This window comes from Haliotis rubra, unplaced genomic scaffold (assembly GCF_003918875.1).
Source record: "Haliotis rubra isolate DU_JTF1 unplaced genomic scaffold, ASM391887v1 Scf497, whole genome shotgun sequence".
Lineage (NCBI taxonomy): Eukaryota > Metazoa > Mollusca > Gastropoda > Lepetellida > Haliotidae > Haliotis > Haliotis rubra.
The window spans coordinates 223,594-295,682 of NW_025767187.1; the positions used below are offsets into that span (position 1 = coordinate 223,594).

At 39.7% G+C, this 72,089-nt stretch overlaps 3 protein-coding genes and 1 long non-coding RNA gene across 4 annotated transcripts in view; 1 reads left to right on the plus strand and 3 right to left on the minus strand.

Annotated features, from left to right (window-relative positions):
* The window catches only part of LOC124291571, an 18,948-nt gene extending 17,511 nt beyond the window's left edge, over nucleotides 1–1,437 (minus strand). Inside the window, exons 1-2 of the mRNA XM_046728591.1 lie at nucleotides 1,258–1,437; nucleotides 244–304 (exon numbers count right to left, since the gene is read on the minus strand). Of these exons, the coding sequence (XP_046584547.1) occupies nucleotides 244–304; nucleotides 1,258–1,424 (228 nt within the window). The 5' untranslated portion in view covers nucleotides 1,425–1,437. The remainder of the gene's footprint in view (nucleotides 1–243; nucleotides 305–1,257) is intronic.
* A 17,992-nt stretch (nucleotides 1,438–19,429) lies between these two features.
* On the minus strand, nucleotides 19,430–35,848 carry LOC124291572. The gene is given in 6 exon segments (XM_046728593.1): nucleotides 19,430–22,995; nucleotides 22,997–23,575; nucleotides 23,577–24,137; nucleotides 24,139–24,455; nucleotides 25,966–26,068; nucleotides 35,729–35,848. Coding segments are annotated over 5 exon segments (3,972 nt in total). The 5' UTR covers nucleotides 26,060–26,068; nucleotides 35,729–35,848; the 3' UTR covers nucleotides 19,430–20,574.
* An 8,023-nt stretch (nucleotides 35,849–43,871) lies between these two features.
* LOC124291573 lies at nucleotides 43,872–45,760 on the plus strand. Its single transcript, XR_006902243.1, has 3 exons — nucleotides 43,872–44,693; nucleotides 44,740–44,854; nucleotides 44,977–45,760. It is a non-coding gene; the product is annotated as an uncharacterized LOC124291573 (long non-coding RNA).
* A 10,561-nt stretch (nucleotides 45,761–56,321) lies between these two features.
* On the minus strand, nucleotides 56,322–71,958 carry LOC124291570. The gene is made up of 5 exons (XM_046728590.1): nucleotides 71,860–71,958; nucleotides 63,039–63,908; nucleotides 62,072–62,760; nucleotides 58,342–60,894; nucleotides 56,322–56,596 (listed from the first exon to the last, which is right to left on the minus strand). Exons 1-5 carry the CDS (start codon nucleotides 71,882–71,884, stop codon nucleotides 56,576–56,578), a joined length of 4,158 nt encoding a protein of 1,385 aa, XP_046584546.1. The 5' UTR covers nucleotides 71,885–71,958; the 3' UTR covers nucleotides 56,322–56,575.
* Nucleotides 71,959–72,089: the final 131 nt, after the last annotated feature.

The following is a 72,089-nucleotide window of genomic DNA, read 5'->3' on the forward strand; positions in this document are numbered from 1 at the left end:
TTTACGCTGCTTTTAGCAATATTCCAGCAATATCACGGCGGGGACACCAGAAATGGGCTTCACATATTGTACCCATCTGGGGAATCGAACCCGGGTCTTCAGCGTGACGAACGAAAGCTTTAACCACTAGGCTACCCTACCGCCCGTTGTCAGATTAGTAATGGCAACAGGGAGCGGTGAGGTGCTGTGTAGATGCACGAGTTTAGTCTAAGATAGGGAAGCAGACGACACATTGTACCTCACCTCGCTCTCGGCAGAAAGTGTCCATGTCACTGTCATCAACAGCAATCCAAGTCGAGCCATTCTGACAAAGAAATACCGCACAAATAGGTCACACGTGCTTCCACCTATAAGGCATCACTGACCCCGTTTGTAAACACGCTGGTACAATCATGTCTAGCCTTGCTCCAAGGCTGTACTGAATGCTAAGCTTATGGATGTAGAGTAATTCTATCCTTCGAAGAGGCAAGTCTAGATACGGGGACAGTACAAGGACCCCAGTCTGTTACTTTATTATTTTTCAGAAATTATCATTTGAACTATGAATTTTAACCTTAAAGACTTGAGCAAGTCTAATTTATGTAAGATCAGGGGAGGTAAGCGTCGAGCTCAGGATTATTTCCCTCATACAGCGAAGTATGCACTCATGAGGCGATGCACTCGTGTGGCCGCCTGTCCGTTCTTATGCTGGTACTATAAGCTCCCCTACTGAGATACCATGCCACCGTTTAACCTACATCACTCAGACACAGTATCCTGACTCCCGATCTCACCAGTCCTCACTCTCATACCTTAAATACCATGCATCAGGCACGGAAACAACAAATAACATTTTTGTTTTAATCTTGCTAACGGGATCCACTAGACTATAGTAGATAGACCATAGACCATCTGTCTCACAGTCCCTGAACCACATTATTTTCCCTACAACCTAGCCCTTCCTGCAATGCTAAAGCTCTAAATGAAGCAAGTCTAGATTTCCCCAGGTTCCCTATCTCACTGGGGCTCCTTTTCAGTTTAAATGGGTTTATCTGTTACAATCAAAATTATATATCCAGAGACTAAGCGTTAGTCTACCTACACCATGGATAGGTCACCAGTTACAGAGATTTGAACGTTACGTACCACTCATGCGTTTAAAATTATAAATATTTTTAAATTAAATTGAACTTTCTTATTAAAATACTTTAAATACGCAAGTGGAGTTCGCATCCACCAACAGTATTTACAATCTCAAAATAAACATTTTCTACTGACCTTCGCGCGCGGACCACTCTTCGCTGGGATGTAAACTGCCGTTGCTTGGAATTCCTCACGCCATGGTCACGTGATTCACCATCGTGCAAGAATTTGTGATTGTTTATGTTCTGGACTCGAGATAAAAGGAGACGGTTATTGAAAAGTCGGCTCCCACGTGTCAACATAAAATTTCAGATATGGAGATAAAGTGTGGAGGTCCGTGTTTGGAAATGGCTATAACAAATGGTCCGTCTGTACTTGAGTCTAATAAAGATACGCATGATTTTGCTGATAGAGAAATTCTGATTGTGAATAGGAATTTAATGTTGGCTAATTGCCGTATTTAGCTACCGTGAAATATTAAATTATTACAACCTGCGTTTAATGGCTGTTTAATTGGAGTCGTGTGCTGCTAACACTAATCCCTTCACTGACTCTAGTATTTGAGGTATTATTTATGCGATACGGTTGGCCAAACCAGTCGATTCTTTGAAAATCCCACTTTTCATGTATACCGTGTTCCACCAGTAATAAAACATTTATAAGCACAGAATAATTTGTTTGTGTCGATTATGCACGTGTTCAGAACATATAGATTGTTTGACTGCTATCTAAGGGCAAATTATGTTTTCACAGTTTTATCTGTAATGAAGTTGTTTGGGTCACTCGGTTTGGTTAAAAAATGAACGTAAGAGATCTTTAAAGGATATTGTTTTTTTACGGTAAATTTTCTATATTGTAAAATTGCTTTGGTCTCACTTAGGAAGTTTGTGCCACGTGAATGCATATGATGAATTGTACAGGGGAACAAACTTGTAAGATTTTTATAACTTTACTTCTATGATACATCAAATATGGAGGGCTGGGCTAATACAAATAAATTTACACAATTTCAGTTGTTTTCTGAGTGTGGTTTTTGAAGCAAGGCCGTCCAGGAACGACAGATCCCATCATCATACATTCACAGCCTATGATCACTTCAGGCATTTCTTGCTAACATTTGTATAACTCTCTACTCCAACGGTAATCAGTTGTACAACCACCCCTTCCCCATCATCGTTGCTGACTCAGCAGAAGTGGTTTACCATGCATTCGGTAAAACAGATATCAGTCAGATGCATAGAGGCCAGAAAATGATCGGTGTTCAGATCATCTATGCACATGGAATTGGTGGGTCCTGGGAAGCCGATAGAATTGGTCCTCAGAACCAAAGGTTTGCAGGAATACCAATGCAGAATCGGTCCACAGAAACGAAAATTCCTTGGAATACAGTAGAATTGGTCGTCAGGACCCTGTGCTCAGCGACTGACAGATTCGGCATGTTGGGTATCCTATGTCATTGGTATATACAAACCAGTAATGCCAAACCAGACATTGCTATCCCAATATTACTAGCATGGATTCTTGCTCATGCAGTCTATCACGGGTCTCCTTGAGCCACAATTCAATATTTCCAAGCTACTTTGATTAAGTTGAATACTGATGTACAGTGATTCAGACTGTGCATGTGGTGTATCCTATCCAATGACATAAGTCTAAATTGCCACACGATCAGCCAAACCAGACATAGCCATCCCAATATTACTACCATGGATTCTTGCTCATGCAGTCAACCACTGGTCTCCCTGGGCCACATTTCACACTTCCATGCTACTATGACCAAGTTGAATAATGCTGTCAATGGCATACCACAATCACTTGTCACACATGAGAAGAGGTGTGGTGAAATCTGGTTGAACATCGTACTCAAGAATATTTCACTCATATGTGCATGGAGTATGTTTTGCTGCTTGTGCTAGCCCAGACTTATAACTGGTTTTATAGTGCTAGCTCACTGAGATACCATGCCGCAGTTAAGCATGAATACCCCACTCAGACACATTATACTGAATCAAGCCGACCAGTCCTTATTGTACCCATTAATGCTGAGTGCTAGGCAGGGACCAACATGTACCATACTTTAACGTCTTTTGATATGACGCGTCCGGGGATCGAACCCACGACCTTCCACTCTCCAGGTGGACGCCCTAACCACTACACCACGGAGGCGGACTTGTCACACATGAAGCAGCATGACACAAGACAAACAACAAGACTACTGAAAATCACTTTATTGCAGATATTTTCCCAACTGTGACAACTCTAAATGTTTGGTGTAGGTAGACATCCATTCGACAAGTCAGTGTTTACATGACTTAGTCTAAACAAAGATCCTTAACATATCAGTATATACAACATGACTCCAGCACTGTCCTCCAGACACTCACTACCAATGGAGCTATAACAGGAAGTCCTTGGTTCACAAACACACACAAAGGTCACATGTAGATCTAGAGGCTGTAAAGGTGCACACCACTCCTTTTCTCGGACACCATCACGTCTAACTTTCATGTCTTTTTGTTCATTATACAACTTTGATAAAGTTTGCACCCACTTCTTTCAAAGTCCTAGAGAAAGTGAGAAAGCAAGTTGGGTATTACACCGTTTGTAGCAATATTTCATCAATATCAGAACTGGCACTTCATGCCACTTTCAGCAATATTTCAGAAATTCCAGGGGGCCTTTTCACAAAGCTATCATAGTACTACTGTCGTAAGTCAATGTTACAGCATAGAAGTTACAACAGTCGTAGCGCTACGATAGCTTGGTGAAGCGGGACCCTGAGCTGGGAACAACAAAAATTTGCTTCATGCCACTTTCAGCAGTATTTCAGCAATACCAGAGTGGGAACACCAGAAATTGGCTTCAAGCATTGTTCCCATCTGGCCTCTCATACCTGGCCCGCTGGCAAGACAAATAAAAGGCTTTAACACCTTATCCTCCCCAATGCCCCTAAAATTCCAGGATATGCCTGTGAAACATTCACTTAAAGTTATATGCACAACGCAGTACAACACTGAACAGAATCATAACATCAAACTGAAAATACTCCAAGAAATCAAATTTACAATTTGTTCCTAACTAAAGTATGACAAGAAAATATCCATATACAAATTGAAACAAGACTGGTGACCTTTAACACCTCCAAAATGTACATCTTATCACCTACACAAAACAACTGACAATATAGGTAAATAAATCATAGCATGAGAGCAGGGTAGCTTCAATATTATTTCCCAACTCCTGCGTCAAGCTTTTTCTGAATCAATCACTTCAGACCTCCAGTGATATGTACTGCATCATTTCAAAAGATAAGCCGTGACGTGTACCATTTTGGGCCTACTCAGTTTACATAGTTTGTTTATTTAATGCCACACTCACAATATTCCAGCTATATGGCAGCTGTCTGTAAATAATCGAATCTGGGCCAGATTATTTACATAATTACAACAAAAATTCAAGAAAAACATATTTTCGTTTGAATAGTTGCAATTTTTGTGACAAGTAGATTTCTATGAGCGTTAAGTGTTGTATTTTAACCCTTGCTCATTTTTGGCTTACGAGTAAAACAAAATCTATTCAAACGATATTATTCCGGAAGCGTTTTTCGCATATCTAAAAATAACCAATAATTCTTTTGCCACTGTACATGTTTTATTTCCAGTCCCCAAAAGGCTCCTTAAGATACCAAGTCCCTGGAGGTAGTACCGGTACAATACAGTAACACAAACACACACAGATATCCATTGGAAAGTGATTGTGAAAAAAATATTTTCCAAGGGGCCTTAAAACGATTATTTGTCCTATTGGTCAACAAAAACTCTCTATAAAGTAGAGTCATGCATATAAAATATGAATTCTAGTATCAACTTGTAGAGAAATGTCTGTTAATGGAAGATAGGGTATCAATTAAGCACTTTCCTTTCATCTGAACATGAAGACCGAGGTACAGATAAGCTGCGTATCTGCATAAATTACATAAATATTTATGTCAAATCTCAATTCCTATTAAGTCTGTTGCATACAAGTACACTTGAATTTTTGTAAATACTCAATAAATGTGATCTTACATGTGTACTCACAAAAATGTCAAATCTTAGCACGTGTACAGGTGGATAGATAAATAACTGCGGTATATTGAGAGGTTACATTTCAGGGCATGAACTTGGCAACTTGCAGTCTTTCTTAGCGTTTCTCATATTACAGATCAAATATGAATAACAAACACTAACATTTAAACTCTATTATAGTTTTAAAATCAAAGGAATATGGCAAAATACCCAACTGAGCCTGAGTGAGGTAAGTACAATCTATTTGGTTACTTAAAGGAAAATTAGGATACCCAATTGAGATGACCCAAAAAAGTTATCTGTAGCTCTGTAAAGAATATAAGATTGATATATAAAATTAAATTATTATTAACATGGGGTTCAACCAGCCAACCACCCTTTCATAACACCTGTCAACTGTTCTTAAACAGTTCAAGACCTTGTATGGTGTGCACCTCTTCTTCAAATTCCAGGATCAACCTCTGTAACTTTCATCATAAGTGTATTCTACTGACAACTCCTAACCCAGACCTATGATAGAGACGACTTGATGGCATGAGCAAGTAAGGTTTTACGTCACTTTTAGCAATATTCCAGCAATATCATGGCAGGGGACACCAGAAATGGGCTTCACACACTGTACCTATGTGGGGAATCGAACCTTGGCCATAGGCATAATGAGCAAATGTTTTAACACTACGCCACCACTCTCTACTTGATGGAACTCGGTTCACTACTTCAGTCCTACTTAGAATCTCCTAATGTGCTTATGTTCATCTTGGTATACCAACACTTACCTTTGAAACTGTCACTACTTTCACACACCAATAATCTCCTCCCAATAGCAGTTCAACAGAACTATAACATTCAGTTTATTCAGTGCATTTGAATTTGGACACCTACGTCCCTACAACTTAGTTGTGGTTAAGCTCAGAAAATGGAAGATCGTGCATTATGAAGAAATCACCGGTCAATCTGTCACAAGAGGCAAAGAAACAAATCTGTAGTCACAAATTAAAATGAGTTTCAGACTGATTATCAGCCATAAGCCATTAACAAAGGAAATAGTTAAATTCAAGGTCTTTTGAAGGCTCCATGCCCAAAATTCAACATTCTAACTGAAAGCAGAGATTCATTGAAAGGGAGATAACTCTGTTTCTTACCACCTGAAGTTAGTGATTGTAAACAGTTTTCTTTGAAGAAATATCAAAAGTTTTTCACAGACTATGAAAAGACATTTATTTCCAGGACATCATATTGCGTTGGTGATTGCTTTGGAAAATTCAAGGCCCTTTCAACAAAAATCAAGGAAAATTATCCATTTTCACTCACAATCATGTTTTGGTCATATTACTGGTGAAGTATTTAAATAACCAGAACACCTGACATTAAAACATGACGTAAAATCAGCTTCTCTTTCCCCTGCTATATAAAAAATAAGAATACATTCACAAAGTTTATTTATGTATTTTAAACAACAAATTGCGATACATCATGTACATGTTTATTGTGATGCATGTATATTGTTCGACCTCATGTAACTTCTAACAGTCTCATGTTTGTTCAGTTTATAAGCACACCTTAAAACACAGTTATAAAGACCTAACCTTTGAATTTCAACTTAAAAGCCAAGTGCCCAGCAGTATGAACATACTGGGTCATACATATGGACCAAAATGCATCAGAACTTTTGTGTCTATTCTTCAAAAAACATAATTTGATTGGAATCTCACAAATTTGTCACTGGATCTGTTGATTTGATTCATCAATGAAAACAACTGACAGTTGAAACATCAAAGCTACATGTATAAAAAAACATGTACGATGAATGGAGTAATGACAAAATTTACAGCATGATATATGATTTGTTACTTTGTAAATGCAAATCTTTCAGTCAATGTGATGGAACAAGGTTCAACTATGCCCTGAAGAATAGAAAACACCAAGAGTTGCCTCCCCTTGTATGGTAATGAAATATTAGGTGTAGCTCCAAAGTACACAAGTGTTGACTCATTATATTTTAAAAATGTTATACATTCTTTGTAGGGTTTCTAGAGTAATAGAGTAATCTAGTCAATGGATTTGACAGTTATGTCTAAACTATAATTTTCGATTAAAATTGCAACAAACAATCCCAGATATCTCCAATTACAAAGTGAATTGTATTTCAATCAGACATCTTGGAAATGAAATTTACTAAATCAGGTTTCCCCTCTAAGCTATTCTAAAGCCACTGTTTTGAAAAATCACATGGCCAAAATTTCATTCTTTCATGACAGCCTGCGAAAATGAGTACAAACCCTCACTTATTGAAAAAGTTAAATAAAAATAAATCAACTGTGCAGAAAATGTTGACAATATACGCACACAAAAGTTCAAACTATTCCAAAATGTCATAGTTTGAACATTTCTCAAAGGTCTGCCTTTTTTACAAGACATATTTACAATTACATCTCACCAAGTGGCAGAATTCAAACCTTTTTGGTTTTGTACAGCATGTCAAATAAAATCAACGCTTGCTTCCTTGCAAGTCTTGTATACTTTGGTTCTTAAGAGCCCTACACTTGCTGGTTACACCCTTGTTCATCATGCAAATGCATTGTAGCATCATTCATAACAAAAATATGTTTTACAGCAAAACGCCAAACCTCAGTATCATCAGTATTCATACACAGAGACTGTGTCTGCAACGTAGATTTCTAGAAAATCAAAGATGGCTTCCAAACAGACATATTGTAAATCATATACGAGCCTTCAAGAAATCTGAACAAAACTTCATGCCCACAAATGTTCCCCATAGTCTGTAGCTATTTGGTTTTCACATGAAAAGAAAATTCTGAAAATCTTCTGAAGGATGACAGAAGTGTCTTGAATCTGCTGTTTGGAACAATCAGTTCTTGGTGAACACAGCCAAGATTCCTGGGATCAGGTTCACTACCTCTCGGAAAGCACAGCAGAGGCTCTTGGGACCAGTTCAGCTAACTCTCGGGGAACAAAGCCAAGACTCCTGGGACCAGGTTGGCCCAAACTCTTGGGACCAGTTCAGCTGAAACTGCCTGGCACACAACCAGGCTCTTGGGACCAGATCAGCAAACTTTATGGACATGCAGCCATGGCTTCTGGGACGAGGTGAGCAGAACCCCTTGGTATTCGGCCATCTTACTGTCAACAAGGAAGGGGGACAACTCCGGCAATCTTCCAGCTCAGGTTCAAGTTTTCTCTTCCATCATGCCTAGCAACACACAAGTAAAAGCAGATATTTATTAGAACAGTCATGGTAAAGTCAATCTGTTTTCACCAAAGAAGTTTTGAACTTGTCAACATTTAGCAACAACCTGTGTTAAACATTCTGCTCATGGTAAGTTTTACATGTGAAAGTTAAAAAACCAAAAACATATCTTGCTGTGTTATCACAGATCCTTGACGTATTCCTCAAACAGGACGCTGCCATGAGACGCTGCCAGAACTCAAGACAATCCAGTTCCATAGGAAAATAGGATCAAACAAATAGGAAAAATCAGAAAAGCACAAAAATTGGGTGTCAAAATGTAATTATCATCCTCTTCTAAACTAGTAGATAATGAAAGCAACAGACAACATTTACATTTTGGATATTTCTGAATTACATAGAAAGATTTATTATCTTTAACAAAAGCAATTATTTTCTCAAGTGTTGTATGGTTCATGCAGATCTCATCCATTAGCAAACATCAACATTGCCACCAGCATTTGAAATATAAAAATGTCTTCACTGAAGTTTGTCAGAGTTCCAAAATGGTTTCTAAACAACACAATCTTTCACATGTTAATTCTCACCCTTATGACACAAGCTTGTATCTTACAGATAAATATTCAGTTATAGACCAAAAAGGATTCACCACAAGCACTTTTTTAAACCACAAAATGTCAACTGCATCCAAGGTAATCAAGCTAAGGCTGAGAAATGCAAATTAACTACCATGTCAGTTGATTCTTCCCAATAAAATTTTAAAAACCCAAACACTTGCGGTATATTCTAGTTTTTTTCAGAAACAGATTATCTGAACAAACAAAAACAAGTGTTATATGTTCAATCAAAATTTTGAAAGAAGTCTCATTCCTACAGACTGAATATCAATGGCAAATTTCTTGGGCCAAATTGTCCAAGTGCCAAAATATCCCTGCAATAAAGTTAATGACCCTGTTTCATTTACATAGACCCTGCAGTCAGACCTTCGTCACAGTGAACATGTTGCAGGAAGGTACAAACATGACACATAGCATTCAAAGTTTTATTCAGACACAAATAATCACATGTCTCCAACACAATAATCAATAAATCTCTCTCATCTGTGAACAGAACAAATAATCAACTGACACCCTCCACATTCCGATACAAACATAAGAAATCATACACGACATTGTCTGTCTGGCATATACAAGGCTCGTGTAAAACGTGGCATGAAACAAAAGTATACAATTTGAGCAAATATTCTCCACTATTTCCTGAATATCAACTGCATGATTAGGACCTATTAGCCAAGTAAGGAATTAACACACAAAGGCTACTTGCTAGAAATGTTACTAGCCCCGATAAGACATATAAATTTGTAGAAATACCAAAACAGATACTCGTATGCCAACCCCAAAATAAGTCAATTTGGAAATTTGGAAACAGGCATCTGAAAGCAGAAACTTTCCACTTACATGTTTTTGGGGTTAAAAAATCCTTGTTTGCATCAAAATCTAAAATCGTCCAATCAGGAACTAAACAAGAAAATTTCTTGGTTGCATATGTGACATTGTCTGTAGTGTAGATGGGTCAAGATCTACTATAGCAGTACAAATTGCACTTGTATTTGGACAAAATCTGTAATATATTTAATAGCATGGACAAAATTTGGTTCAAAATATTCTAAAGATTCCACAAACATATGATTGGCATGTTTGCTGGAGAGTTTGTGCTTATCCTGTTTGTGTCAAGGATTTTTACTTTGTCAAGTTTGCAAATTAAAGATTTTTATTTTTGCAATATTCAGAAGATGGGAACACAGTGGGATACAAATTCAACCTTGGTTCTGTGTAGTGTGTGACACAACAAATTCTCTTGGTAACTAACAGAGATAATTTCTTGGCTATGAACAACAACGGATAGAATTTGGAATCATGACTGATTTGGCAAAATATGAATGTTACAAAAGTCAAACATCATATCAGTACCGGTATATCTGACAAAAATTGTTTTATAGAAAATCAGTGATTAGTCTCAAAATGTCTGCAATATATGTAAGTGGAGGGAAGGTGCAAATTTTGAATGTATTTTTTTCCATATCAGATACACACATGGCCAGTCAATAAAAATGTTCTCGTGCCATAGCAAAAACTAGCAAATAAATCCTGTGCCCTGTATTAAATATGTTGCATCCTATTGTCTGAATACTCACAAGCACCACTGATTGCTTAACCACAAAATATTACACAGCAAAAATACATTGTTTTAAAGCTGAAAGCACTGATCATTGTTACATGACCAAATTTTCTTTCTTTTAAAAATGTGTCAAACCTTTACTCATTTACAAAATGTTAATATCACCAGCATGATACATAAAAGTCAAAATCTGACATTATCAAACTTTATATCCAGTCTAAGGACTTTAATTTTTAATTGGTTGGTTTAAACTTTTTAAACAATGCAAAGAATAAGGTCAAAAAAATAATTAAGAAGTATTGAACTTCCAGATCCCACCCCGACACCTAATCTTTTCTCAACCTATCTCAAAAAGCAACAAAATATATATATATAAACATTTTAGTCTGAATATGACAAATGTAAAATGTGAATCAATAACATATGTATGCATATTAATCTCAAATATGTAACACTACAATAACATTCACCAATGGCATTCAAACATTCACATTTAAACCCATGTATGAAAAATATAGCTGATCGTGATCACAGTATATACATTGATTAAAATTGAAGGCAACAATGATAAATATATAAAACACAAGATCAGATAATATTTTAAACACCCCAATTACTTCAACTCCCAAACCATGCACATCCACTTCGATAAATATCTGACCCATTCCAAACAAAAAGCATATTATTAAAAAGTATACTTAACTATTCTAGTGACCACTTATAAAGAACTGAATTTATGAAGGGATACGGTTATTTTTAACGATTTCTTTCTTTTGTCAAAAGAGAATGAGTGATTGAGTTTAGTTTACGCCGCACTCAGCTGTATTCCAGCTATATGGTGGTGGTCTGTAAATATTCAAGTCCAGACAATACAGTGAACAACAGCATGAGCATCGATCTATGCAACTGGGATTCGATGATATGTGTCAACCAAGTCAGCGAGCCAATCCCATTAGTCGCCTCAAACGACAAGCATGGGTTACTGAAGATCAATTCTAACCTGGATCTTCACAGGTTGTAAAAGAAGAAGTTATATAGGGCAACAAGAGGCTCCATAGCTCACCAAAATAAACATTGTGTTTCCAAAATGTCAAACATAAGGTCAACAAAGGGTTAATATTTCAACAGAAGTATGGTAACAAACAACAATGTATAAATGGCAGGTATCCTGACCATGATGGCGGGCCATCTTGAAAATGTTATTTTGTCCATCTCAGCGAAGTTCTTGTTTCAGTATGACACTTGATCAACCATCCTCGATAATCTCCAGGGTATACGTTACGATCACTCTCCACTATACCCTAGATGCATCCACGGCTTGGGCCCGATGATTTTATTACCTGCTTTTGCTGGCTTTTTATCCAATCAGGTGTCTACGGTGGGATGTTGAGCGAACCAATCACAACTCACTTTCGCTTCTTAACTTATCCAACTGTTTAAACTTGGCAACACAATTGATGCAGAGGTACTCTGAAAGAGGTAGGAGTAGTTCTTTCATTTATTTTTTTAAAGTTTCAGATCTGTCAATTTGTCTGCATGATTTCCCCAAAAATCTGAGTGGCACTGCGAACAAACCTTCGCGACTGCGACCGCTATCTTTGTCGACACTGGCAAGCTCGAATGTAACGGCAACTTAGCTGATTGGCTACTGTGAAACTGTGGAGCCAGCAAAGGGAGGTAATATAATTATCGGGATGCATCCAGGGTATAGTGGAGAGTGATCTTAACGTATACCCTGGAGATTATCAAGGATGGTTGATCAAATGTCATACTGAAACAAGAACAATTTGCTGAGACGGACAAAATAACATTTTCAAGATGGCCGCCATCATAGCCTAAGTCTTCTAAGTTAAGGCGTTGTAAATTGAAACGCATCACAGTGAAAAATCATTAACTGTAGATTTGATATCGCAATATAATGAAATCAAACAAACCAAAAATGCAAGTAAGGCTCACTGATACCCTCGACCGTGACTCCAAACTTTTAAGTTATTGGTTGAACAAATCTTTCGTGTTCAAATTTGTAAATTGCTGTAATTCTTGAAAACAATAAAACATAATCAAAATAGGCAATGCATCACTCCTTCAGACAAAGAAGGTGGTCCCCAAATTTGAAAACAATCCAATCAACAGGTTTCAAATTATTGACTGAATGGAAATGTCTCCAGAAGGATGGATGGACAGATGAAAAGGCTTTTTAGGTTGGTGGTATAATCCTGAGGCTGAAAGAGCAGCCATGTTCCGTGCCCTATTGCCAATTGCTATGCCAGTCCAGCAATTGTAATAATAATAAAACTGAGACACTATCTCTACATCACCAGAACAAGCAGTAGCTGCTACACCCATACATATTAAATATTGAAAATATACTGGAATGATTTGCTATGTCCAGGACAACCAACTGGCTTGAGCTAACTCCTCTTTTTGAGTACATTCAGCAGTGTTTCTGAACTAAAAGAACACAAAACACTTTAAACTTATCTTGTGGGGTTATGGATATTATATTCTGTCAAGAAATTCAAGGTCCTTTCATGGATCACCCTCAAAAGTTCAAGGCCAGAAAATTCAGTTTTCCCAATGTGGATTAGCTAAAATCATGTCACAGTTGACCAAACAAACACTTTCCCGTATGAATATGGAAATATATATTCTGTGCCCTTTGTGGAATTTATCTGAGATTCCAATTTAAGTACTGAGTCTGGCAATCTGATTTCAAGCCTACTTTATCCCAGGTACAACAGCTCGCTTGCCAAAATGGCTAATTTGTAAGGGAGGTAGCTCTGGTGTACAATTATACCTTGACAGAATTCAACACTACAGCACTAACAAGAATTGATAATTATACGTGTTATTCACTGTTTTATATGTATTGATATATCAGTGATGTCCCAATTACCAAACAGGGTATCGACGTCAACTTTCAATATTTCAACCTATCATCAATCACAATGCATCAATAGATGACTGATCATTGTTTATCCCATTTCAAACATGTTCAAACGACTATTTTCTACCAGAGTGAAGATTTGTACAGTATGTTGTTCTCAGACAGTGTGGACCACACAGGATTAAAACATGAACAAAACCATGCTATCATCAGACAAATTTGTCAGTATGATACCATTAACTATAGTCTGTTTGCAGTGAAAACGTACCGATGAATTTCATTTTAAACAATAAAGCAAATCGAATAAAGTGAAATTAAGATTGCAAACCCTCATAATTTTACCTTGCCAACTGAAAATTTATATCTCAGAATTTTATTCAACTTAAGATAAAAGTTGTTTAACAAACCATCATGGTTTCAAACCGCTATTATTGGTTTGTATTACAGGGGGGTCTGCATATTAAATGAAACATCGAGAACAAGTAGGGCTGGTCTAAGTTAACGCTCATCAGGTACCGTACGTGTATTTGTTTCACTGTTCCAACTACTGCGCTTATCCCCTCGTAATACAACCAAATAATAGTGATTCGAATCTATGTTCGTTTGTTAAACAACTTTTATCCTAAGTTGAATAAAATTCTGAGATTTAAATGTGTAATTGGCAAGGTAAAATTATGAGGATTCGCAATCGTAATTTCACGTTATTTGATTAACTTTTTTTGTTAAAAGTGAAATTCATCAGTACGTTTTCACTGCAAACAGACTATAACACACATCATCAACCACATTTTGCCTGAATCAACAAAAATAGTAATTCCTGTCACAGACAGCAGGCACCTCTAGAGTCTGTCTCCAGATGGGAAAGATGAATTGTAAAATAACTCAAAATCGGGAACAGTTTCTCAAATGTCAAAAGCAATTCCGGTGACCAGAGCTGTGAAATGCTGTCATTCCCTGTACTATTGTATATGACAGGCATGTTTGTGCTATTACTCCTACTATTGTACGCCCTCCTTTAAAGATGCTAACTTGTACACCATCACATTTGCTTTGAAGACGTCACACGCAGTGTTTGCACAGGTCCCATACTGAGGAGATGATGCCTCATTTGGCAAAAGAATTGACAGGTGAGCAAAAGGAATTAACATTTCAGTTTTATCAGAATGTTTAAAGGATTGTGAGATAGCTTACTTAGTAGGAAATCATAGATCTGCAGTTTAGCGAATTTGAAAGTAAGATTTTGAAAATAGACCTCATAGTGGAAGACCAAAAGGACAGAGAGGGGCTATTGATACCATTGAAATTATTTTGTTGCCTTTTGTAGACAAAGAATTTGGAAATGAGCTCTAGATCTTTTGGGATGATAATTCTCCGATGCAGAGGTCTTGTGAGACCCCCGCCTGGAAAACTACGAACAGAACACCCAGTATACTGTGAACAGTGAGATGAGTGGAAATCAAACGTCAGAGAAACTGTGAAAACATTGCAGCAGATTTGGGCTTGTATTCGAAGCTTGTATTCGAAGCTTGTACAGAGAATTGGAAGCGTTATTATTCAGAAGGGATATATTACCAAGTACAAGCATTATTTGGTAAGTTACATCATTTGCTTGTTTGCTATCACATTTACTACGGGAATGCTATTGATCTTACGCCCATGACATCAGCCATGTTTGTTGCAATACTTTTGGCACATTGCTGTAACAACATGATAGTTTCTTCTTCCAGAGATGGGTATGAAGAAACATCAGATATTGTTGGTTGCATGATATTCATTGCCATGAACCGTACTGGCATTTAATAAGACTATTCCAGATTTTGAGCTACATCTCAATTCAGAGTTCCCATTTGGAGACAAACAGACTGTACAATGCATATGTATGTGATTGGTCAAAACATTGTAGTACATATTTGACTCAGTGGACGGTAAGAGCCATGAACAAAATAAGTGGCCAATCAATTTTTAGAAAAAAACTTGCATAGTTTACTTGAATGTAACAAAACATGCAAGCATGCACTCTTGCTCATATGCAAACATGCACACACACAAAACTAAACACGAGCAGTTAAAGAGACCAAATAGTCACATTAACCATTCAACTATTGCAACTGACACAAAAAATATATATGATTGTTCCACAGTTTTGGAATGGATGTTTTAGAGATATGAAGAATTTTTTTTATTTAATGTGGAATAAAATCAAATGTTATGATTTGTGGAAGATACGTACTGTGATTTCAATTAAGAGCTAGCTTACCAGTAGATTTTGCCACACTAAATAAAATGTCCAACCAAATATATATTATATTATAGTTACTGCAAATTTGCATTTAACCATGTTGACCTTAAATGGCATTTGTACATAAATTATTTACAAATCCCTGCCAACAATTACTGAGAAGGAATTAATTGTTTTATTCATATTATTTTTCGCAGTGATGTGGTTATCAAAGCCTGTTGTTTAAATTGAAGGCAATTTCAAACCTGACTGAAAAGTTATGGCAGAATTTTCAATAGATCTCTCCAACAAGCATGAAGTCTGTCAACACAATTCAGTAAATAAAAAATCTGAAAGACAGCAAGGTTCTGAAAGGGAACTAATACTCTGATAATCATAACTGTCTAGATGATCACATACAGATAGCTCTCAACCCTCCTGGGGACGAGAGAAACAGACTGACATGTTGGGGGTTCGACTATTCCCCATAATCACAGCAGTCCAGAAAGACTAGATTCTTAACTCTTTTTGGTTTCATGGTTCTTCACCTTCTTCAGACCCTTTATCATTGTCAATATTTGACAGGCGAAAACACTACATTCAAAAGTTACATATCAATAGATTTGATGTCATCAGGTGTCATCAGCTAACAAACGAGTGAGTGAGTGAAAGAGTGAGTTTAGCTTTACGCAGCTTTACGCAGCTTTTAGCAATCTTCCAGCAATATCACGGCAGAGGACACAAGAAATGGGATTCACACATTGCAAGCATGTGACTGACTGACTGAGTTTGGTTTTACGCTGCTTTTAGCACTATTCCAGCAACATCACAGAGGGGACACCAGAAATGGGCTTCACACATTGTACCCATGTGGGGATTCGAACCCGGGTCTATGGCGTGACGAGCGAACGCTTTAACCACTACGCTACCCCACCGCCCCAACATTGAAAAAAAGAACAGATAGATGTTTATATAGCACAGGTGTCTTGTAAAGCTGATGATGTAATCTGACTGCGCATAGCCAGAGGACTCTGGAGTGAGCAAGTGAGTGAGTTTAGTTTTACACCACATTCAGCAATAGTCCAGCTATATGGCGACGGTCTGTAAATAAATGAGTCTGGACGACACAATCCACTGATCAACAACATGAGCATCGATCTACGCAATTGGGATACAATGACACGTGTCAATAAAGTCAGCAAGTCTGACCACCCTATTCCACTAGATGCCTGACGACTCTGTGCTTGGCTTCATTCATTGGTTGAAAACAGCATCTACACTACGTGCAGCTGGGGGTGAAACGGCTAGCTCTTAACACGGTATGGTACATATTGCGGTACAAGGCCTTCAGTTCGGTTCGGTATGTCAGATATGATCATAATGCAGAAAATTGACATCAAGAGCCAAACCTTATATTGTTTAATAACATGGATAAAAAAATAACCATAATCTTTGTTCTTTTGAATGAACAAAACTGCCATCTTATGACTAGATAGAAATGATGGTAGAAAAACCGAAAATACCGAAGTGTTGGATTGCATTCCGGTATGCTGAAGCAAAGGCAAAATACCGCAGTTCTACTAATACCGCAGTATACCACTTCACCCCTACATGCAGCCGTAAACATCAGCTGTCAGAGCTCCAGATAAGATTTAGCTCATGTGGGTACTGTACCCACTGTAATTTTTGAAGTGGGTATTATGAATGTTGAGTGGGTATTTCATTTTCCGTTACCCACTGCTTTCAAATATGGGCGTATTTCAGTCATTTTACTCACCTAAGTATTATATGTGACTGAATAAGTTTACTAAGCAGGTATGTTCTGCTTTATGTCATACCTAATCAAAACCAACTTAAATATAATGGAAATGATTTCATAAAAAATCACTCATCCTATACTGACAGTACAACACTTGCCCTATACTAGCAGTGCAGCTTCATAGCAATCGATGTCTTTTTCATTACGAAAGCGATTTTTATAAATATATTCCGTACGCATTTGTTTTAAACTTTTTGCGTATCTAACATTTTAAATGCGTAATTGGTACACAACAATTATTTTTCAATGCGTAATTGGAAATTAATATGCGTATTTTACCCGGATACGCAGCTTATCTGGGCCTCTGAGCTGTCATTACAGCAATTCAACAATAATTCAAATGCTAAACAAACAACAGATTAGAAAACAGCTACAGATATGCTCAACCTACCCTGCATAATTTGCTACTTTGGCATTCTAATATTCATATCACAACTCTTTGGAAAAACATAACCCTGTTTAAAATTACAGTAAAACATATTAAATCGGCTCTAAATACACACACAAGTCAGAATAATAAAACAGATGGAAATACAGCTGCAATGAACCAAGCGTGGATGACATCAGCTGCGGTTACTGTATCCCACCATACCTTCAGTGTTCAGTATCAGTTGTAATGTGTCACTACTGGGGGTACACAACACTCTGCCAATGTGGTCATGTTCTGGAGAGGGCTGCCATCTTGTTTTCACAAAACGTGTACCAGTTTTTGTTTTCGATCTGGAACTCTTCACTTTAAAAAGTACAGTAAACTATGTTTATAACAAACACACAGGGACCACTAGCTTTAGTTCGTAAAAACGGAGTTGGTTCTACACACGAGTCAGACTCTTGAATTTCAATCAAATTTACAGCAAGTGTCCACGACCGAAACACAATACATTATCAGGGATTGGGATAGAGAACTTTGACAATGGGCCATTTTCAGGATTATTAGCCATTTTCTGAATTTAGAATGGGCCACTGCCTTTGTATCAATAGTAAACATCAAAATTTTAATGGGCCATTTTTTATTCTCATGTACAAAATGGCCCATGGGCCATGGCCCCTGCCTTTCCCAGTCCCTGCATTGTATGCCAGTTTGTTAAGAAGGGGGTTTGTTACACATATTATAAGCATAGTTTACTGCTCCAAGAGACTGGAAAGAATTTTTATGCTTTTTGATCTGTAGCAGATTCAACATCTGTAACAATTCACAGCCCCCTGAAGTGACACAGAAAAACTGTTGAACAGAGTCAACATGAAAAGATGATCTGATGAGTTGATGCAGTAACCGCAGCTAAGACCCAAAACACCAATGAGAACTGGAGGATGACCAATGCCAGCAGGGCATGAAGACATACCACCAGCCAGGTCACATAATCACATGGTCCTCATCTCAGTAGTGTAATGGTACAGCAATACTCTATTGTATCATGATACGAGGCTCACGATACATCGATTTACAACTCCTGTATCACAATACGTACGATTAGGGGTGAAACGGTACACTTTTACCATGGTACAGTACGCATTGCGGTACAATACCTTCAGTTTGGTATATGAGATGCAGAAATCTGAAAAGAGCCAAACCTAGATAGATTTTGACAAAATGAATCGATTTCTAGACATTTTAGAAAAGGTTCAAATGGGTTAATAAAAATCAGTACGAAAACCAAAATATTCTGAATTTTTGCATTGCATGACGGTATGCCGAACTGAGTGAGTAGTGAGTTGAGTTTTACGCCGCACTCACCAATATTCCAGCTATATGGCGGTGTTCTTTAAATAATGGAGTCTGGACCACACAATCAACAGCAGTGATCAACAGCATGAGCATCGACCTGTGATGACATGTGTCAACCAAGCCAGCAAGCCTGACCACCTGATCCCGTTAGTCGCATCTTACAACAAGCATGGGTTACTGAAGGTTCATTCTAGGCTGGACCTTCTTGGGTCTTTGCCGAACCGAAGGCAAAATACTGCGGTATACCGTTTCACCCCTAATTATGAGTAATACTGATGTAAAAACATGTGAATAACACACTATTCAACAACCATTTTCTGCAGATTGTCTAGAATTTCCCGTTTGACTATAAATAGCAGAATCTGTACAGTGCCCAAGTTCAAAATGTTTCACCAATACTCTATCCCATGTTTACTATCTGAAATTTGAGAACAAATGATTCAGCAGCAAAAGGTGACAGAATATGTACCAAAGTAGAAGTACTGTCTTGATAAAAATCGTATCGCTGAATCACTGTATCATCACAACTCTATGGTCAGCTCACAAAAATTATGCACGCATTTCACATCAATAACAGTTCATAAAAGGTAATGAAATAACAGTCCAACAAGGATATACAACAGTTCTCACTCAATACCATGTATACATACAGAGTTCTTACATATCTATCACAGAACTAGTCAGCATTATGTACACAAATTGACTATATTTTTACGGGTTTTACTGCCCCGATTAAGTACAGCTTGGCATCGAAAATATCTCAAGGGCAGCAATCACACAAATGGTAACTGAAACAATTCTAACATTGGGTCAAAGAGCTAACATACTTCATAATCCAATCAAAGTACTTGGAGTTCATTTACTATAAGCATAAGTGGCTCTCTGACCTAGGCTGCATGAAGACTGCTTGATCAGGACGAATTATTGACTCTATCATTGATCATAAATCATGATATATAACATACAAATTTATCACATCAAATTTTGAGCAATTTGTGTTTCATAAAGCAAACAACATAAATCAACTTTTGAGTCAAGTGAAGAAGATTTATACCTAACCGAGGAAAACTGTGCATGATCAGTCTGCAATATACATGCTTATAGAAGTATATGAAAAAAGCTTAAATTGATCAAATAAAATTACTATACTCAAATATATCGAAACGGTCAAATGTCCCAAATATTCTGGATACCTGTTGTTAACCAATTATCCTTGAATTATCCATTCAATTTTCACAAATTAGAGATAAGTATTTTGATTGAGATAAAAACAACATAGATTCATTCATAACAGGCTAATCTGCAGGATCTCCTGCTCATAGACTGTCCCAATACATTCTACCCTGAATTTACATTTTGGCTGTCTTTGCCTGCCCATCAGAAACTTTCCTAACACTTCTGCCATCTTCCTCTAACTCAAGGTTTATGTACAAGATATCAGCATCATCGTTATCGTGGAAGTCGTTGAGGTGGTCCATGACCTTCATCAGCTTCGGGTGACACCAATGACATTCAGAACATTCAAATACAGGGCTGTGGGAGTGGGCCAGTTGGTGGAGGAGGAGAGCTTGGGCATCCAGGAAGTGGTGGAGACACGACGCTTCCCGACAAACGTACCAACGGGAAGGCAGTTTGTTTTTCCGTGCATTCAGGTCCCGCATGACGATGTCCTCATCCGGGTGACTGTCTTTGTAGTGGTCCTTCATGTCCTGTTTTGTTTCCGTGAAAAAGTTTGACTCGCACAGTAAGCAACAATATTTGGAAGGAGACCCAGTCGCTGAGGTAGATGGGAAAATAGCATTAATATCACAGTCGGTGAAAAGGTTCCTTTCACGGTGTTCATTGGTTTCTAACACAGTGTCACTTTTGTCACTGAAAAATAAGGCACTGTTGGCGAGATCGGGATCATGAAGATGATGTTCACTCGAAGGATCCATGTCCGACATGGGATAATCATCCAAACCTGAATGCTCTTTGCTGTAATGAAGGTCCACAGTCCAAACATCTGTGTGGGTGTAGGGACACATCCCATGTGAACAAATATGGAAGATACTTCTACTCTTCTGTTTCCTCTTTCTCAAATTGACAAACTTCATGGGCTCCCCTTCGTGAACTTTCATCAAGTGTTCCTTCATTGTGAGAACTCCAATACATGAAAAACCACAGTACTGACATTTGAGCATAGCCGGTATGAAGCTAACCGACCTGGGGCCAAACGAAGTCCCTCGACCTTTCCTGGATTTTGACATGAATCCTGGCCGTCTGATTCTGGGAGCAGACGGCACTTGCAGCTTGACAGGTGGACTGTATTCGTCCTCGGCACAACCATTGTTCACTGAGGTAGAAGCATGAACTTTCTCATTATGCTTACAAACTTTTTCAGTATTGACCCCCGAGTAAATACATTTTTCGAAAGGACACAGATAGAAGTAGCTTGGGATTTTCTGTGCCTTCTTCTGCATGTCATAGAAAGCTAACACTTGTCCTGCATGTGTAGACTGCAAATGTTCCTTGACGTTGACAATGCCTATACAACTAAAGTCACAATAACTACATTGAAGTACTGGAGGAAGTATTGACACCATCTTTGGCATACCCTGTTCATGTTTGATGTTTGTCAACAACTCAGGCTGAGCCTCCATGAGACTGGGAGGGCTAGAGTCATGGCCAGATACTGACTGTAAAGGACTAAAAGTTTCAACACAATCTGTTTCCACTGAAATTTCGGGTGACAAAATTGGTGGACCATTTAAATCTGTTTCATCCTCTGTCAAACGTTTTGATTTCAAAGTCTTCCTTGACTTGAGTTTGGACTTGCAAGAAGCAGACTTCTTTCCACTTTGGTAAGCGTAGCAGGCCTTGACATCTCTCCAGAAGTCAGTCTCGGGGAGCTGGTGCTCCTTCACTCCATGCTCAATCCACTCCTCCCTGTCCCTGTTCTCCCAATCACAAACCCTACAGCGGTAGATGAAACACTTCCTCTTCAACCTACGCAACACCAAATCTTTCACAATGACACTCCTGTTGGCATGCAGCATGGTAATGTGATAGGCGACATTCTCGAGGAAACAACCTGTAAAAGTGCAATAGATACATGAGTACTCTTCTGTTGTCCTTACCTGTTCCTTCATCTTCTCTGCCAGCTGCACTGTGTTGTCCAGACACTTCAGTAGGTACGGCTCCACAGTCACATTCAGATCCTTGTTGTGCCACGGTGTGCACCTCTCTACATGATTCAGGTATGCCGTGGGGTTCTTTGCTCGGAATGGGCAATCGTCTCGAGGACAGAAATACATGTATTTGTCTGGGCTCTCACAGTGAACATCAAAGCCAACCAGACTAAGTCCTCTATGCTTGTAGGACATGTGTCCTTTCAGCAGTCCTGGTTTCTTCACCTCATAGAAGCAATGGAAGCATTTGTAGGTTGGCGGTTCCCCCAACTTCTTGGAATTCTCTACTGATGTGTCTGCTGAGACACTATCATCAGCATGGTCGATCTCTATATCCTTACTGGTCACAGTGGATGAGGATGAATTGTTCTTGTTGCCATCTGCTTCGTCAGGCTTTTTTTCTGGAGGTCGAATTAAAGCAACATAGCGATGTGGTCGGCCTCGGTGGGTTTTCTGAGAATGCTCTTTGATTTCCCCTTGACTATGACTGGTGAAGTTGCAGTAGCCACAACTCCAGTACAGATTGGATGACACTGAGGATCCAGATCGCATCTTATTTGGTGGTGGTGGTGGAGGAGGTGGGCGATTCTCAAATGGTTTGGCAGGTGCAGGGGCTCTGAGGGGAGGAGTTACATTCCGAATCCCCATAATTCTTCTTGGACCCATGGGAGAGTACACTGCGTTTTGGGTCTGAAACCGGCTGTTTGACCCGCTCTGAACATTTTGTGAAGCAACCAATGAAACTGGCTGAACTTGTGATGGTTGCCCTTGGATTTGGGACTTGTCCAGTAGAACCTGGATGGCATTGCCACTGCTTTGGACATTTGTGATCATTTTTTGAAACATCATATGTAGACTGGCCTCCCATGACCTGCTTGTCTGAAGGGACTTCTTCACTTGCAATGTTTCCATCAACAGTCTCAACTTCCATGTCAAAGTACTCATAGTCTTTCTGAAGAGCATTGTACACATCCATCTTCTTGGGGTCAGATGGGTCAATGTTTGCATAGAGACCAGACAGATTCTTAGCATCAACTTTTGATATCTTGGATGGAGGTTCATCATCCGACCCACCTCCTGCCCGTTTCTTCTTGTCCTCTTCCGTATCCTGAGAATATATCTGAAGATAATCTGACAATAATGTACAATACTTGAGAGAGGCAGCTGCCTCAGAGAAATCCCGAATGAGTTTCTGCTGTGTGATGGATGACGTCTGCTCGGGAAAATGACTGATACCTGCAGAACTTGCAGTGGAATCTGTGCTCCATCACATGCTGCAGCAACTGAGCTTTGGTGGTTGTGTGGTAGGGGCAGAAGTTGCACCAGTAAAAGTGAAGGTCAAAATTGGCAACAAGTGATCCTCCTTGCGTCATAAACATGGCCCTACAGGACACAGCACAAACCATTTCATGAGTGTTCACTCGGAATATCTTCTCACTGGATTTATCATTCACTTTAGACTCCATCACCGCATGATTAAAATGGGATTTGTCCTTCTCCGGAATGCTACATTTGCGGGTAGGACTTCTTGGTCTCAAAATCCGTCCTGGGCCAAGGTTTTTTGAGGGAGGATTCTCAGCCTTTGATATTCGGGCTTGAGATGTCTGGGAAACCAAGAAAGTTGTTCCATTACTATCTAAAGCATTGTCCGGTTTCTTCATCATTTCATTAGGATTCCGAGATTTCCTAGGGTTGGGCTTGAAGCCACCAGCATCATTCTGAGCCAGCAGATACTCATTCTTTACGTAGTAGCTGTTCTATAACATTAGACACAGAGGCATCTGGTTTCTTTGTCTCCTTAGTTTTCTTACTCCCTGACCAGAGACTGGATGATATCTGGACAGAAGGCTTGTCCCCTGACTGGGCAGACGATGGTGGTGGAGTGTCATTCCTGTTGTTGTCTGAAGAGGCAGGGGAGTTAGCTGCCTGTTCATACCCAGCATCAACAGGTTCAGCTTTCACCTGGAAGTGGACTGGCGGCTCACTGTCGGAAGAGTCACTGCGTCGCCGCGGGGCTGGGGAGCTGTCACTCTGGGCTTCAGACTGTTTGCTGTTCTCAGCTGCAACACGCAAAAACGGGACACTGATCAGTCAGGAACTTACTTCAGCATCTCTAACTCAACAGTCTTCACTGTGGCCATACTGCTGAAAACTATAAACTTGAACATATTTAGGTGGCCCTACTCACTTGATTTAATGGACACAAAATGTCAAGGTCTGCAGGATCCCAACAAATCTGTAATGTTAGGTCTCCTCTGTCATTTAAACATCAAATAACATATGTGAATTTTATAAATCATAATCTGATTGTCAACTGACCAACTGAATTCATTATTAAATGAGTGTCTAAGGGGTGCAACTTAACTAACATAATTAATTTTTTGCAAATGTTATTACGTTACTTGGAAAAATCATAGAGCTACGTATTTCTGATATTTCTAGGGCTGGCTAAAAACATCAATAATCAGAAGTAACATCTGTGTGAAAAATCTTCATGATTATTGATATGAAAATTGTGTGATCGATAATATCATACATAAATTATTGTGATGAATAAAGTTTTAATATACTCAGACAATACAAAGTTAGGTCTTTATTTGTGGAGCTCCTTCCAAATTATGTTCAGGATGGTACTTTGTAATTCAAGCCTGAATGTTGCCACTCACCAGTGATGCAAAGGATGTTGATTTGTTTCAGATTTGGGGGACTGTGACTGTTTTTTGCTCAAATTTACTTCCAAAATATTTATCAATAATCAATCGCTATTCAGTAAAGAATTATCGATCTTTATGATCTGCAGCCATAGCCAGCCCAAGATATTACTCAATAGGCCAGACCAATTTTATTTCTTGTTTACGGATTTTTGTCCACAGAAAACATAAAGGCAGGAGTGAAAAAAAAAAAAAAATAAATAAAAATAAAAATCACAAGTCAAAGATACTTTTCTTTTGAATACTAAAGTATTTTATTTTTGGCAATTTATGAAGTGCATATGGGGCAAAAAACAATCAAAATAAATTTGTTTGTAAGTTTACATTTTTTCCCAAATAAAAACTTGAGGATTTTATTTTTTGAGAGGGAAAAATATTTTCAATTGTTTTTCCTATTCTTGAAAAAATATGACAGGCGCATCCATAAAACAAGAAATAAAATTGGTCTGGCCTTATGACAATATACCATTTCAATAAAGTTAGTGGTAAACAAAATGGCACTTGGCAGCTAATGAAAACACATCATGTGATATATATTTTCGCTCACATGCCAACTCCTAACTGGCAAGAAGAGGAGTAGTGAGTGGAAGAGCCTGGTTGGACAGTGTATCAGTCATATCATGGCAGTTTGAACAGCATTTCAGTTATATTGTGGTGTGTAACCTTCGTATCATGCAGGATGACAACCATCTCAGTGAAATTCACAAGGCAAGGCACTGACTAAACATGGTCACATTTTCGGGGCAAGTCTTGGATTCAAATCCATGGTCATGTAATTCTGCTACATGAGTGAATTTTGGTACCTAAGATGACAGGACCATCAGAAAGTTCACAAGGAGCTGTATTCAGTGTTATTTACCTGTTGTGTTGCCAGCCTGATCCTCGGGGTTACAGAACACCTGGTAGCCCTCTATGACCCCCAGAGGGTTGGTCCCTCCATCCCCACTGCTCATGTCTCGCACCTGCAACAAACACAATCAAAACTACAGTGTTGTCGGGTCACTGTTAATGAACAGTTTACACATAAGGCCGCTATAAACACACAAATGCATCAAAATAGAAAAAGTTAAAAATTAAACATATATCCACGACTGTCATGATCAACATTGTGACAGGGACTGACAGCATGAGCCACGACTGTCATTATCAACATTGTTACAGGGGCTGACAGCATGACCCACGACTGTCATGATCAACACTGTGACAGGGGCTGACAGCATGAGCCACAACTGTCATGATCAACATTGTGACAGGGACTGACAGCATGAGCCACGACTGTCATGATCAACATTGTGACAGGGGCTAACAGCATGACCCACGATTGTCATGATCAACATTGTGACGGGCTGACAGCATGACCCACAACTGTCATGATCAACATTGTGATAGGGGCTGACAGCATGAGCCACGACTGTCATGATCAACATTGTGATAGGGGCTGACAGCATGAGCCACGACAGTCATGATCAACATTGTGACAGGGGCTGACAGCATGACCCACCACTGTCATGATCAACATTGTGACAGGAGCTGACAGCATGAGCCACGACTGTCATGATCAACATTGTGATAGGGGCTGACAGCATGAGCCACGACTGTCATGATCAACATTGTGATAGGGGCTGACAGCATGAGCCACTACCACTGTCATGATCAACATTGTGATAGGGGCTGACAGCATGAGCCACGACAGTCATGATCAACATTGTGATAGGGGCTGACAGCATGACCCACGACTGTCATGATCAACATTGTGACAGGGGCTGACAGCATGATCCACAACTGTCATGATCAACATTGTGATAGGGGCTGACAGCATGAGCCACAACTGTCATGATCAACACTGTGTGGTAGGCTGACAGCATGAGCCACGACTGTCATGATCAACATTGTGACAGGGCCTGACAGAATGAGCCACAACTGTCATGATCAACATTGTGATAGGGGCTGACATCATGAACCACGACTGTCATGATCAACATTGTGATAGGGGCTGACAGCATGAGCCACCGACAGTCATGATCAACATTGTGATAGGGCTGACAGCATGACCCACGACTGTCATGATCAACATTGTGACAGGGGCTGACAGCATGATCCACAACTGTCATGATCAACATTGTGATAGGGGCTGACAGCATGAGCCACAACTGTCATGATCAACACTGTGTGGTAGGCTGACAGCATGAGCCACGACTGTCATGATCAACATTGTGACAGGGCCTGACAGAATGAGCCACAACTGTCATGATCAACATTGTGATAGGGGCTGACAGCATGAGCCACGACTGTCATGATCAACATTGTGATAGGGGCTGACAGCATGAGCCCACGACTGTCATGAGCAACATTGTGACAGGGCTAACAGCATGATCCACAACTGTCATGATCAACATTGTGACAGGGGTGACAGCATCATCCACAACTGTCATGATCAACATTGTGATAGGGCTGACAGCATGAGCCACGACTGTCATGATCAACACTGTGTGGTAGGCTGACAGCATGAGCCACACGACTGTCATGATCAACACTGTGACAGGGGCTGACAGCATGAGCCACCGACTGTCATGATCAACACTCGCGACGGGCTGACAGCATGAGCCACGACTGTCATGATCAACATTGTGACAGGGGCTGACAGTATGAGCCACAACTGTCATTATCAACATTGTGACAGGGGCTAACAGCATGACCCACAACTGTCATGATCAACATTGTGACAGGGGCTAACAGCATGACCCACAACTGTCATGATCAACATTGTGACAGGGACGGACAGAATGAGTCACGACTGTCATGAGCAACATTGTGACAGGGCTAACAGCATGATCCACAACTGTCATGATCAACATTGTGACAGGGGGTGACAGCATGATCCACAACTGTCATGATCAACATTGTGATAGGGGCTGACAGCATGAGCCACGACTGTCATGATCAACACTGTGTGGTAGGCTGACAGCATGAGCCACGACTGTCATGATCAACACTGTGACAGGGGCTGACAGCATGAGCCACGACTGTCATGATCAACACTGCGACGGGCTGACAGCATGAGCCACGACTGTCATGATCAACATTGTGACAGGGGCTGACAGTATGAGCCACAACTGTCATTATCAACATTGTGACAGGGGCTAACAGCATGACCCACAACTGTCATGATCAACATTGTGACAGGGGCTAACAGCATGACCCACAACTGTCATGATCAACATTGTGACAGGGACGGACAGAATGAGTCACGACTGTCATGATAACATTGTGATAGGGGCTGACAGCATGAGCCACAACTGTCATGATCAACATTGTGTGGTAGGCTGACATGACCCACAACTGTCATGATCAACATTGTGATAGGGGCTGACAGCATGAACCACGACTGTCATGATCAACACTATGTGGTAGGCTGACAGCATGAGCCACGACTGTCATTATCAACATTGTGACAGGGGCTGACAGCATGACCCACAACTGTCATTTTTAACACTGTGACAGGGGCGGACAGCATGAGCCACAACTGTCATGATCAACATTGTGACAGGGACTGACAGCATGAGCCACGACTGTCATGATCAACATTGTGACAGGGGCTGACAGCATGACCCACGACTGTCATGATCAACACTGTGACAGGGGCTGACAGCATGAGCCACGACAGTCATGATCAACATTGTGACAGGGGCTGACAGCATGACCCACGACTGTCATGATCAACATTGTGACAGGAGCTGACAGCATGAGCCACGACTGTCATGATCAACATTGTGATAGGGGCTGACAGCATGAGCCACGACTGTCATGATCAACATTGTGATAGGGGCTGACAGCATGAGCCACGACTGTCATGATCAACATTGTGATAGGGGCTGACAGCATGGTACCACGACAGTCATGATCAACATTGTGATAGGGGCTGACAGCATGACCCACGACTGTCATGATCAACATTGTGACAGGGGCTGACAGCATGATCCACAACTGTCATGATCAACATTGTGATAGGGGCTGACAGCATGAGCCACAACTGTCATGATCAACACTGTGTGGTAGGCTGACAGCATGAGCCACGACTGTCATGATCAACATTGTGACAGGGCCTGACAGAATGAGCCACAACTGTCATGATCAACATTGTGATAGGGGCTGACAGCATGAGCCACGACTGTCATGATCAACATTGTGATAGGGGCTGACAGCATGAGCCACGACAGTCATGATCAACATTGTGATAGGGGCTGACAGCATGACCCACGACTGTCATGATCAACATTGTGACAGGGGCTGACAGCATGATCCACAACTGTCATGATCAACATTGTGATAGGGGCTGACAGCATGAGCCACAACTGTCATGATCAACACTGTGTGGTAGGCTGACAGCATGAGCCACGACTGTCATGATCAACATTGTGACAGGGCCTGACAGAATGAGCCACAACTGTCATGATCAACATTGTGATAGGGGCTGACAGCATGAGCCACGACTGTCATGATCAACATTGTGATAGGGGCTGACAGCATGAGCCACGACTGTCATGAGCAACATTGTGACAGGGCTAACAGCATGATCCACAACTGTCATGATCAACATTGTGACAGGGGGTGACAGCATGATCCACAACTGTCATGATCAACATTGTGATAGGGGCTGACAGCATGAGCCACGACTGTCATGATCAACACTGTGTGGTAGGCTGACAGCATGAGCCACGACTGTCATGATCAACACTGTGACAGGGGCTGACAGCATGAGCCACGACTGTCATGATCAACACTGCGACGGGCTGACAGCATGAGCCACGACTGTCATGATCAACATTGTGACAGGGGCTGACAGTATGAGCCACAACTGTCATTATCAACATTGTGACAGGGGCTAACAGCATGACCCACAACTGTCATGATCAACATTGTGACAGGGGCTAACAGCATGACCCACAACTGTCATGATCAACATTGTGACAGGGACGGACAGAATGAGTCACGACTGTCATGAGCAACATTGTGACAGGGCTAACAGCATGATCCACAACTGTCATGATCAACATTGTGACAGGGGGTGACAGCATGATCCACAACTGTCATGATCAACATTGTGATAGGGGCTGACAGCATGAGCCACGACTGTCATGATCAACACTGTGTGGTAGGCTGACAGCATGAGCCCACGACTGTCATGATCAACACTGTGACAGGGCTGACAGCATGAGCCGACTGTCATGATCAACACTGCGACGGGCTGACAGCATGAGCCACGACTGTCATGATCAACATTGTGACAGGGGCTGACAGTATGAGCCACAACTGTCATTATCAACATTGTGACAGGGGCTAACAGCATGACCCACAACTGTCATGATCAACATTGTGACAGGGCTAACAGCATGACCCACAACTGTCATGATCAACATTGTGACAGGGACGGACAGAATGAGTCACGACTGTCATGATAACATTGTGATAGGGGCTGACAGCATGAGCCACAACTGTCATGATCAACATTGTGTGGTAGGCTGACATGACCCACAACTGTCATGATCAACATTGTGATAGGGGCTGACAGCATGAACCACGACTGTCATGATCAACACTATGTGGTAGGCTGACAGCATGAGCCCACGACTGTCATTATCAACATTGTGACAGGGGCTGACAGCATGACCCACAACTGTCATTTTAACACTGTGACAGGGGCGGACAGCATGAGCCACAACTGTCATGATCAACATTGTGACAGGGACTGACAGCATGAGCCACGACTGTCATGATCAACATTGTGACAGGGGCTGACAGCATGACCCACGACTGTCATGATCAACACTGTGACAGGGGCTGACAGCATGAGCCACAACTGTCATGATCAACATTGTGACAGGGGTGACAGCATGAGCCACGACTGTCATGATCAACATTGTGACAGGGGCTGACAGCATGACCCACGACTGTCATGATCAACATTGTGACAGGGGCTGACAGAATGAGCCACAACTGTCATGATCAACATTGTGACGGGGGCTGACAGCATGAGCCACGACTGTCATGATCAACATTGTGACAGGGGCTGACAGCATGAGCCACAACTGTCATGATCAACATTGTGACAGGGGTGACAGCATGAGCCCACGACTGTCATGATCAACATTGTGATAGGGGCTGACAGCATGAGCCACACGACTGCCATGAGCAACATTGTGACAGGGGCTGACAGCATGAGCCACGACTGTCATGATCAACACTGTGACAGGGCCTGACAGAATGAGCCACAACTGTCATGATCAACATTGTGATAGGGGCTGACAGCATGAGCCACGACTGTCATGATCAACATTGTGATAGGGGCTGACAGCATGAGCCACGACAGTCATGATCAACATTGTGATAGGGGCTGACAGCATGACCCACGACTGTCATGATCAACATTGTGACAGGGGCTGACAGCATGATCCACAACTGTCATGATCAACATTGTGATAGGGGCTGACAGCATGAGCCACAACTGTCATGATCAACACTGTGTGGTAGGCTGACAGCATGAGCCACGACTGTCATGATCAACATTGTGACAGGGCCTGACAGAATGAGCCACAACTGTCATGATCAACATTGTGATAGGGGCTGACAGCATGAGCCACGACTGTCATGATCAACATTGTGATAGGGGCTGACAGCATGAGCCACGACTGTCATGAGCAACATTGTGACAGGGCTAACAGCATGATCCACAACTGTCATGATCAACATTGTGACAGGGGGTGACAGCATGATCCACAACTGTCATGATCAACATTGTGATAGGGGCTGACAGCATGAGCCACGACTGTCATGATCAACACTGTGTGGTAGGCTGACAGCATGAGCCACGACTGTCATGATCAACACTGTGACAGGGGCTGACAGCATGAGCCATGACTGTCATGATCAACACCGCGACGGGCTGACAGCATGAGCCAACGACTGTCATGATCAACATTGTGACAGGGGCTGACAGTATGAGCCACAACTGTCATTATCAACATTGTGACAGGGGCTAACAGCATGACCCACAACTGTCATGATCAACATTGTGACAGGGGCTAACAGCATGACCCACAACTGTCATGATCAACATTGTGACAGGGACGGACAGAATGAGTCACGACTGTCATGATAACATTGTGATAGGGGCTGACAGCATGAGCCACAACTGTCATGATCAACATTGTGTGGTAGGCTGACATGACCCACAACTGTCATGATCAACATTGTGATAGGGGCTGACAGCATGAACCACGACTGTCATGATCAACACTATGTGGTAGGCTGACAGCATGAGCCACCGACTGTCATTATCAACATTGTGACAGGGGCTGACAGCATGACCCACAACTGTCATTTTAACACTGTGACAGGGCGACAGCATGAGCCACAACTGTCATGATCAACATTGTGACAGGGACTGACAGCATGAGCCACCGACTGTCATGATCAACATTGTGACAGGGGCTGACAGCATGACCCACGACTGTCATGATCAACACTGTGACAGGGGCTGACAGCATGAGCCACAACTGTCATGATCAACATTGTGACAGGGGGTGACAGCATGAGCCACGACTGTCATGATCAACATTGTGACAGGGGCTGACAGCATGACCCACGACTGTCATGATCAACATTGTGACAGGGGCTGACAGAATGAGCCACAACTGTCATGATCAACATTGTGACGGGGGCTGACAGCATGAGCCACGACTGTCATGATCAACATTGTGACAGGGGCTGACAGCATGAGCCACAACTGTCATGATCAACATTGTGACAGGGGGTGACAGCATGAGCCACGACTGTCATGATCAACATTGTGATAGGGGCTGACAGCATGAGCCACGACTGCCATGAGCAACATTGTGACAGGGGCTGACAGCATGAGCCACGACTGTCATGATCAACACTGTGACAGGGCCTGACAGAATGAGCCACAACTGTCATGATCAACATTGTGACAGGGGCTGACAGCATGATCCACAACTGTCATGATCAACATTGTGATAGGGGCTGACAGCATGAGCCACGACTGCCATGAGCAACATTGTGACAGGGGCTAACAGCATGACCCACGACTGTCATGATCAACACTGTGACAGGGGCCGACAGAATGAGCCACAACTGTCATGATCAACATTGTGACGGGGTGACAGCATGAGCCACGACTGTCATGATCAACATTGTGATAGGGGCTGACAGCATGACCCACGACTGTCATGATCAACACTGTGTGGTAGGCTGACAGCATGAGCCACAACTGTCATGATCAACATTGTGACAGGGGCTGACAGCATGAGCCACGACTGTCATGATCAACATTGTGACAGGGGCTGACAGCATGACCCACAACTGTCATGATCAACATTGTGACAGGGGCTGACAGCATGAGCCACAACTGTCATGATCAACATTGTGACAGGGGGCGACAGCATAAGCCAGGGCTGTCATGATCAACACTGTGATTGTTATTTTAAAAAGTAAATTTGTTACCTCAATTCCAATTAAACGAAATGCTGTTTTCACAATGAAAAACAGGTGCACTTTTTAGCATGTCCACATGACTGAGGCTTTTTAATAAATACAATTTAATGAATCATTGACAGAAGCAAACATCATGCCTGATGTACACAGAATAGATCAAACATAGCTGAAAATCATGCCTCCATCACCATTTTATTGCCAGTGTGTCACATACATAGGAAGTGGTCAGTAATTAGCTGTCAGAGAATTTACTACACATTCTTCACTGAGGTGAGTGAGGTGAGGTGAAATTGGGTTTAACGTCGTACTTGAGAATATTTCGCTCATATGATGACGTGCATGCGTGTGTATGTGTGGTTGCTTGTACTAGCACTCTCCACTGACCTTAGACATCTAAGCAGTGGGGAATATATATTCTTTGTATTCTACCTAATGCAACATCATGAGCTAATATAGTGCTGTAACTGTAGTCTGTAGTGTAAGAATGACAACACTTGATTAAAATGGCCCACACAAATATGAAACAATCTGTATTATCTTTTCTCACCTTAAAAGGACCAACACAAAACAATCTTACCAACATGAAACTGAAGTCAGGTTGTACAATCCTTAATCATGTTTTTAGTACATGAATTAATCAACATAACCAAATGACACTTTTCTCAGGGTATTTCTATTTAGATGAAAGAATTTACTGTTAACTGTTAACATGTCTTTTGATTCATTCTTCTAGTCTGACAAATGATACAGTGAAACAATCAAGCCAGTATGTTTGTCACACTGTCCTATCATCATATCATTGTGGCTGTCACCTTCATACTGCAATGTGATGATTACACTAATTTACAGTCAAGTATTTTGTCTGACTGTATTTGGATGAGTAAAAGATTTCCTCAGACCAACATCATCAAATCTCAGCCATGATAACAGCAGGTTTTATATATACCAATGGTTCTTAGGTTTTAACGCCAATTTAAATATTATTTCAGTTATATCATGTTTGACAAAATCATTTCGAAGCAATTTCTGGGTTGCAGGTATATCAAATGAAGATGCATTCAACATGTTGTGAGGCCATGCAATCCTTTGTTGTTTTTACTCCAATCAACCTTCCATACCTGTCAACAATAAATGCTTTCTTGTCCATATTTGATGAGGTTTTTATATCAGTTCCTTACTCATAAACATGTGGGGTTTTAAATGTCGACTTGACTCAAAAGTTCATGTTGCAAAACACTAACAGTAAAATTAATAAGGAACATTATATTACATCAATATAAACTGTATAAATTTGTGTTTAGTTTCTAATCAACATGATACTTGACACTGTCAAAGAAAACCAAACTGGGAAATTCTGTCTGTCCTAGGGTCATCTATGGTGGTTCAATCAAAAATAGCATGGCTATTTCCACACACCCCTCAGCATAAATGGGCAAAATGGTGTTTTGACTGTGTTGTCTGTAGATGCATCAAAATTTTCTTGACACTGGTGAAAAATCTTTTGTTCTGTTTTCAAATAATCAAACACCTGTACGGATTCCTGTCTTGTGTTAATATGACAATAATATTTCTTATAATAGGCTCCCACATGTTATTAATGAATTAACTTAATTTCTTGATTTCTCTATACTATAAAATAAAAAATGATTCTACACTGCCAATATGAATGGGGTGACCGGCATCACGAAAAACGTCTGCCCATACTATGGACAGAGTGAGAGGGGAATGGTCGTGAAACAATCGCCACACCGGTGACCTAAATATAAGTGGCCTTCCCAGTCTCGTGTCCCAATCCGCCTCTTTATAACGCTACAATGGGGACACGGTATCATTTCGTTTACATGTCACACGTGGGTTCCTTGAGCAAACGCGTGTAGACAAAACACCCGTTTGTCAGAATATACGTTAACGTTTTACCAACAATAAGATTACGGTTGCATCATGCTGTATAACGAGCTAAGCAGGTGCCCGTCGCGCCGACAACGAACCCGCGCGCCATAGCCCACGATAGCAGCACTATCATGGTTGCACTGCACGGGCTCAAAAACCCTAAATAACGTTTAGATTAATACATATTTGGTATATAAATATTACATAACAATCAGACTCACCTACTACCACTTCTCTTTTGCCAAGTAATCACAATAATGCTTGTCGAGGTCACTAAAAGTATGTACGGCACCCGGAAAGCTCTCCCCGCTTTCTTCCACCTCTGTGTATGTGCGTGACGCGCTACGAATGACGTCACCAGAAGGGAGCTAACCCCTGCAGATACAGTGCAGTTCGCTTGACCCAGAATTTTCTTTCTGCCCAAAGATCTGACATTAGGGAATCGATAGTTGTTTAGGTTGAGTTTGACGTTTGTTATTCGTAGTTTTGTAAATGATTTGCCAATAGTTTTATCTGGTCTCTATTTCGCATGAAACCAAGCATAAATTGTTTTCAGTAAATAATTTATGAAATCATGTATATTAAACATGAACATGTTAGAGTTTATACCAATTTGATTTTTTTTTTTTGGCTATTCCTTGTTTCATATGTTTATATGTTGAACGATCACACCTAAACCTCGGGATTAGCATAAAATCTGTTTCCCAGTCGATGAACCATATCATTAGCTCTCTCACCCAATCCTTACTATTATGCTATGGAGCTCTAAATGAAGCAAGTCTAGAAAACTCGCATCTCACTGGATCTCCTTTTCAAATCAAATATAGTTGTTTCTATCAAAATTACATATTTTCAGAGACTTACAGTTAATCCAGCTATGGACATTACGTTGTGTTCTCAACACATTAGGAGTTAATCACGCATTATATAAACCAGGTGCTAAATATAGAATAGTTCTAAAATTGTTTATCTATACCGAATCAGTCAGAAATATACCCAACACCCGATACTGGTACATTTATGCTATGGTTTATTCTTGTCAATGTCATAATCAAATTATACAGTATTGTCGATGTTATATCATGCGGTGATGCAGCCTGTATATGTGTGCGCGCGCCGATCTCACAAAGTGTAAAACAACTCCAATTCGTTATATCCCCATACTTGGCCACATCAAGTACAGATTATTGTAATGTAATGTGCTGTATGTAGCATATGGCATCTATCGATATTTTCACCTGCTCTTAAATACTTTAGAAATAAATGGTTTACAAATTACTACAGATTCGTACTAAATAATAATGACTTCATGCACTCCACGCCATTGTTGTGGTAATGCTTGGGAGAGAGTATTATTTTACGACGCACGAGGCAATATTCCAGCAATATCACGGCGGTGGACATGGATTTCATTCAATGTATCCAACGGATGAATCGAAACCGTGATTTGTAGGTGATGCTGTAAACACTTAACTATCCCACCCACCTTACAAATTAAATACTTCAGGTTCCATTGGCCAGGGCCTTAATGATATTCTCTTCTTCCTTTTTTTCATAAAAAATGTTTCCTGATTTCAAGCGGAGACTCAGTGTGTTGTTGGAATAGCGTTGCCAAAAAACAAAACAAAAAAACACCAACAACGAGTTTTTACCCCGTGAACAATGGACGACGTCATCATGCGATGATACGTTGATATGACGTCACGTCAGTCTGTGAAAATGTTGCAGTAAATAAATTGCCATTCCTTTGCGGCGAGATAGGAAACACAGAAAAGCCCACTTCACCAATGCCGTTTCACTATGGATAATAACATAGTTTATCGTATGACGGGTGTTGTATCGATGATATAAACTGATCAACTTGTACCACGATCCGTCGTCATGTGACCTAATCTTACATCACTTAAAGAGACAGACCTGTGTCGATTTTGTCAGTCTCAACTCTTGAGCATTTTCTATGTTTCTCATGTATATGTTACCATAATGTCAGTCAGACAATTAAGCTGTATATGTCGTGTAAGCGGCATATATTGTTTAAGGCTGTTACATTAAATTTATTGTATATTGAAATGAATAATTTTGTAATAATTTCACAATGTTGTTTGTAATTGGCTTACGTATGACGTTGCTTTGACAAATGACAAACAGGCCACACAACTTTACATGGATGTGATGACCTTTTGACCAATTCATTGCTTCAAGTTCCCAGTACGTTCCAACAGGGCAGCCTCTGTGTTGTGTGTTTCTCTGTGTGTTTCCGCCAAATAAAACCTGTGTGAAAAACATTTAGCACTATATTTCAAATGAGACAGCTCACTAAAAGATTGTATTAATACCATTCAGTAAACAAGTATTTTAAGCATGGCATTATATGATAAAGGGATGATTACCCTCGTGTGTTTCCGTAACGTGTACATCATTGGTCAGAAATAAATCAAATGGATTATACTCACGAAATATTTATTTTAATCCTGATATAAGATGTCCACGCTAAGGAAACACACATGGACAATGATCCTATTTACGTACTAATAACATTTTTGTTTACAGTGTTTAATGACGTCACAATATAAATCACGCCCACGGGAATGGTACTGAGAAGTCCACACACAAAACCAGGACGAATCCTGGATCCGCCAATATGTGACATGTGTAACATGTGACAATATTATATTATTCATCTTGGATTAATGATAATCCTTTATCCTATGTTTCAGTGTTGTTCTTTTCGGTTATGACAAGCAGCCCTTGATTTTCAACAAGTGTGTGTGTGTGTGTGTGTGTGTGTGTGTTTCATCTTTTTTCAATGTTTCGGAGTTATCAAAGGGTTGCTTTTTTGAGATTGTATTGGAATAGATCTAATATTTTTTGTGTTTGCTTGTTGAAAGTATAGGCCTACCTGGACAAGAATAGGTTTCATATGTTAGACAAGGAAACAGTAAGTATTTATACCTTGTAGAGTCGAAGCTTGCATACACCCGTGAGTAGAAACAGACAAACATAGGTGGGTGGGAATGTGGGGAAATGTGAATCGCGTTTTTGAAACCCATTATACATTTACCTTATCTGCAACTCAAAATTGACCGCATAATATTGCAGAGAACGACAATCCGATTTACGTGTACTGAGACACTATAAATTTCCTACTTGCTAATAAATACACTATGACAAATATAGAAAATCATGCAAATGCGCTCGACAGATATAGTAGATTGACATGTTTTGAAGTATTTGAACTGCAGGTGGATCAAAGTAGGAGTTACTTGCCCTTGTTTCCGAAGGTCACCGAAGACTTCCAAGAATCCGGCAGCGTGAGGTTGAAACTAACAACGTTGTAAGAACGAAACAAATCTTTGTAAGTAGATCTATTTAATTTGTTGAAAATTTGAAATTAGTATTCAATAACGTAATGTGGTTACTAATATTTGGTCAAGAAACCTGTTTAAATGATTGTAGATCACGTTGAAAGTGGCAACTTTGACCATGCTTAGTTCGGCCAGCTAAACGTCGTGTTCCTACCAAGGTATACGATCTATAGGTCCATACCTTGGTAGGAACACGACGTTTTGCTGGCTGAACTAGACCATGCTTAGCATGCATTTAGTGACTGAAATCAGAGACCATATACCGGTATATGGTCTCTGCTGAAATAAAATGTTTGTTAGAAGATACTGTTATTCTGACACCACATGGAAAAAGCCTCAAAAAAAACATGACCTTTTCTTTGAATTCCAGCATACCTTTAAGAATTTTAGTGATGTCATCCGATTGTCAAGCTTCAGCATTGCCATTAGTAATAATGCCACCATTTCAAATTGCTGCTGACTGGGTACCAGATTCAGGAGATAGACAACTGTGAAATGATTGTTGAGATATGTGAAAGCTATATATCTGACACCTAGAAATGTCCAAACATAGATGTATGCTGAGATAGTCTATTGTTGATGAGTCATGTAAAAAGAAATGATATTGTAAGGGGCTCCTTCAGATTGTACATGCTTCTCCATAAAAATGGTCCCTTTAACACAAATATACTTATATCCTGAATTTACAATTTTGGCATGAAAACAACAGATTTTTCCAAACTTAACAAGTATGAAGAGGTGAAATTATTAGAACATCCACCAAATGCAGGGGCGGGGTGCGCATCCCCCCTTTCCACCGAAAACATTTTCCCTGAGGTGCATTTACCCTTAACCTTTGGACTTCATGATTTATACATACCCTTGTTCTCCAAAATCCTGGATCCACCCCTGAAATTAAGGGTTGTGCAGGATTGGTAAAACTGTTATAGAGACACTGTTGCTGGTATTCACACAAAACTTCAGTTTAGGCATATTTTTTAATGTGCATGGTAAATGTAATGCATGGTAAAAAATGTGTTGGCCAACTTCAGTGTAATTTTGGTTTGATTAATTTTATTTATTTAATTAATAATTTCAATAAAATAATGTGTTAATTGTTTCTGCAAGATCGCATGTGAAGTTATTTACCATAACCAAGATCACAGCTATTGACACCTATAGCAGTTAGTTGTTGTTATTTGACTTTATGCCAATATAATATTTTTGCAATAAAAAGACAGCAGAGGCCTTCATGCTGCAATTTCTAACTCAGAGAGTTGTCAAACTGTTCCATGCGAAAACTAACCTGTAACATACCAAAGTGCATATGATTGTTTTATGTTGAATATATTTCATAAACGCTGCAACTAAAATAACCGAATGTTACAATATTTCATTGTTGATGCTATTATAGTTCCAGATTTTCCTTCTTCCAACCACTACATCCATATTATTTTGAGTGGTTTGATCAGGTATATTGTCAATGGATTGATCGAAGATCAGGGGAGTTATATGGAGAGCTAAACACTGGTAGGTGTGTCTGAATTGGCCAATCGTTGGCAATAACATACAAAATATGTGGTGTCAAAGGTAGAAGCCAGAAATATAAAGTTCTGTTTGTAAATTTAAAAGATTTGGTTTCTCTTTCTGGCATCAGCATTTGTGTTTTTGGATAAGAACACTTAAACCGTGAATCACTACATAATGGCGCTTTTAAAAGTAGAAATCTTGCTAAGAAGAAACATTGGCCTAGACTAACATCTAGTCTCTGAAATGAACAGATCTGATAAATTATGTTCATAAATTATAATGCAAGTGACCTTCATTTTCAGAAACTGAAACTGGTAATCTAGGCTTACCACATATTCTAGTTTTGCATGGGCTGTATTGGGTATTGATGACCTTTTTTCATATCAATAATTATTAATAATTCTTTCCATCGATGATAACAGTCAAATAATGATAGTGACAGATGATAGAGCTTGCATAATATCAACATGGAAATGTTTGTATACTAAAAATAAAATACTGAATTGGTGGTAAAGTAATGTCGATGAGTATTTTCGAAAAGAATGACATAAGTGCCAATGCATCCAGCATTATGATTGGATGTTCAGTATTCCTTCACGCTTCACCTGACAAGAGCGATGATTGAATTGTTGAGTTGAGTCCGAGCTTTACGTCACATAGGCATTATTCCAGCCATAAAGCGACAAGAACAAGTCAGCATTCATACACGTGATCATTGAAAGGTTGGGATACCTTGATGCAGAGAGGTATATATGATGTCATATTCAAATATCCTATGTTAATGACGTAGGGACATTTCATGAATAATACTTGTAGAAATGTCTTTAAAAAGGAAACATGATGATATGGATTCCAGTTACAGGGTTTCTTGTTAAACATTTGAATGTCATGGATGTTAAGAAACCTGAATGTTTGCACTAATTGGTTTACAGATCATAAAGGGGCAACAACCATGAAGCATGTGTTTGTTAGTCGCTTGAATAGTCCAACAAGAAGGGTAACCCAGCCCTCTCCATTGGTGCGCCTGGGGTTTGTGGAGACACCTTTATCTGACCTTGCTAGTGCCTGCTCCCACTGTACCCAGACCTTCAGTGCCGTGGCTTCAAAGACGTTCTTGAGGACAAACACTACAACAGTCCTTTCATCACTGGACTCCAGGTTCTACTGGTGTAACTTCTGCCACTTTTCTGCAGACAGCAAAGACGTCATTGTAGACCATGTGATCAAACAGCACCGGTTCGGATGTAAGTGGTGCAGCTTCCAGTCCTTCTGTCGAGCATCAGTTTTACGCCATTCGTTTGATAAACATCAGCCCCAGATGAATGTGGCAGTGAACATGTCTGCTATGTGCAGCTTTGTGGAGGATGGATGCAGTGTATGTACACATGGACAGCCCACTAGTAACCATGGTAACACCGACAGCCAGACGTCTGCTCTTACCCTAAGGGATGTGCAAGATACGACACTTCTCAAAGCACTGCGGCTAGCAGGACCTGCTGAAGGACAGGTTCCCCTGGGAAGTGTTGATGAAGAAACACATACAGCTGTAAAACCTGCAGAGGAACTTAAACACTTAATTGTGTATAACACTGACCCTGTCTCTGTCGAAGCCTCGTCCTCATCAGAATCTCTTGGAGGTAGTTGTAGGGATGGGAAACCAGAAGATCCTAGTGAAGAATTTATCCATCGGAATATGCTGAAGCCAACGCTAGGTGTAAAATCAGCACATCGGAATGAGAAGCAGCGTATGGACAGACCCACCACACAAGACAGTGATGATAAGAATGTTTGGTCCATTAGACATGATACTGGCCAACTTGACTCTACAGCTGAAATGAAGCCAAATGAAGAGACCGATAATCTTTTAAATAAATGTAAAATGTCAGCTGACACACAGTATAGAAAAAGTGACACTACGAAAGCTGACAATTTGGAGCCAGGAAGCAGAACTTTGACTCAAGGTCTCAAATGCAAGGGCAATATGAAGGCAGCTTATCAGGAAACTTCATTTCCTCACACTGACAGTGGCACAACACCACCAAAAAGGCTAAAGGAGGTGACTTTGTCCAACAGTGCCATCAGAAATGCTTCCAATTATGCAACTGAAAAGTTGTCTTATATTTTTAAACATGTTGGAAAATTGCACAAAAAGAAAGGAGGGGAAAACTTTAATTCAAATGTATGTCCTGTGTATTTTTCTAACACAGATACAGTGAAAGAGTCATCATATGTTGTGCTGAACTTTCCAGAAGTAGCAGAACAGTTAGTTTGTACTGATGAAGGGGGAGTTCCTATGACCAAGCAAGCTGAAGGCCCATCTGTTGCCTCCTGCTCTGAAACACAACCAATGGAATGTGTGGGAGATGTTCCTGCAGAGTCATCACTGACAGACAGAGTTTCAGTGAAAGAAAGGCAAGCAGGATGGACTAATCTTGGAACAGAAAGCAGTGAGGTTCCCTCACATGATGGTCAATCTGATCATGTGACCAGAGCACAAGCTGCAGGTAACCTTCATGGGGTAGAGAGTAGTGTTACAAACGTCATCAAAATGAAAATGACTGAAACCATTGGTAGTGCAGACAACAGTGGATTTTTCTCCAGTTATCTGAAAGAAAATAGAAAACACAGTCGTAAAGACTCTATTGCTCAATATCCAGACATGCCACTTGATACAACAGAAAGGTCAGGAAGTGAGATTCCATCAGCAACATCTGTGTCCTTGGATGTAGTTAACTCTTACTTGAAGCCTGAATCTTGTGGACTGGAGAAAGACTCTGCTGATCAGTGCCTAGAAGGTGTTGAGTCAAAGTCATCACCTTGTTTGGGTTCAAAAAGCAACAAGAACTGAATCAAGTGTTAAAACAAGTCAGTGTCCTGCTTTAATTGCACAGCTATTGGAGGCTCCATCTGTCCATCAATATGATACAAACATGGCTCAGAGACCTGGTCAGATTCAAGAAATAGCCCTCTTTGAATCAGAAACTAAAAGGTCAAGATTGTCTCGAGATGATGATTTGCTTAAGAAGAAGATGAAGGATGTCAAGTTGGGTCTCTTTAGAAAGCAGAGTAGTGAAGCAGTAATCAAGGCTTTGAATGATCAGGACAGTACTGTTGCCACATCTTCAGAATGCTGGAAGGATTTGGAAACTGACCAGGTAATGGCTCACCAACAGACACAATCTGATGGAATTGAAAAGAAGATGAGGAATACTCCGCCTAAAACAAGAAATCTTCCTGAATTAATCCCCGAAAGATCCCCAGCAAGTCGTCGTCAGCGTCCAACGACTGGCCATTCCAAAAATGTTATTAGTAAAGCCTCAATCTTGAGCAAAAATCCAAGGAGTGATGACATGGGCATGATCTGTTTCAATCAGGTTTCCACTGGGAGGACATACTTCCAGCATTCAGGAAACATAGGGGAAGTTGTCAAAAGACTTCACAAGAAAAGGAGGGAGACCGATGAGAAGGTAGCATCTCCCTATAAGGAATTATCCCCAGGTTCAAAGAACAGAAAGATAATGAAAAAGAAGTAAGAGATGAACTTGATGAAGATGAAGAGTGGTATTGATGGATGTCACTGATGAGGTTGATGTTTGCTACTTATATTTTAATTTTCATCACCCTATTTTATAGTTTGCTGTTGTGTTCTGCAAGAATAGTGACAAACAAATACATATGCTGGAGAGGTATCAAATAGTCAGTTTGTGTGCTACTTATGTTATGGCTGAGTAAAGATGACATATTTTACTGAAGAATTTGAGAAAAATTACAATCTCTTAATAGAAAGTTTGAACTTGAACTTGAAGTAGTGATAAGATGATTCAGAAAGTATTGAAAGGGTCACTCAGGAGGTATTGACTGGATAACACGGGACGGTATTGACCAGATTATTCAGGAGGTATTGACCAGATTATTCAGGAGGTATTGACCAAATGATTCAGGAGGTATTGACCAGATTATTCAGGAGGTATAGACCAGATTATTCAGGAGGTATTGACCAGATTATTCAGGAGGTATTGACCAAATGATTCAAGAGGTATTGACCAGATTATTCAGGAGGTATTGACCAAATGATTCAAGAGGTATTGACCAGGTTATTCAAGAGGTATTGACCAAATGATTCAGGAGGTATTGACCAGATTATTCAGGAAGTATTGACCAAATGATTCAAGAGGTATTGACCAGATTATTCAGGAGGTATTAACCAAATGATTCAAGAGGTATTGACCAGATTATTTAGGAAGTAATGACCAGATGATTCAAGAGGTATTGACCAGATTATTCAGGAGGTATTAACCAAATGATTCAAGAGGTATTGACCAGGTTATTCAAGAGGTATTGACCAAATGATTCAGGAGGTATTGACCAGATGATTCAGGACATATTAACAGCATCATTCAGGAGGTATTGACCAAATGATTCAGGAGGTATTAACAGAATCATTCAGGAGGTATTGACCAAATGGTTCAAGAGGTATTGACCAGATGATGACCAAATGATTCAAGAGATATTGACCAAATGATTCAGGAGGTATTAACCGAATGATTCAGGAGGATGATTCAGGACATTCCCAAATTGCCCAAATGATTCAAGAGGTATTGACCAAATGATTCAGGATGTATTAACAGAATCATTCAGGAGGTATTGACCAACTGGTTCAAGAGGTATTGACCAGATTATTCAGGAGGTATTGACCAAACGATTCAGGAGGTATTGACCAGATGATTCAAGAGATATTGACCAAATGATTCAGGACGTATTAACAGAATCATTCAGGAGGTATTGACCAAATGGTTCAAGAGACATTGACCAGGTTATTTAGGAGAATTGACCTGATGATTCAAGAGATATTGACCAGATGATTCAGGAGGTATTAACAGCATCATTCAGGAACTATTGACCAAATGATTCAGGAGGTATTGACCAGATGATTCAGGAGGTACTGACCAAATGATTCAGGAAGTGTTTACAAGATGACTCAGGAGGTACTGACCATATGATTCAGGAGATATTGACCATATGATTCAGGAGATATTGATCATATGATTAAGGAGATACTGACCATATGATTCAGGAGATATTGACCAGATGATTCAGGAGATATTGACCAGATGATTCAGGAGGTACTGACCATCTGATTCAACAGGTATTGACCACATGACCAGGTAATTCAGGAGGTACTGACCAGAGGATTCCATGAGTATTGACAGGATGAATCACAAGGAAATGACCAGATGATTGAAAAGGTATGGACAATGTGATTGAGGAGGTACTGAACAGATGATTCAATAAGTATTGACAGGATGATTCACAAAGTATATACAGGTATTGACAAAATATATTAGCAGAGATTGTTTTGAGGTACACTTATTTAAGATATTTAAAGCCACATGTTGGATTCCAATGACACCATGAGAATGTTTCCTTCTGTCTGTTAAACAAAGAATAGCTCCAGGCACCATCATTACTTCATGGGTTTGTAGATGTCCTCCATCACCTTGGAACATGAAACCTCTTTAGGTGCTTTAGGTGCTTTTTATGTCCTGCAGGTCAAGCCAAGCCTAGTTTTAGTGAATACTTTGATGACTTGAAGCGTATGTATGTATTCAAGGATATATATGATGGAGAAATGTACACAAACAAAGTTATTACAATCATCTTCAGTTTTATAGTAATAAGGATATGTTTTTAAAATGCCATTTTTAAAAATTAAGATACTTTTGTTGTGAATGTTATTCACATCTTTAATGTGGAGGGACTTCTGTTATTGTTTATCTTGTGTATATTGATTCTTCTTCTCACGGCCTGTAAGTATCACTACACAAACATAGAGCCAAGCTTTGTGACTGATTGTGTTATCATGCCCCAATCCCTTGGATTGTTTCCAGCCAGTGGTGTGACTACTCCAGACTAGCTTGTCATAATGATAATGCATGACCTATAGTAATTGCCTCGTTTAACAAGAATACTTCAGTTTTTCACTGTTTCCATTTGTTTCTCACAAAAAAATAAGAATCAGGTTATCATTGTCTTTGCAACCTGGGGTCATATTCCAAATGTGTATATTTAAATATGAGATACCTCACAGTCTTGGGTACAAGGTTAAACTGTGATTCATATTGCTTCAGTGAAAGTAATAGATCACAAACTATTCAATGGAAATGTGAAATTTGAAACTCATTTTACAAGAAATTATGATGTATATTTCAGCTGTATTTCAAGTTATGCTGGGCATTGTTTTAGTTGCTGTGATGAGGATTATCTTGCAGTTGTGAACATATTTTCCCGAGATCTTCCCACGATTTGTAACATGATATTTGGGATTACACACTCTCGGGAAAGTAGTACAAATTATCATACTTTTTCAGTCAAGTCCCATCCAAGATTTGAACTGAGGGACCAAATCACCAGCACACATAGTCGGCGAATGAATCCACTGAACCACCCAAGCTTCCACAAATATAGAAAGTCCAATAACTTGTGTTCTACACAATGTGTTGTTGGCAGTTTGGTGCCTCACTCTGACTGTGTGTTCAAATCCCAGGTTTGACTCAACCCAAATAAGTATTTGAATCTGTATGTTACCAAGAAAGTATAAGCCCAAATATACGTTACATTTGACTACTTTCTATGTAGCTTTTGTGTATTCATAGAGGCAGTGGGGTAGCCCAGTGGTTCAGCATTCACTCATCACGCCAAAGACCGGGTTCGATTCCCCACATGGGTACAATGCGTGAAGCCCATTTCTGGTGTCTCCTGCCGTGATATTGCTGGAATATTACTAAAAGTGGCTTAAAACTAAACTCACTCACTCACTTGTGTATTCGTACATTACATCCTTTGTGTACCCCTCTGACAACCATAAATTGGCACAGCTCCGATGTCCAAAAGCCATGAATACACCATGAAAAGGTGTAGGATCTTCAGAAAACGTTAATGTAATGATTGGAAGATATTGTATCTCTACCTGCCTAGACGGTTGTCACTTAAAAGGAAAACATCACTTTCTTGTTCCGCTTTACGCAGACAATTTTAAATCCTACATATTTTCTCCAAAAGGTCCTGAGTTAAAATTCATGATCAAATTCCCAACAAGCAGGTTAGCATATTGTATAAAAAGCTCAGCGTTATCTTTGCAAGATTGTCCGTGGAATTAAAACAGGACATTAAGACAAACTTTGTTGCCATGGTAACTGGTACTTTACGTTTTAATCATATTTGTGAAGACTTGTAAAGACAATTATAACCTGAAAATTAGCTCTAGATTACATTGATGTTGCAGTTGCATGTTTGTTAATTTTACGGAGTAAATGTTTCATTCATAAATCTGGTGCTTGTGTGTTGCAAAATGTGAGGCGAGGTGAAATGGGCTCTAACGTCGTACTTAATATTATTTTGCACATATGACGATGTGCATGCATGTGTATGTGTGGCTGCTTGTACTAGCCCAGACTGAAGCTGGTCTTATAGTGCTAGCACACTGAGATACCATCCTGCAGTTAAGCATGAAAACCCCACTCAGATACATTCCTTGTTTTACCCATTAATGCAGAGAGCCAGGCAGGGAACAGCAAGTATAATATTTTAACGTTTTTGGTATGATGCAGCCAGGGATCGAACATGCAACCTTCCGCTCTCCAGGCGGACGCTGTGACCACTACACCACGGAATATGTGACCTATGACTTCAGGACATGTTAGTCAAAAGTCTAACTCCATGCTTCCGATGGTCTGAATGAGTGAAATGGGTTGGACAGTGTTATCAACAAGGTGGGACAGAAACAACTAGATGCAGATCCAAGAATAATGTTTTCTTTGTTTCTTTGTTGTTTAATGCCACTCTCAGCAGTATTCCAGCTATGTGGTGGCAGTCTGTAGATAATCGAGTCTGGACCAGACAATTCAGTGATCAACCACATGAGCATAGATACATGCTGTTGGGATACATAATGGATTTCAGTGTGATTCTTGATGTCAGCATTCATTTTGACCTGGAGACATTGATGAAACACACATGCAGAGGTATGGCTTTGATAAACCTGGAAACAACTGAAGCAAAGTGGGATTGGAACCTACAATGCTGTTTCTTGCATGCCAAAGGAACACATATAAACAGGTTATTGCAGCAGCTTTGTCCACTGGGTAACCTGTGCCCCCCTCATGCACAGGTCATGGCACATTGATGGCATGTGACGACATATGGTTTGTTTGTTGTTTTCCGCCGCACTTGGCAATAATCCAGCGATATGGCGGGTATCTGTAAATAATCAAGTCTGGACCAGACAATCCAGTGATCACCACCATGAGCATTGTTCTATGCAATTGGGATAGGATGTCATGTGGCAACCAAGTCGGCGAGCCTGACCACCTGATTAGTTGTCTTACGACAAGCATGGGTTGCTGAAGACCAATTCTAAAGTCGATCTTCAAGGGTGATGTGGCAGTAGATTTCTTCATATACAAAGTCAGTATATATTTTGCCTGTGAGAGATTTCAGGGCTCAACATGATGCCAATGTCTTGTACCTGTCATCCCTGTTGGGTATCTAGTGCTTAAAATACATGACTTTGTTGAGTGTCACTCGGACCCAAATCAATAGACTGTGTGGTCTATGATATGACATCTTGCATGCAGAGATGATTTTATGATGCTTCAGGCAGTTAGGTTAGGATAATGTGCATATGGAAAGCAAAAGGATATTCCCAATCAATTGGATTCTGAGCATTCACTCCAAGTTTACCTGTATAATACTCTAGTGGCAACAATTGGATTATCTGAACCAAGCTTGGCAACTTTTGTGATACTACTGTGACATAGACAACCATGAAATCCAATATATCTATAGAGTATTCCCAAACTCTAGTGACACTTGCAGGTCATGGCTATCAGAATGTCACTTTGACTTTCAATATTGACAATCTGCTTCTTTTAACTATGTTACATGGGTCAGAAGCAGGGTGACAGGACTTTGTTATGTGAATGTTTAATATATAAGTACACCCATAGACTTGGGCTTCTTTAAGGGAACGTTCACATTTATTTTTTTGGTGGTGGTGGTGGTGGGGTGTGTTTGGGTGTGATGATGGTTTTTCGGGGAGGGGAGGGGACCATTTTCTGTTGACAAGAGTAACAATGTTGCAGGACATTTTGAAAATCTGATCTGTAACCTGAGCAGAAATTGTCATTCGAGAAACAGACAGGCTTCTTCAATGAAGGTGCTCACAGATGAAGATAGTGACCATTTCATCACTTGTCAGGGCAATTGCATAATATTAAAACATTTCTGCATCTCATGTAGATTCTAGGTTGACTTACACCTACAAGCCGGGGCCATGTAATAGCTTACTGGTTAAAGTGTTCACTTGTCATGCCGAAGAACCAGGTTTGATTCCCCACATGGGTACAATGTGTGAAGACCATTTCTGGTCTCCCCCCACCGCGATATTGCTGGAATATTACTAAAGGCAGCGTAAAATCATTATCACTCACTCACCTACAATCTCAGGCTTGTCATCGAGAGCCGATTCTTTGGGCCAGATGGTCAGTTTTTGTTCTTGACTGGTTGTGTGTCATAAATACTTGCTCATGTAAGACTGGTTAGTGTCAGTTACCGGTACTTACAGCCTGACATAGACTCATGGTTTTTAAGAACATTCACTCACTTAGAATGTCCTTTCTTTTGCTGGTCAATAAACATACACATTCAGATAGATAATCATTCTCTGAGAAAACTTGGAAATGCTGTCTTTTCAACAAGCTTGTTCTATGCAGTGGGCATGAAGTACAAGATCATTTTGTGGTCCGCATTCCAGTGAGTGCATGGGTTGGGTCTGACACCACTTTGAACAGTATGTACCAGTTCTTGGACATTTAGGGTCGGTGCGGTACCCTAGTGGTTAAAGTGTTGACTCATCATGTTGAAGACCTGAGTTCGATTCCCAACATGGGTACAAAGCGTAAAGCCCATTTCTGGTGTCCCCTGCTGTGATATTGCTGGAATATTGCTAAAAGTGGAGTAAAACCATACTCACACACTCTTTACCACTTCAGTGACATGCATAAGCACAGGTATTCTGCTGATAAACCTGGAAAAATAATCAGGGTGAACTTCGGTTCCTGGTGTAGCCAAGGGATGCAACTCTGCAAAGTGGTGTGCAGTGTCTGAGACCATAGGGCTCCTCTGACTACACTGATTTCATAACATATAACCTTTTTTTCCCCAAACACAGTGGAAAATGAGTGAGCTGGAATTTATGCTACTTTTAGCAATATCACGGCGGGGACACCAGAAATGGGCTTCACACAATGTACCTATGCGGGGAATCAAACCCGGATCTTCGGTCACCGACCCGATGGAACATGAAAAACAACAATGGTATCAGTTGAATTTATGATGCATTTTATGTACATTGACAGTAACACCAAATAGGTGGTAGAATAGAGCTGCATGCTGCAAAAATTGCCACTGTCATAAAATTTAAATGGAAGCATAATTTGATATTCTACCATGTAAGTGTTTACTAGCATGGACAAGAATGCACTAAAGCTGAGCACTATGGGTACGATGCCTGAATGACTCATTGACACATGTAATTGTCCATAGCCAAATTGATTGATATTTACTAGGACTGGCTAAAATGATTGTTAAACAAAATGTTGCCACTTTTTAAATGTTCAGAATGTTGACTTTCTTAGATTTTTAAAAATTATTGCTCAGTTATTTTCAATTTCCATGATCTACAATGATAGCTGGCCCCAATTTTCTGAGAAATCAAAAAATGAACATTTGACATCAATGACACATGCTTTAAAAAACAAGAATGAAAAATATGCTTAAAATAATCATCATAACCTTTGGTTTTTATTAAAAATATACCCTGTCAGAACAGACAGAAGAACATATACAAGTGGTATAATACATGATGACTGACTGACTGACTGAGTTTGGTTTTACGCCGCTTTTAGCAATATTCCAGCAACATCACGGCGGGGGACACCAGAAATGGGCTTCACACATTGTACCCATGTGGGGATTCGAACCCGGGTCTTCAGCGTGACGAACCAACGCTGTAACCACTAGGCTACCCCACCGCACCCTAATAACTGATGAACTTACTCATGCATCAGACCAAATCCTAATACATTACTATATTGTTAGCTACCATTACTATATTGACACTGTGCTATCATAATGACCTGCAAAAATATCACCCTTTGAGTAATATTCTTACTATAAATGGCAAATTAATCATACACAACAACTGAATTCATCATCAGCATCGAAAAGATGTAAAATATACATGCTTTAGAAATAGTGTTACTGTGGAGATAGTCATGGTCACTTTTTCATGTATCCATAAATTCTTTCAAAACAACCAGATTTGGTTCACAAGGTCAATGGCAATGGTTAATTATGGTAGGAACATCAACAGTGGAATTGAAACCCACCCAACATCATTGACATGTGGCCATGGTAAGTGAGTGAGTGAGTGAGTGAGTGAGTTTAGTTTTACGCCACACTCAGCAATATTCCAGCTATATGGCATCGGCCTGTAAATAATCGAGTCTGGACCAGACAATCCAGTGATCCAGCATGAGCATCGATCTACACAATTGGGAACCGATGACATGTGTCAGCTAAGTCAGCAAGCCTGACCACCGATCCCGTTAGTCACCTCGTACGACAAGCATGGGTTACTGAAGATCAATAGTCTAACCCGGACCTTCACGAGCCTGACCACCAATCCTGTTAGTCACCTCGTACGACAAGCATGGGTTACTGAAGATCAATAGTCTAACCCGGACCTTTACGGGTGGTAAGACCACAGTGGTTCAGCAACAGGACTAGTGTTACACAGAGCTACACAGTGCCAACACAAGTTAGCTTCATACAGGGTAACCTACAAAGTGGGACCTGGGCTTTAGGAAACAGAAGTGCCTAATCTTGGGATAGACTGAAAAAACCCAACACAGCCAGTTTCACTACTACATGTTAAATTAATTACTTCATATTAATGAAACATGTACGAGTGAAATTGGCTCTGTGGGGTTTTTTTCCAGTCTTTTTTAATATATTTAACTGTATACCTGTGACCTTTTAAAAAACTTTTCATAAATATACGTCTAAGATCTGTGTGAACTGATTTAATTCCATAGGTTTCCGTTACACCTGTGAAAATCAACACTAAATGAACTGCCTCTAAATTCACTGTGAATATCCTCCCTATAGTCTCTTCAAATTTATTTGGCATCAAAAAGTTGGAGAAAATAATTGTATAATTATGACTTCAATACATATAAACAAAATATATGTTGCATTTCAATCATGTTTGAAGGTCTCTTTTCAAGACCTTGTGTATTGTTTTACACCACATTCAGCAATATTCCAGCTACATCATGGTGGCCTGACAGACATCTATCTCAGACAAAGCAATGACCGACATTATGAGCATTGTTCCATGTTGTCAAGAATCGGCAACACACGATCAACGTTGTCACATGTCATGACTTGGTCAATACAGAGTTTCAAATGCAACAGTAACCCTTCCCTCTCTCTCTCTCAGTTGGGTCACTTCACTTTTGTGTATCACGGTTTCCACGTGGTACTTTCCATAAGCAATGCAATAATCACAATGTACAGTAAAAAAATAGGTGACATTTCCTAAATATCCACTTAACAGATACTGTATGTGTTTGAAAGGTCATGAGATCTAATATATACATATCTACCGGTACTTGTCAAGGAATAGGACTACTTGTATATCTTTGTATTTTTTTTAAAAATTAGGTGGGGGGTGCGTAAGGAACTCTTACTGTTGGCCTTGGTTCATATACATGATACAATATTCATCCATTCATTTAAGAAAAATGAACTTTAAGCATATTTTTCTATTGTATACAGTTGCATCTGACATCAGGCAAGGAACATGCTGACCGATGCAATCAAGTATTAATGTTAAGGATACTTGCATGGTTATTTAATTTTCAGTACAAAGCATCATACAGTCTTAGACCTAAGAAAATAGATCTCAGCAGCTTTAGTCAGATCTTGCATGTCGCTAAAAGTCTGGGAATGTACCATGTCGAGTTCACACAGGTTATTCACCGCTCTGATTGGCTGATGCTCACATCCTTTCAAGTTTGATTGAAAACTTGTGGATTGGTTTTCAACTTAGAGGTCTTAACTGACGACGTGATACCTTATATACTACTTTTTAAGTGGAATGTATAATCATGAGGTTTTGATTTTGAAACTTTTTGCAGTTTCAAACCTATAATTTCAATTTCTTTATGTTATTCCATGTGGGAGGACAATATGATTGCAGATCCTAAGGAACCAGTAACAGTAGTGAAAGACTGCTTCATCAAAATATCAATTTGTACAATTCAGGGATCTGTGATGTTCTCTTTTCTTATTTTCAAAATTAATAAATCAAGGACAATAATAATTTCAAGAACTTTGAGGACAATAGATGTCAAGAAGCACTTGATGTCTAACTGTGCTAATGTTTTCACAATTAATATTTTCTTTGGCAAGGATGATGTCTTCAGCAAAATCGTGGTCGAAGAGAGATTTGGACAAATCAGAATGAAGGATTGTACATATTACTGTGGATTAGAATAAACATTCATTTAGCATATTCAATAGAACCAATGATTATAATATAATGGAGCGTTTAAAGTCTTTGAATTTCAAGTCGTGAAAGATATGTGAAAAAATTATATAAATGATGAAACAGAAAATATGGGATGATAACTAATTGTACAGGACAAGTAATAAACTAAAATGAATTATTACAAGAAAATAATAATAATAATAGTCCATTTATATTGCGCATTAATCCATGCACTTTGCATGCTGAAAGTGATGACAGGGATGATAAGGGATTAATTTTCATGGTGTTTGCGCTAGAGGTGGAGATATGGCAGACATTATGCCTGTCGACTATTTACAGAGGTCATACTCGGACCCGTAACATGTCACACATTTTCCCATCTGTCCGTCTTGTTAAAATAAGATGTTGTCTCCATTTCACTATGTATCTCTGTCAAGAAAGTTACAGTCCGTTTGAGACAAAGTGATACCTATGAATTACATTCTAACACAAAAACAAATACTAGTAGACATAAAAGAATCAAACCAACGCGGACTGCAATAAAAACAAGTGTTTGCCACTGATGTGGCAATGTCCCCCGCCACTAAAGAATGGAATATCTATATTTACTACTTTTTATTTTTGGGTCACATACAAGATGCCTGAAATGACTGGTGTCTGCATAATCACCCAATGTAGGCTGTCAACATACTTGAAAACATTGGGTGCAATGTTTTATGAGATATCGCCTTTAAAAAGCGGTCAAAGTATCGTGGTGACCTTGAAGATAAGGTCAAGGTCACCCAAATAAACTGGTGTCTGTGTAATACCCCAATGTAAACTGTCACCAAATTTGATGACATTGGGTACAACAGTCCATGAGATATCGCGTTAACAAGAGTTAAAAGTGTGAAAAGTGTCGTGGTGACCTTGAAAATAAGGTCAAGGTCACCCAAAATCAACTGGTGTCTGCGTAATCCCCCAATGTAGGCTGTCACCAAATTTGAAGACACTGGGTACAACAGTGCGTGAGATACCACGTTAACAACAGTTTGAAAAGTGGTCAGTGTCATGGTGACCTTGAAAATAAGGTCAAGGTCACCCAAATCGACTGGTGTCTGCGTAATCACCCAATGTAGGCTGTCACCAAATTTGAAGACATTGGTTACAACATTTCATGAGATATCGCGTTAACAAGAGTTTGAAAAGTGGTCAAAGTGTCGTGGTGACCTTGAAAATAAGGTCAAGGTCACCCAATTCGACTAGTGTCTGCATAATCCTGCAATGTAGACTGTCACCAAATTTGAAGACATTGGGTGCAACAGTTCATGAGATATCGCGTTAACAAGAATCGGGACGTACGTACGGACGCCGCTGAATACATAGTCCCCCATTCCGCGTTGCAGCGGGGGACAACAACAGACCAACTCTAGAAAACAATTGCAGAATTTTTGTCACAAAAATAAAAAAGTTGTTTAAGAAACTGTCATCATTTATTAGTGCGTTTTCCCAGTTTGTTACAAGGGCGCATTGGCATTTAAAGGAAAAGCGAGATGCACGAGAGAAGCGAGAGATTACTGCTGATTGACTAAGTGAGAGAAAATGAAAGTCTATCAGTTACAAAGTCTATGGTTTCTTCAAGGATAAAAATAACAGGGGGTGACCCAAGTATGCAATTACTATAAGTACATACAGCGTACTGCCTGTGCAGCTGGGGTACGTGTCATCTCGCCAGCTCAAAAATTTGTTGAGAACCCGTTAACTCACGTGCATCTCGCTTTTCCTTTAGTTGCCAATGCGCCCTTGTAACAAACTGGGAAAACGCACAAATAAATTATGACAGTTTATTAAACCACTTTTTTATTTTTGTGACAAAAATTCTGCAATTGTTTTCTAGAGTTGGTCTGTTGTTTTTATTGCAGTCCGTGTTGGTTTGATTCTTTTATGTCTATTATGTCAGATTTACTGGCCTGACTGGATTTTTACTAGCCATGGGCTAGCAGGCCAGTGGCTTTTTCACACTGTTGATGTTTGAAGAGTTTTGCTGACCATATCATGAGCATGATGAGGTATTGTTGACATGTTACAGTTCACTAATTATCAAAATTGATTAGCGTTAAAGTGATACAGGGCTCCAGATAATTTTTCAACATCAGGAGTATGTACTCCTTATTATTGGAAAAACTCAAAAGTACATTTATAGTAGTGAATGGAATCTTGTGTTTCGTTTCATATATGCGACACAACATTGCTACTCTTGTGTAAACAGGTAAATAAACAATAAAATAATACTTTTTCAGATAAATACGTCTGTAAATGATTCTAAGACCGTACACCATTGCTGTGGTGCGATTATCTGCTGCGTTTCCTAAATTATTTCCTATCGTATCGTGCATATTTTTTATCTGTACATACGCCGATACGGCCTTTATCTGGAGCCCTGACATTGATATAAATCTTTCAGATCCATAAAAGGATCAAGATATTGTGGCCAAGTTGAGTCTTTGAATTTACAAATGGTATTGTACAGGTCACAGTTCCATATTGACTGGCATCAATTCCAGAACAGAAGAGACTTGGAACACAGCTGCTTTTGCCCATCACTGTGTTAGCATTTGGAGCTGAAATGAAAAAGGCACTTTTTTAAAACAATACCAAACCTATTCAACACCAAAACACTCAAACGATTGATTTGAAAATTTAGATTGTCAGCTTTGTTCAATGTTTTTTTCCTTATTAATTTCTCTTATATTCTCCCAACATGCCTACACTTCTGGATCTCCTCTGTCAAAGCAGCAAAGCATTCTCATCCACTCTACTTATAGCATGCTTAGATGGACTATATGTTCTTAACATATTTAAACCAACATTTACTACAGAAAATGAAGTAGTCTACACAAAGTAATGATTCAAGAAAACCTTCCAAATGCTATTGGTCTGTGCAGGGTTCCGAATTTGTTCGAGCAATATTCTAGTTGTATCATGACTACCAGTAAATAATTTAATCCGAACAAGGCCATCCACTTGCAGATATTACAACAGTGTATGAAATTAAGCCTGTCTGACTGCCCAAGACGGGCTAGATTTCTGATGGACGGCCTAAATTTACAGCTAACCAGCCCAATGGTCCATTAAGAATGTTAGATAACATGTCGAATACATCTGAGTAAATTCACCATATCTTAAAATCTATTTTCCAAATTGAGTGTTACATTTAGACTTGACAATTACTGTTTGAACATTGAACTATTGTATCTAGTGGTGTTCCGATGATAATTTTTTCGGAAAGAAGGATTAAAAATGATTATCGATTGTAAAAAAAATATTTTTGATTAATCAGAATTTTGTTGTTTTTGTATAACACCCTTGAATTAAGTATACTAACCATTTAATTTGATGGATATTCATGAACAAACATGCGCTCAACACCGTAAAGCTATGCGCATTGTAAACTAATAACGACTTTATTGTTTAATTACAATTCCAGTGTCTTCCTTGCATGTGTGCATTTCATTGCATGACAGTATAAGTTACCCAAAAAACATTAATTAAAAAAAATGGGGAAAACACCTTAAAATTGGCGATTAAAAATGTATATATTTTGATTATAATCGATAATCCTTCACAAGTCCACTGATAATCGATAGTTGATTTGGTTTCCGATTCCCAACACTAATTGTATCTCAAGCTCAAAGCACTTTGTTGACATATATTATCACTAAAACAGTGCCTAAAGAATAACTAAAAATTGGATAATTTTCTTTGGATTGTCTCGTCTGGTTACATACATTTTGTGCTGGTAACATTTTGAAGTTACCAGCCCTGATGTCTGGCTGGGTTTTTGGCTTATTTCATACACTGTATTACAAGCTGTGTTCTACAACATCAGTGTATGATGAGATCCTATGACCAATACACCAAGTCTGGCCACTTGACCGATCAAGTCCACTTTTGGTTTGGTTTGGTTTGGTTGTAGTTTAATGCTGCACTCGGCAATATTCATGCTATATGGCGGTGATCTGTAAATAATCGAGTCTGGACCAGACAATCCAGAGATCAACAGCATGAGCATCGATCAACATCATTTCGATGCAATGACAAGTGTCAACCAAGCCAGCTAGTCTGACCACCCGATCCCCTTAGTTGCCTCTTACGACAAGCATGGGTTGCTGAAGACCAATTCTAACCCGCATCTTCATGGGTCAGTTGCTTTTTACTACAAGCGGTTAAAGCTAAACTAAGCCTCAATCTCTCACAGGGGTACCCTCTACAAAGAATAATTATGGGAAGGATTATTCACTTAAAAAACCTTAATTTTAACATTACCTTAAATTTCAGATTAAAATAGAATGACAAATATATCAACCTTCTTAAGCGTCGATAAAGCAAAGTTTCTTGTGATCTCCAGTCTCCTCTTGTATTCATCAGTGAAGTTCCGGGCATCGTCAACACTTGAACACTTATCCAAATGCTTCAGAAAGAAGTCTTTATCTTTTGTACAAAATGTGCATTGGCCCTTTGGACAGAAAAGCATAAACCGTGCCACCTTGCACTCCTCGGCAAGCATGTCTAGACCATACAGTGGGTTCATTTTGTGTCTCTCCAACATATGAACTCGGACCTCAAGGGCCTTTGTGGCCAAAAACCGACAATGCGCACACTTGTAATTTCCTTTCTTTTCAACATCAAATTGAGTCTCAGAGCCTTCAGATGTTTTTTGAGACTTTTCTTTCGAGGAAGAACCTGATGTCTTGCCTGATGGCAGATTGGAAGGATTGGGGGACCTTGTGCGTGTTGTTTGCTCCTTTTCATACAGTGCTTTAGGGCTACTGTTGTTTCTGTTGTTGCTAGGCAAAGAGGTGCTGTTGTTGCTGTTAACTGAAGTATTACTGCTTTGGATTGCAGAGGGGCTGCTGCTGTTGGTTGCTGAGGTCCTGGTGTTGCTGTTGGACTTATCTGTGCTAGTTGAACTAACTGCAGAAGATGCAAGTTGACTGTTCATCCTCCTCTTCACTGTGTCTGCTGCATTTTGGGACTGAGGATCTTTAATTGGTACAACAGCAACTGGCACAGACGTGGACACAGCTTGAGCTGACGATGAAGATGAGGAGGACACAGAATCTGTAACTAAGGATCCTTGAACTGGTTGTACAGGTTGCTGTTGGTCTTGAAACATTTCACCCTCCTTGTCACAGGCTGGAGCAGATTCATAAACATAGATGGTGGTAGGTGATTTTGGTTCAGTTTTGATATGCACAGAGGAACCATAACCTTGAGGAGCAGAAGCATTCAAAGACTTTCCTGCATCTTCTGGACAAGGCTGAGTTTGATTGGTCAGCATCATGTTCTCCTTCACGGCATTCACCGTGTTTTTCACACTTGCATGTTGACTGTTACTAAGATTTGGGGTCTCATAAGCTTCTCTTTGGCACATCCGAGAATGTTCCATCCAGGACACTGGATTAGTGGTGTTAAATATACAATTGGTGCCGACACAGAAGTAGATCCACTGCACAACACTACTGCCTGCTGTAACTTCCCCCATCACCAATGTTCCTCCAGGATGACCATCTAAGTAATGGTTCTTTACAGCTGAGAAAGTGGAGTCATGAATTGTTGAACACAACAAGCATGTATAGGTGCTTGGGTTAACAACCGCTACAGTCTTTGTAGGATCGCTCAGGACAGGATTGTTTTCCTCTGTTATGGACTTCATGTCAGGTTCATGGTCCTTGTTGGTTTCTTCATCTACTTCAGCATTCTCATTCTCATCTTCATCATCTTCCTCAGCATAATCCATTTCAACAACAGCGTCATTAACTTCCTCTTCTTCTTCTTCTTCCTCTGTATCTTTCTTACTAGGTTCAGGCTCTGGCAAAGGTGCACTTCTTCCTTTTCTCTTTTCAGTTTTTCTTTTCACATTAGGGGACGATGGAACTGTGTCCTTCAAAATACCTTTATTCTTCTCATCACTTGCATCAATTTCTTGAGCTTGTGACAGGGTAACAATCTTTAAGGCAAACTTCGGCCGTGCTATATCATGTTCAAGTTCTGTGTGTTTTCCCAAGATTGCCTTTTTAAAAGTCCTAAATTTACAAACACTGCACTCAAAGCACACGCCTGGCATTCGTTCTTTTTTAACCAACTTTGGTGAAGACCGTGTCATTCTCTCTGTCACTTTGTTCTCTTCTTCACTTCCGGTTTTAACATTATGTTCAGATTCATGTTTACTTTGGGGAGAGGAAACGTATCTACGCGATCTCCCACGTCTACTTTTAGTGCGACCTCTCTTTGCAGGACCTTCAACTTTATTCTTCTTTGCCTCATCTTCATCCGCGGACCCTATCCTCTTCCTTTTTGAATCTGGTGATTTAGTTTCAAGTTCAGATTCTGAGTTTGATTTTGCGTTATCTTTTGGAGATTTTTTTGACATGTCATTGCTTTGGTTGAGACCATGTTTCAAGAGGTCGGGCAGTAGAACACAGACCTTGAGATCACTGCCGTCGAACTCTGAGTGCTCCTGCACAGTATGTCGAACAACATCAACACGAGAGAAGGTCTGGAACACACAATACTGGCAGGAGAAGCGATGATCCATCAGGTGAGTCAACAGCTGGTGTTTCTCCTCCGTCTTGAAGGTACAGAAGTTACACCAGTAGTATGGCAGATCAATGTTCGATATGACTTGTCCTGAGTTGGACAGGTATATAGTTTTGGAGGACAGTGCACACACAATTTCATTAGCTCTGACACTCAGGAGTCTCTCACACGACTTTTCTGTGACTCTTGATTCACTCAAAATGAGTCCAATGTGACTCTTGTCAACCGGGTTGATGCTGCAGGTCCTTGTCGGACTCTGTGGACGAACAATTTTTCCTAATTCGTCAGCCATGTTGTCAGAGGTTTTACAGGACAAATCCTGGAAATAAATTTAATGAAGTCTTTTAAAGAGAATTCCTGGAACTGAAACATTCATAATTCAAACTAAAATGATTCAAAAGAATGAGGTGAGTGTGAGTGAGTGAGTTTTGTTTTACGCCGCACTCAGCAATATTACAGCTATATGGCGGCGGTCTGTAAATAATCGAGTATGGGCCAGACAATCCAGGGAATTGGGAATCGATGACATGTGTCAACCAACTCAGCGAGCCTGACCATCCGATCCCGTTAGTCACCTCTTACAACAAGCATGGGTTACGGAAGATCAATATTCTAACCCGGACCTTCACGATTAGAAAGAATGTCTACAAAGGCTTATCACATCAGTATAAAATATAAACTTCCACTGCACCTCAGTTCAACAGAAAGTTTAAAGTATCAAGATATACATACACTTAGTAATTCTTAATTTTGAATAATTGAGTCATGAAATTGCTGATGTTTTGTGAATGCAAATCGATAGAAGGGAGATAACTCTAAATTTCTTTTTCTTGTTGTCTGCTAGATTCTATGTCATTTGAATATTGAGTATAAGCTAATTGCCTAACTCTGGTACTCCTTATTATGATCCGATACCCGCGCTTCAAAAGTTCAAAATTAACACTGAGGTGTTCGGTAAGATAAATATGTTGTTAACCTCGGGGCCCATTGGTTGATGGACCCTCTATGTTTGTTTATGTTCCCCTTGGGCTAAGGGAATATAAACAAACATAGAGGATACATCAACCCATGTCCCCCTCATGACCAGTGAACAACTTCTAACAATGTTAAGATAGGTATACACACGAAACAGCGATTCATAGATTCTGTCGAACTGTGGTACAACAACAACAACATTATGACAGGGTCATGCTTTGTAAAACCATGACTTGTATTATTTGAAGAATTGTCATAAATTCCACCAAAGATATATATGTTGAAACAAAACAGGGATTTGTAGATTCTGTCAAACTGTTGAACAATAACAATACTATAGAGTCAACTTAGTCAAGTTGGGACACTGAATTACATCAGATATTCTAGCATCTTATATATGATTAACAAGATTGATTGTTCCAATTCTGCAATTAGAAAAGAGTGCATATTCTTGTCTGAGTGAGTTCTGAATGACTGTCAGTGAGTTCAGGGATATCAGCACTTTCTAGACCGGTGCTTACAGTACTGGGCAGCACAGACGTCGTCAGTGATGAAGGCAGCGACGCCGGATTCACAGGAGTTGGTGGCCAGGCAGGATTCACAGGAGTCGGTGGCAAGGCAGGATTCACAAGAGTCGGTGGCAAGGCAGGATTCACAGGAGTCGATGGCCAGGCAGGATTCACAGGAGTCGGTGGCCAGGCAGGATTCACAGGAGTCGGTGGCAAGGCAGGATTCACAGGAGTCGGTGGCAAGGCAGGATTCACAGGAGTCGATGGCCAGGCAGGATTCACAGGAGTTGGTGGCCAGGCAGGATTCACAAGAGTCGGTGGCAATGCAGGATTCACAGGAGTCGGTGGCAATGCAGGATTCACAGAAGTCGATGGCCAAGCAGGATTCACAGGAGTCGGTGGCCAGGCAAGAATCACAGGAGTCGGTGGCAAGGAAGGATTCACAGGAGTCGGTTGCCAGGCAAGAATAGGCTTCTCATCAGTAACTGCAGAGGTGAGGGTGCTTCCAATATCAAATTTTTCTTCATTGGATGTTTGCTGGTATATGGCAAGCGACTGGACACTCTTATGGCCAGTCAAGCTCATGAACTGAGAGGACGAATAGTTGCAGCGCGTGAGTATGGTAGCTCCTGTGACTCGTACACAGTGATTTGTGTACACCGTGGATAGATTGCAGCTGGCACTCAAGGTTGACATGAACTCTGAAAACCGGAATGCAAATTAACCTAAAATAGAGATTTTATGGTCACTTCACACATAAAAATACTGATTTCTTTCACATTTATATCCTACATTGAATGCAAACTGACTTAAAATCTCTATTTTATGGTTGCTTCACACATTAAAATACTGATTTCTTTCACATTTGTATGCATCATTAATGAACATTAAATTTAAAACACATCATCTTGCAAATATTTTCAAAAAATCTTACATGTAATGAATTTACATGTTTATAATATAGTATACGAATACTTACTTGCCAGGGTGTTCTTTCCAAGTGGTTTCTTGGTATACCAGACGTTGTCCTCAGCAGTGAAACTGTCCTTGGGATATTGCCACAGTCGATTTAAATCTGGATTCAGTTTCTCGATGTATTTCAAATAGGAGGAAACAGGGCACAATTCACTGTTTGGAATTTCAGGCATGCAAGCACCATATGACTCCCTATCCTCACTATGGTTTTTAGTTAGCTCCCAAAGTCCCTGCCTAATGAAACGTATTCCATTAGAGGGATCGACAGCCACTTCAAAAGTGTCTTTTGTCATTGACTCCATATTTTTTGCCCCCCTCCGAAAAAAGTAGAAACGAATGTCAAACTGCACTTTGTTGGCTAGTCCACTTGGTGTCTTGCAATCCATGTGAACACTGCTGTAAAGCTTCTGTAGATCCAAAGAAAGTATTTCTTTCTTATGTTCAACGTCACCCTTTCCCTCGGCTTTAGCTTCCAGTGTCATGGTCTTGAAGCTCTCATTTGCGTCAATGAATTCAGTATCTTTGATGATGTCGAATTTCTTCAGATGTGGTGGGGATTTCAAATACCGATTAAGTCCATACCTTATCGATTCAAGTGTTGTTACCTTATAAAGTTCACCTGTTTGCATCCTCACATCAACATAGAAATGACACAACACTTCAGCCAACCTGTGTGAATCAAATGATTCAAATCTTGCATCTTCTTCTTTTTCCCGCAGGTATTCTCTCAATAATGCAGCTGCGTTGTTATTCCCCTTCTTCGTATTAACTGGGACTACCGTCGTTTTCTCAAAATTTCTTCTCAAAATTTCTTCGTCAGAATGAGAAGCAAATCTTTTTGTCGACATCGCTAGATTTTCAGATGACATAGAATCTAGCAGACGACAAGAAAAAAATATTTTGAGTTATCTCTCTACCATTGATTTGCATTCACAAAACATGGGTAATTTCCGTACATAATACGTGACTCAATTATTCGAGATAAAAAAAATAATAACAGGAAGTACCAAACGAATTCTCACAGTTCAGCATTTCCAGCGGGTAACATAGAAAATGTTACTCGCTTGTAAGAGGGGTACATTGAAAATAATAGAAGAGTGCTCAGCCAATTAGAAAATGACACTTAAATATGTGTGAAGTAGGATAATATAAGTTGTTCACTTGTCAAAAACACAGGGATGGAAATAACCCATTGCCCGACGCCTCAGTCCAGTGTTTTTTTCTGTCGGGCAAGCAAATTTGTATATCACGCTGTACCGGTGTCCAGTTGACTTTCCAATGTTAATTATGTTGTTTATTTAAAAAATGAACAAGAAAATCAGCCGGTATAGTGGAAAATTTATCAGGGCAAGTGATTTTACATGTGCCACTGTAACCAAGTACACTAGCAATTTTACAGTCATTTCCACCCCTGAAACATAGAGGGTTCATCAACCCAAGAGCCCTGATGGACCAGTGAACAACATATTTATCTTACTGAACACCTCAATGTTTGAACTGTTTGAAGCACAGGTATCGGATCATAATATGGAGTACCAGAGTTGGGTTGATGTGCGCTCTATGTGTGTTTATGTTCTCCTATCTTTCGTTAGTCTACCGGTAGCCATTTGGGTCTTTTTTGTTTCTAAAGATCCTTCAACACCCATTTTCAAATTTAATTTTATTCTATTACAAAAAGACTTTTCAGTATCATCCCTTACTATTGCATCAAAGAAGACAAGACAATGCGGTTCACAAGCTCACTCCTAGTGAACAAAACACAGAAACAGTCTTTAAATCTGAACTTGCACCTGTGCACAATTGCTATTGTTCGTTCTCATGTGTCCGAACAAGTCACATGCCTTAATGTCAATCTAGGATTGTCCTGGTAGGAACATCTGTCAGTGGTCCCATGATATTATCAGGTAGCACAATGTGAAAAGTAACCATTTATCTGGCAGACCTACCACAGGCCAAGTAGTGAGTGAGTGAGAGAGTTGGGTTTACGCCGCTTTTAGCAATATTCCAGCAATATCATAGCGGGAACACCAGAAATGGACTTCACACATTGTACCCATGTGGGAATCGAACCCAGGCCTTCGGCGTGATGAGCGTATACGCTTTAACCACTAGGCTACCTCACCGCCACTGCAGACCAAGTAACATGTTTCATTAACCAAACGTCACTTCACTTGTACATGTTGTTCTTAACAGGATCTTCATGGGCAGCAGGGATTTCTTTTGTAAAATATTTAAATGAGTAATAATGAAGTCAAAACATTACTGGTTATTACATTTTTTTGTCGCCTTTTCAGTTCATGGTAACGTTCTAAAATGAGTAATTATCAATTCATAACATTGCATGGTAACACTGTAGATTAGGAACAACTAAACAAAACTTACTTGGAGCTGGATGTTTACGGCATGCTTTAAAGCCTTCTTTTTGTACATTTTGCATAAGTAATTATACAGACAGTTCCACAACACGGAGGGGCGGTGGAGTAGTCCAGTGGTTAAAGCGTTTGCTCGTCACACTGAAGACCCGGGTTGGATTCCCCACATGGGTACAATGTGTGAAGCCCATTTCTGATGTCCCCCAGCATGATAATGCTGGAATATTGCTAAAAGCGGCGTAAAACTTAACTCACTCGCTCACCCCACAGCATGGTTTTGTAACATCAGACACTGTTTCCAATAAAGCTGGTACCGGGTTATGCTTTTTCACACACTAAACACTGGTGAGTGAGTGAGTGGAGTTTTACTCCACTTATAGAAAAATTCAAGCAGCATCATGGCAAGGGACTGCAGAAATGGACTTCAAACATGGTACCAATGAGAGGAATTGAACCCAGTCTTTCAGTGTGACTAGCAGCCACTTTAACCGTTAGACTACCCAACTTATCCACATGTACATTTTGTTTCTGCACCTGTCCCACTCCTGTATTTTTTGTATGTTTTGTTTGATGTTTAACGCTGCACTCTACTAGACCAGCTATATGACATCACTGATCAGTCTGAAAAAATAATCGAGTCTGGATCAGACAATCCAGTGATTGATATCACGAGCATCAATCTAAGCCACTGGGATACGATTAAAAACCAAGTCTGCGAGCTAACAACCCGATCCCATTACTACAAGCATGGGTTGCTGAAGACCAATTCAGACCCTGATATTTGTGCGTCTCCACGGTAATAATAGTGTATTACAAAATGCACACCTATAACAGATCCTTGTTCTAAAACATTTAGAAGTCTTTCTTAGCTTCATTGCTAAAACGATAATACTTGGGAAATTAATTTCACGAACATTAAGACCTGTTTCTTAGATTAGATCATTTATAAGTTAAGATAGGATAAGATAAACTAACATGAGTCTATTGCTAGTTATTCACAATTATTCTTAAGGGTTATTGACTATAGCTGCAGAGACAATAATGACAGCCAAGAGTCAAAATTGAAAAAGATACTCTGTGAAAACAATGAGATTTTAACTGTTTTATGCCCTTTTAGCAATATTCAAGCAAAATTACAGCAGCCCATGAAAAGATGTATGTGCAGTGGTGGATCGGGTGGGGTGGGGGTGGGGTGGGGTGTCCAGAGTGTTCGACCCCCTTTGAAAATGACCACATTGAAGTTAATGTTTTGCAATGGAGCCAAGGTGTCTTCCCCCCCCCCCGGAAAATTTCTGGATCCGACTATGATATGATCAAAGACTATGAACAATTTGCTGAACTTTAGAAAGATCTTCCTTGTGAGAAATGAGAAATACACGCATTGAACAAACAGAATAAAACCTTTTGACACTATACCTTGCCCAAAAAACAGATTATTCAATCAACACCTCTTTCAAATGTTTTCATGATCACCACAAGTTATGAATTCATTATGTGAGGTGCACAAGTTGTGCAATAGCCCATTGACAATATTCAGGAAGGAAGTTGATAATATCCTCAATTTATTTCACTGGAAAAGGAAGTTTCCAGTGAACAGCCCAGTCTAGCTGTATGCAATATTGGAGCATGCTGCAGGAGGACTATCTTACTTCAGATCACTTTAAAAAGTTTCCTTTGTGTGGATACTTCCTTTCCTTTTCAGGGCTCGATTTAGTGCTTTGTTACTTGCACTGGTGCAACGCAATATTACAAAGAGCAACTTAGTTATGACTCTTAACTTGCACAAGGTGCAAGTCAATTTTGAAAAAATAAATCAACAATAAATCTAACATTATAAGTATAAATGTGTCATCTCATTTTTCTTCTAAACTTTAAATAGCTATGGCAATGAAATATTGCTATTCATATACACGTTCCGGCTATGACAGCTCTTGTAAACAGAGATCAGCTGTGTCTCTGTGTTGCTATGGTTTCATAGGTACTACATCACGGAAATATGTTTTGTGCACCGACACCTCTGACGTTTTAACACACTACATTGCAACTGGAATGTGGCTGGTGCAACTAGGTTTTTATCTTAGGTTGCACCTGGTGCAAGTAGGTTAACCTCTCTTAAATCCAGCCCTGCTTTTCTATCCACAAAACACTGAAAACTGTGGTGCATGTGCAAGTCAGCAATATCAGATTGGTGGTATATGTATTTTATATTACCTTCCCTAAACAACATACCTAAACAACATACAAACTCCAGGGGACAAAAGAAATTACACAGTTATATCTGTAGTTTGTTACAAGTGACATTTACCCATGAAGATCGGGGTCAGAATTGGTCTTCAGCAACCCTTGCTTGTCATAAGATGAGACTAACAGAGATCGGATCAATGGCGTGGTGACAACGGACAAGCTAGGCATTAGGTCAATACATGTCATCATATCCCAATAGCAGATTGATGCTCATGTTGTTGATCACTGGATTGTCTGGTCAAGACTTGATTATTTACAGACTGCTGCTATATAGGTGGAATATTGCTGAGAATGACTGCTGCGGAATATTTTTAAAAAAATAACATTAAAACATAACATATAATTTGAGAATGTCTGCTATCGTTAACTGAAATGACAATAGTAAACAAACACAAATTAACCGTTGTATCCATCATCTACTCCCCGAGTAAACTTTGCCGTCATGACCTTAGTTGTTTGAGAATTAATACACATACACATGTATTTAACTTCCATAATTCACAAAACTAAAACATGCTGTTATTTCACCATTTGTACCTCAACATTGACCTGCATTTTGGACATAAATATTTTAAATATCTTGTATCAATTTGTTAACTAAACCTGTGTTTGTAATGTATGCGTTAAACTTAATTGTCTATGCAGAAAACAACTGTGATATTTTCAATACCATTCATTTCCAAGATTGTCTCGGAAATTGTAGGAAAGAAAGAAAATCACAAAAATATAAATATTCTTTAACGAATAAACCGGTTCTTAGAAAAAATATTACAATATGTATCGTTTTAAAATCACATTGCCATATACCTGTATACCGGTAATACCGTGCAGTCCTAGAGAGTTAAGTATTTTGAATTTTATTGTGTGTTAAGTAGTGGTGTTGCAATTAATAGAAATAATCGAAGATTGGATGCAGTGACCATACGACCAAGCAATCGATTACATTTTCTCATAATTGTACAAAAACGATTTTGGAACTACTGTTTTAGTGTTTGAAATACTTGAAGAGGGAACATATCTTAGAAGTTGTCAGGGCCTGGAAACGTGTTTAATTCTTAGAAAACTCAATTCACTCGCTGAAAAGTCATGGCTGAATATTTCTTGAAGACACTGGAAACTTCATGTTCTGAACTTCATGATATAATAGTCATCACTTTAAAGTAGCAAGTTGCATCATGTTACACAGGTTGTGAAATTCGTCAATGCAATTTGCGCAGTTTCTAAATAAATGAAAAATACAACAACAACAGAGAACGACAAGTTTTTTTCTTTATATGTATCTGGAATAACAACTTAACCTGAATAGGAAAATCTGAAAAAAGCTAACCAATTTTTTTCAATGATTGCTCGATGGTAATGAACCAATCATCGATTGTGAGGTTTCAACAAATTCCCAACACTAGTGGGAAGGTTGAAGAGGAAAGCCCTATGTCTTGCAGCGTTCAACCATTAAACAAGTTAAAATATATTCCATACTGTCCACTGTGTAAAAGGAAACTAAACTCATTGGTTTGTGTAAGCCCTACTGGCTGACAAACAGTTATCGCAATATCTTAGTGGTATTTACCAAATTACTCCGACGTTCGTTATATTAATGAAACAGAATTAATTACCATACTTAATTAGCTATTCACTGATGTGTCCAGTCCGTTCACTGCCACCGATCATGTTTTTATATAACGCGGCAGAAGGGGAATCATGGCAGTACAAAGAAGTGTTTTCTCACAACTAACTGTAACAATTATCGCCATTTCAGAATTTCTCATGTCATTCATGAAATAATACATATTTATATTATAAAGTAATCTCGAATAGTTGATTGTGTGCGACTAATTGAGTGTTTTTACAGTAGATTGATAGGAAATGAAACAATTAATGACTGTTGTGAACTTGAACTTGCTATTATATAGATCGTGTGACATCCCCCAACTAAGTTAAAAAAATTTATAGGGTTCATAACTTTATCTTTAATTTTTTCTCTTATGTTACTTACCGTGAAGAATTTTCTTTTGCTGTCCTTGACTGTTGTCAAATTCCACAGGAAAAAATACCGGAATTGTAACTGACCAGAGTGAGTGAGTGAGTTTAGTTTTACGCCGCTCTCAGCAATATTCCAGCTATATGGTGGCGGTCTGTAAATAATCAAGTCTGGACCAGACAATCCAGTGATCAACAGCATGAGCATCGATCTGTGCAATTGGGAACCGATGATATGTGTCAAACCAAGCCAGCGAGCCTTACCACTTGATCCCGTAAGTCGCCTCTTACGACAAGCATGGGTTACTAAGGTTCATTCTAACCCGGACCTTTACAGGTGTAACTGACCAGAACTGCGCACACGTGATACTGATGAATTGGCGATAACTGTTACACTGCGATAACTGTTCGGCAGCCAGGAGTGAGTGAGTGACTTTAGTTTTACGCCGCACTCAGCAAATTCCAGCTATATGGCAGCAGTCTGTAAATAATCGAGTCTGGACCAGACAATCCAGTGATCCAGCACAATTGGGAACTAATGACATGTGTCAACCAAGTCAGCGAGCCTGACCACCCGATCCCGTTAGTCGCCTCTTACGACAAGCATAGTCACCTTTTGTGGCACGCATGAGTTGCTGAAGACCTAATCTACCCCGGATCTTCACAGGTACGGCAGCCAGGAATGTTGGCAATTGGTTATGATTGATGATTGGTTCATTACAACCGATCAATCATCGAAAATAACTGGTTAGTGTCATTTATCAAATTTTCATGTTATGTTTGTTAATGCACAAAAAATATAGAAAAGAACAGGTAGTTCTTTGGGTTTTTTTCGCAAACTGCACAAATTACACATCTCTAAAGGAGGACTTGTATGTTAGGAACATAATTTTCCTGGAGTGTTCAAAAGAAATTCAGTCATTACTTGAAACCAGCTTTTAGTGGTTATGGAATGTAAATTTAATGACACAGACAAAATAAATCTTGTGAAAAATATTGATAATGCAAACAAGTGTTCCAAAATTGTTTGTGTTCAATTACTGGTATATGTGATCAATTGCTTGGTTGTTTAGTCACCGCGACCAATATCCGATTATTTCAATTAATCGGACCGCCACTAGTATGCCCCAAATGGATTACATTAATATATTGATTTGCAGTCATTAATGACATTTTTACGAGAATATTCATCAAATGTGTATGACTTGTCTTACTGGTGCTGAAGGTCGAGTGAGTGAATATGGTTTTACGCCGCTTTTAGCAATATTCCAGCAATATCACGGCCGGGGACACCAGAAACTGGTGCTGAAGGGGTCGTTGTCGGCACAGGTACTACAGATACGTACCCCAGGTACCTTTCTGTATACAGATATGTACCCTAAACAAAGTCAAAATACAAAAACGTTCCCGGTACCCTAAAAGGCGGACGAGTCCATATTCCACAATCCAAAAGCGAAACCGTATGTAGTTGTTCCCGTTCAATGGATTCCGAGTGGTATTCATGTGCATCGCGAAATATCCGTTACTGTGTATTCTCATTACTTACATAACACAATCAAATGTATCTAATACAACAGTATGACAGTTCCGGTCAAGAATACGACACAATGTGAATGGAATCGTCCTAGGGTACGTTTCTGTATTCTCATTATGGCCAAGGTACATATCTGTAGTACCCGTGCCGACAACGACGCCTTCAGCCTTACTGGTACAATGATAACACCATCAATATTTGGGTAATTTTACACAGCAAAAAACATCATTCGTCAATCCACTATGTTTGCAAATAACGACTATTTATGACCGGTAACAATACAAAATAGATTCTAGTCTCAACCCTGAACTAAATAAAAATGAACTGCGACTGAGAACAGGTGGTTTTTCGTATGGCGGAGTGGTTCAGACCACTGGTATTAGCCAAATATCGCCCGTATGTAGGTCATTATTAGTCCCTAAACCCAGTATATTTTTAGGGGACATACGATAAGGCTCCATCTACAACAGAAACAGCCTACTCTTTCAAATGAACTACGTATTTTTCGGGATTTTGTTTCGATGGTTTCCGTGTCTTTCTATATATAGGTCTCGATCAACTACTGGCGGTCAAGTTTTCAATTGCACTTGGTCTATTGTATAATGTCCCGATCACGGATGTAACGGTGCAGGGAATTTCATATTTATCCGCCTAAGTTTTTTCCTTGCGTATTGCAGTACTGATTGTGTCTTACTCACCTTGAATTTTCAATACGAATTTCATTAAGTTGACCGAGTCAACAACAGCAAACAAAATTCGTGATGGGGTTCTCGCTACGCCATGTTTGTGAAAAGGGAGCTAACTTGAACAACGGATGTATTAGTTTCTGAGTGCCCGAGGATGTGGACCGGGCTAATGTCTATTTGTCGTTGTGGTCCATGAATCAGCGTGAATTCATTTGCTTTCGTGGTTTCCCAATGCAGAATGA

Bases quoted from the DNA above. Each gene is read 5' to 3' on its own strand.
- LOC124291570 (XM_046728590.1), bottom strand. From the start codon at position 71,884: ATGAAATTCGTATTGAAAATTCAAG. The intron at 63,909-71,859 runs GTGAGTAAGACA...GTCGTCTGCTAG, and splicing joins ATTCGTATTGAAAATTCAAG to ATTCTATGTCATCTGAAAAT. The intron at 56,597-58,341 runs GTTGATATATTT...TTTTCATTTCAG, and splicing joins CTTTATCGACGCTTAAGAAG to CTCCAAATGCTAACACAGTG.